Source organism: Tursiops truncatus, chromosome X (genome assembly GCF_011762595.2).
Source record: "Tursiops truncatus isolate mTurTru1 chromosome X, mTurTru1.mat.Y, whole genome shotgun sequence".
Lineage (NCBI taxonomy): Eukaryota > Metazoa > Chordata > Mammalia > Artiodactyla > Delphinidae > Tursiops > Tursiops truncatus.
This window is the reverse complement of record NC_047055.1, coordinates 53,551,226-53,623,314: the sequence shown is the minus strand read 5'-3', so window position 1 is coordinate 53,623,314 and position 72,089 is coordinate 53,551,226. Positions and strand designations below refer to the sequence as shown.

Here is a 72,089-nt window from a genome sequence, read left to right as displayed (position 1 = left end):
ATATTTAATCAATAACTGATGAACTAAGAGGATCCCTTTAAATAATTTAGAGGAGTTTAAGTTTTATATTCTTGGAGAAAATGTAGTGCAAATTGGGTTTGGTTAGATGACCCTCTAAATGACACCATGAGAACACTGTATTTAGGAAAATATTTTTTTCATTTCTTTTGATCTGATAATTGTCCCCCTCATATTTTTGACATCTAGCTTTAAAACAAAAATAACATATAAAACAGTATTGGTTATATCAAATTACATTAGAGCACTACATATCCATTTGGTGCTCATCAGTACAAGAAACTGATATAGTTCTCCAGTAAAATTTTAAATTGAGTTTGAACTAAAAACTATTCTTTTTTTCCTTGCAACTAAATGCCCTGTAAAAAATCTAAATTTTATATAGAAACCAGAGTTGATGAATGAGGGAAGTATTGCATTTATTCACAATTTTTCTATAAAATACAATTATGCATGTAAGTTTTAGTGATACTACTCTATCAGGAACTTGACTAGAACCTTGCACTAAACACTGGAATGCTATACTAATTTTGTTAACTTAAAAGAAACATTTATTTTGTAGTGAAATAAGGAATAAAATCAAAGAAGAAGCCCAGTGGATTAACCATTACTGACCCAATAGTTTTCCTAAAACTATTAACCTAGAAAAGCAGCATATTTTCAGAAAAAAATAATATTCAATTATATTCCAATTCCTATTACCTATGCATTTATTTTGTCAAGAAATAAATAAACTTTATGGAAAACATACTCTAATGTAGCCCCCCATGATCTCTGTCTCCTGGTGTTCAAATCATAGTGTAATCCACTCTCCTTGATTATGGGTGGGACCTGTGACTTGCTTCTAATGAAAAGACTAATTTGAGAAAAGTGATGAACTGTCACTCTCCAGATTACATTATGTTGTATAAATACTCTATCTTGTTAGCAGATTTTCTGGCTTCTTGAAAAAGTGGCCATGTTGGGAAAAACCAACTGGCAAGGAACTATGAGCAGCTTCTGGCATCTGAGGGCAGCTTCCAGTCAATGGTCAGCAAGAATGTGGAACTCACAGTCCTACAGAAGCAAGGAAATGAATTCTGACAACAACCTGAGTGAGCTTGGAAGTGGATATTTTTCCCCAATTATGCCTCTAGATATAAACTCAGACCAGCTGATATCTTGATTGCACCCTTGTGAGACTCCGAGAGAGCTTGCTTAACCACACCCAGATTCCTGACCCACAGAAATTGTGAACCAATAAATGTGCATTGATTTTAGTTGATAAGTCTGTGGTTATTTGTTCTGAATATAAGACTAATATTAAACTTAATTAAATCAAAATTTTAATAATGCTGGCTTTTGGCAAACTACTGAGAAACTCTGTGCTACTGTTTTTTGAAAAAGTTAAACATTTTAACTCACTTGCTAAAACAGCATCTATGAATTTCAGCCCAACACTGTTTTATACAATATCTATAATTCATGGCAATAAATTAGCAAATATAACATATTCATTCCTAACCAAACTTTTCTGCTACAATATGGTGTCTATTTAGCATCTTGTTTAATACATAGGAGGAAAGACTAACTCTTTTTCAAAAAAACTTAAGCTACATTAGGAGAGAAATTTATGCTGTACTTTTCAATATTTTGGTACATTTTCTCTATTAACTTGGGTTTTAACCAGTTATTTCTGAAATATAGTCTGTGATTTTAGAAAGACTAATAATTATTATTAAGGGAAGAATAAATCTCTATGTTATCACTACTTTAATTTTTAAAAGCAGTGCTCCAGATTTTTTGATGATGGCCATCTGACTGGTGTGAGATGATACCTCATTGTAGTTTTGATTTGCATTTCTCTAATGATTAATGATGTTGAGCATTCTTTCATGTGTTTGTTGGCAGTCTGTATATCTTCTTTGGAGAAATGTCTACTTAGGTCTTCTGCCCATTTTTGGATTGGGTTGTTTGTTTTTTTGTTATTGAGCTGCATGAGCTGCTTGTAAATTTTGGAGATTAATCCTTTGTCGATTACTTCATTTGCAAATATTTTCTCCCATTCTGAGGGTTGTCTTTTGGTCTTGTTTATCTAGAAACAATAAATGCTGGAGAGGGTGTGGAGAAAAGGGAACACTCTTGCACTGCTGGTGGGAATGTGAATTGGTTCAGCCACTATGGAGAACAGCATGGAGGTTCCTTAAAAAGCTACAAATACAACTACCATATGACCCAGCAATCCCACTACTGGGCATATACCCTGAGAAAACCGAAATTCAAAAAGAGTCATGTACCAAAATGTTCATTGCAGCTCTATTTACAATAGCCTGGAGATGGAAACAACCTAAGTGCCCATCATCGGATGAATGGATAAAGAAGATGTGGCACATATATACAATGGAATATTACTCAGCCATAAAAAGAAACGAAATTGAGCTATTTGTAATGAGGTGGATAGACCTAGAGTCTGTCATACAGAGTGAAGTAAGTCAGAAAGAAAAAGAGAAATACCGTATGCTAACACATATATATGGAATTTAAGAAAAAAAAATGTCATGAAGAACCTAGGGGTAAGGCAGGAATAAAGACGCAGACCTCCTAGAGAACGGACTTGAGGTTATGGGGAGGGGGAAGGGTGAGCTGTGACAGGGCGAGAGAGAGTCATGGACATATATACACTAACAAACATAGTAAGGTAGATAGCTAGTTGGAAGCAGACGCATGGCACAGGGATATTGGCTTGGTGCTTTGTGACAGCCTGGAGGGGTGGGATAGGCAGGGTGGGAGGGAAGGAGACGCAAGAGGGAAGAGATATGGGAACATATGTATATGTATAACTGATTCACTTTGTTATAAAGCAGAAACTAACACACCATTGTAAAGCAATTATACCCCAATAAAGATGTTAAAAAAAAAAAAAGCAGTGCTCCATAATGATGTATTAAAAGTAAAGATGTTTAAATTATTCTGGGACCTTTCTTTCCTTGATGTCATTTGCTTATTGTAACTAGCATAAATGAAAATCCAGAAGTACTGCCAGACTTTCTGAATGTAGCATATTGTAGTGTCTTTCCAAAATCATTCCTTTACTGGGAATACATCTTATAGAAACTGAAGAAACTTTATTCTTTTCCTCCTTAAAGGCCAAAGTTTTAAAACGAAAAACTGACTGAAAGCAGAACTAACTGAAAACAGAAAAATCAGTAGTTTTGATACATTAGGATTTCTTAAAACATTAGTGACCTATATGAATGCTTCTAATATCACCATCATCTTTTATTAAACTATATTTTAATTAATTAATTAATTAATTTGGCTGTGTCGGGTCTTAGTTGCATTACGTGGGATCTCCATTGAGGCATGAGGGATCTTTCATTGCAGCACACAGGCTCTTCATTATGGTACGTGGGTTTCTTTCTAGTTGTGGCTTGTGGGCTAGTAGTTGCCACACATGGGCTTAGTTACCCCACGCACGTGGGATCTTCGTTCCCGGACCAGGAATATAACCCCATCCCCTGCATTGGAAGGCAGATTCTTAACCACTGGACCACCAGGGAAGTCCATATCACCATCTTCTGAAACCTAATTTCCAGAGTATTTAGCTAAGGATTTTTTTGTTTGTTTGTTTTTGGTTTGTTTTTTTTCCAATTGCATTATGGAGCTTGTTTCCAAGACAGCAAAGAAATTTTAACCTTCTTCACTGTGCCCTTCTTCCTTTTCCTTAAATGCCCTTTCTTATTGAATTCTTTTATTTGAATGTTTTGGATAGAAAGAGCAGAAATCTAAATATCACCCCTCCCTTCATTCACTGTTCCTTCATTCTCAGTATAGATGAGCTGGGATTGAGGCACCACACCAGGATTTACTGCTCCACAAAAATGGGTTTGTTCTAACCATGCAATTGTATACAGATGAGCAAACAAATATGAAATACTATTCACTTATGTCTTATGAACCAGGAAGGAATTATGAGAAAAAAAACTTTATTTAGAATAAGTTAGACATGGATTTGAATCTTCTTTCAAACCATACTAATTGTATTGTTGGGTTGACCAAAAAGTGACTTCATTTTTTATTTTATTTATTTATATTTCTACATTTTTATTGGAGTATAATTGCTTTACAATGCTGTGTTAGTTCCTGATTTATAACAAAGTGAATCAATTATACATATACATATGTTCCCATATCTCTTCCCTCTTGCATCTCCCTCCCTCCAAACCTCCCTATCCCACCCCTCTAGGTGGTCACAAAGAAGCAAGATGATCTCCCTGTGCTTTGCGGCTGCTTCCCACTAGCTATCTATTTTACGTTTGGTAGTGTATATATGTCCATGCCTCTCTCTCACTTTGTCACAGCTTACTCTTCCCCCACCCCATATCCTCAAGTCCATTCTCTAGTAGTTCTGTGTCTCTATTACTGCCTTACCACTAGGTTCTTCATGACATTGTTTTTCTTAAATTCCATATATATTTGTTAGCATACAGTATTTGTCTTTCTCTTTCTGACTTAGTTCACTCTGTATGACACACTCTAGGTCCATCCACCTCATTACAAATAGCTCAATTTCGTTTCTTTTTATGGCTGACTAATATTCCATTGTATATATGTGCCACATCTTCTTTATCCATTCATCTGATGATGGACACATAGGCTATTTCCATCCTCTGGCTATTGTAAATAGAGATGCAGTGAATATTTGGTACATGACTCTTTTTGAATTATGGTTTTCTCAGGGTATATGCCCAGTAGTGGGATTGCTGGGTCATATGGGAGCTCGATTTGTAGTGATTTAAGGAAACTCCATACTGTCCTCCATAGTGGCTGTACCAATTCACATTCCCACCAGCAGTGCAAGAGTGTTCCCTTGTCTCTACACCCTCTCCAGCATTTATTGTTTCTAGATTTTTTGATGATGACCTTTCTGACTGGTGTGAGATGATATTTCATTTTAGTTTTGATTTGCATTTCTCTAATGATTAATGATGTTGAGCATTCTTTCATGTGTTTGTTGGCAGTCTGTATATCTTCTTTGGAGAAATGTCTATTTAGGTCTTCTGCCCGTTTTTGGATTGGGTTGTTGGTTGTTTTTTATTACTGAGCTGCATGAGTTGCTTATAAATTTTAGACATTAATCCTTTGTCAGTTGCTTCATTTGCAAATATTTTCTCCCATTCTAAGGGTTGTCTTTTGGCCTTGTTTATGGTTTCCTTTCCTGTGCAAAAGCTTTGAAGTCTCATTAGGTCCCATTTGTTTATTTTTATTTCCATTTCTCTAGGAGGTGGGTCAAAAAGGTTCTTGCTGTGATTTATGTCATAGATTGTTCTGCCTATGTTTTCCTCTAAGAGTTTGTCAGTTTTGGGTCTTACACTTAGGTCCTTAATCTATTTTGAGCTTATTTTTGTGTATGGTATTAGCGAGTGATCTAATCTCATACTTTTACATGTACCTGTCCAGTTTCTCAGCACCACTTATTGAAGAAGCTGTCCTTTCTCCACTGTACGTTTCTGCCTCCTTTATCAAAGATAAGGTGACCATATGTGCCTGGGTTTATCTCTGGGATTTTTATCCTGTTCCATTGATCTATCTTTCTGCTTTTGTGCCAGTGCCATACTGTCTTGATTACTGTAGCTTTGTAGTATAGTCTGAAGTCAGGGAGCCTGATTCCTCAAGCTCGTTTTTTCATTCTCAAGATTGTTTTGGCTATTCAGGGTCTTTTGTGTTTCCATGCAAATTGTGAAATTTCTTGTTCTAGTTCTGTGAAAAATGCCAGTGGCAGTTTGATATGGATTGCATTGAATCTGTAGATTGCTTTGAGTAGTACAGTCCTTTTCACATTTTTGATTCTTCGAATCCAAGAACATGATATGTTTCTCCATCTATTTGTATCATCTTTAATTTCTTTCATCAGTTTGTTATAATTTTCTGCAAGTAGGTCTTTTCTCTGCTTAGGTAGGTTTATTCCTAGATATTTTATTCTTTATGTTGCAATGGTAAATGAGAGTGTTTTCTTGATTTCACTTTCCGATTTTTCATCATTAGTGTATAGGAATGCCAGAGATTTCTGTGCATTAATTTTGTATCCTGCTACTTTACCAAATTCATTGATTAGCTCTAGTAGTTTTCTGGTAGCATCTTGAGGATTCTCTATGTATAGTATCATGTCATCTGCAAACAGTGACTGTTTTACTTCTTCTTTTCCGATTTGGATTCCTTTTATTTCCTTTTCTTCTCTGGTTGCTGTGGCTAAAACTTCCAAAACTATGTTGAATAAGAGTGGTGAGAGTGGGCAACCTTGTCTTGTTCCTGATCTTAGTGGAAATGCTTTCAGTTTTACACCATTGTGGATGACATTGGCTGTGGGTTTTTCATATATGGCCTTTATTCTGTTGGGGAAAGTTCCCTCTATGCCTACTTTCTGCAGGGTTTTTATCATAAATGGGTGTTGAATTTTATCAAAAGCTTTCTCTGCATCTATTGAGGTGACCATATGTTTTTTCTCCTTCAATTTGTTAATATGATGTATCACATTGATTGATTTGTGTATATTGAAGAATCCTTGCATTCCTGGAATAAGCCCCACTTGATCATGGTGTATGATCCTTTTAATGTGCTGTTGGATTCTGTTTGCTAGTATTTTGTTGAGGATTTTTGCATCTATGTTTATCAGTGATATTGGCCTGTAGTTTTCTTTATTTGTGACATCTTTGTCTGGTTTTGGTATCAGGGTGATGACGGCCTCGTAGAATGAGTAGGGGACTGTTCCTCCCTCTGCTATATTTTGGAAGAGTTTGAGAAGGATAGGTGTTAACTCTTCTCTAAATGTTTGATAGAATTCGCCTATGAAGCCATCTTGTCCTGGGCTTTTGTCTGTTGGAAGATTTTTAGTCATAGTTTCAGTTTTAGTGCTTGTCTTTGGTCTGGTCATATTTTCTATTTCTTCCTGATTCAGTCTAGGCAGGTTGTGCATTTCTAAGAATTTGTCCATTTCTTCCAGGTTGTCATTTTATTGGCATAGAGTTGCTTGTAGTAATCTCTCATGAACTTCTGTATTTCTGCAGTGACAGTTGCTACTTCTTTTTCATTTCTATTTTTATTTATTTGAGTCTTCTCCCTTATTTTCTTGATGAGTCTGGCTAATTGTTTATCAATTTTGTTTATCTATTCCAAGAACCAGGTTTTAGTTTTATTGAACTTTGCTATCATTTCCTTCATATCTTTTTAATTTATTTCTGATCTGATTTTTATGATTTCTTTCCTTCTGCTAACTTTTTTTTTTTCTTTCTCTAATTGCCTAGGTGCAAGGTTAGGCTTTTTATTCAAGATATTCCCTGTTTCTTAAGGTAGGATTGTATTGCTATAAAATTACCTCTTAGAACTGCTTTTGCTGCATCCCATAGTTTTTGGCTCATCCTGTCTCCACTGTCATTTGTTTCTACGTGTTTTTTGATTTCCTCTTTGATTTCTTCAGTGATCACTTCATTATTAAGTAGTGTATTGTTTAGCCTCCATATGTTTGTATGTTTTACAGATCTTTTCCTGTAATTGATATCTAGTCTCATACCGTTGTGGTCGGAAAAGATACTTGATACAATTGCAATTTTCTTAAATTTACCAAGGCTTGATTTGTGACCCAAGATATGACCTATCCTGGAAAATGTTCCATGAGCACTTGAGAAAAATGTGTATTCTGTTGTTTTTGGATGGAATGTCCTATAAATATCAATGAAGTCCATCTTGTTTAATATATCATTTAAAGCTGGTGTTTCCTTATTTATTTTCATTTTGTATGATCTGTCCATTGATGAAAGTGGGGTGTTAAAGTACTTTACTATGAATTTGTTACTGTTGATTTCCCCTTTTCTAGCTGTTAGTATTTGCCTTATGTATTGATGTGCTCCTATGTTGGGTGCATAAATATTTACAATTGTTATATCTTCTTCTTGGATCGATCCCTTGATCATTATGTAGTGTCCTTCTTTGTCTCTTCTAATAGTCTTTATTTTAAAGTCTATTTTGTCTGATATGAGAATTGCTACTCCAGCTTTCTTTTGGTTTCCATTTGCATGGAATATCTTTTTCCATCCCCTTACTTTCAGTCTGTATGTGTCTCTAGGTCTGGAGTGGGTCTCTTGTACACAGCATATATATGGGTCTTGTATTTGTATTCATTCTGCCAATCTGTGTCTTTTGGTGGGAGCATTTAGTCCATTTACATTTAAGGTAATTATCGATATGTATGTCCCCATTCCCATTTTCTCAATTGTTTTGGGCTTGTTATTTTAGGTCTTTTCCTTCTCTTGTGTTTCTTGCCTAGAGAAGTTCCTCTAGCATTTGCTGTAAAGCTGGTTTGGTGGTGCTGAACTCTCTCAGCTTTTGCTTGTCTGTAAAGATTTTAAATTCTCCATCAAATCTGAATGAGATCCTTGCTGGGTAGAGTAAACTTGGTTGCAAGCTTTTCTCCTTCATCACTTTAAATATGTCCTGCCAGTGCCTTCTGGCTTGCACAGTTTCTGCTGAAAGATCAGCTGTTAACCTTATGGGGATTCCCTTGTGTGTTATTTGTTGTTATTCCCTTTCTGCTTTTAATATGTTTTCCTTGTATTTAATTTTTGACAGTTTCATTAATATGTGTCTTGGCATATTTCTCCTTGGAATTGTCCTGTATTGGACTCTCTGTGCTTCCTGGACTTGATTAACTATTTCCTTTCCCATATTATGGAAGTTTTCAACTATAATCTCTTCAAATATTTTCTCAGTCCCTTTCTTTTTCTCTTCTTCTTCTGGAACCCCTATCATTTGAATGTTGGTGCGTTTAATATTGTCTCTGAAGTCTCTGAGACTGTCCTCAGTTCTTTTCATTCTTTTTTCTTTATTCTGCTTGCAGTAGTTATTTCCACTATTTTATCTTCCATGTCACTTATCCTTTCTTCTGTCTCAGTTATTCTACTATTGATCTCATTAGAGTATTTTAATTTCATTTATTGTGTTGTTCATCATTGCTTGTTTCATCTTTAGTTCTTCTAGGTCCTTGTAAATGTTTCTTGCTTTTTGTCTATTATATTTCAAAGATTTTGGATCATCTTTACTATTATTATCCTGTATTATTTTTCAGGTCGACTGCCTATTTCCTCTTCATTTGTTAGGTCTGGTGAGTTTTTATCTTTCTCCTTCATCTGCTGTGTGTTTTTATGTCTTCTCATTTTGCTTATCTTACTGTTTTTGGGGTCTCCTTTTTGCAGGCTGCTGGTTTGTTTTTCCTGTTGTTTTTGGTGTCTGTCTTCCATGGCTAAAGTTTGTTCAGTAGGTTGTGTAGACTTCCCGGTGGAGGGGACTAGTGCCTGTGCTCTGGTGGATTAAGCTGGATCTTGTCTTTCTGGTGGGCAGTTCCATGTCTGGTCCTGTGTTTTGGGGTGTCTGTGGCCTTATTATGATCTTAGGCAGCCTCTCTGCTAATGGTTGTGGTTGTGCTTCTGTCTTGCTTGTTGTTTGGCATAGGGTGTCCAGCACTGTACCTTGCTGGTCATTGAGTGAAGTGGCTGTTGGTGTTGAGATGGAGATCTCTGGGAGAATTTCACCATTTGATATTATGTGGAGCTGGGAGGTCTCTTTTGGACCAGTGTCCTGTAGTTGGCTCTCCCACCTCAAAGGCACAGCACTGACTCCTGGCTAAGGTACCAAGAGCCTTTCATCCACACGGCTCATAATAAAAGGGAGAAAAAGTAGAAAGAAAGAAAGAAAGAAAGAGAGAGAGAAAGAAAAAAGAAAGAAAGAAAGAAAGAAAGAAAGAAAGAAAGAAAGAAAGAAAGAAAGAAAGAAAGATAGAGAGGAGGGAGGGAGAGAGGGAGTGAGGGAGGGTGGGAGGTAGAGGGAAGGAAGGAAAGAAAGAAATAATGAAGGAAGATTAAAAAATAAAGTAAGATAAAATAAAATAAAGTTATTGAAATAAAAAATAATTATTAAGAAAAAAATATTTTTTTAAAGAAAAAAAAAAAAAACGGCGGATAGAACCCTAGGACAAATAGTGGAAGCAAAGCTATATAGGCAAAATCTCACACAGAAGCATACACATACACAGTCACAAAAAGAGGAAAAGTGAAAAAAAATCATAAATCTTGCTCTCAATTCCACCTCCGCAATTTGAGATTCTTTGTTGTCTATTCATGTATTCCATAGATGCAGGGTACATCAAGCTGATTGTGGAGCTTTAATCCACTGCTTCTGAGGCTGCTGGGAGAGAATTCCTTTTCTCTTCTTTTTTATCACAGCTCCCAGGACTCAGATTTGGATTTAGACCTGCCTCTGCGTGTAGGTCGCTGGAGGGCATCTTTTCTTTGCTCAGACAGGACAGGGTTAAAGGAGCAGCTGCTTTGGGGACTCTGGCTCACTCAGGCCGAGAGGATGGAAGGATATGGGGTGGGGCGAGCCTGTGGTGGCAGAGGCTGGTGTAATGTTTTACCAACCTGAGGAGTGCAGTGCGTTCTCTCAGGGTAGTTTTCCCTGAATCCCAGGACCCTGGCAGTGGTGAGCTGCACAGGCTCCCCAGAAGGGGGTTGTGGAAAGTGATATGTGCTCCCACACAGGCTTCTTGGTGGTGGAAGCAGCAGCCTTAGCATCTCATGCTTGTCTCTGGGGACCGTGCTTTTAGCCGCAGCTCACACCTGTCTCTGGAGCTACTTTAAGCAGCACTCTTAATACCCTCTCCTTGTGCACCAGGAAACAAAGAGGGAAGAAAAAGTCTCTTGCCTCTTTGGCAGGTCCAGACGTTTCCCTGGACTCCCTCCCAGCTATCTGTGGCACGCTAACCCCCTGCAGGCTGTGTTCACGCCGCCAACCCTAGTCCTTTCCCTGCGCTCCGACCGAAGCCCGAGCCACAGCTGCCAGCCCCGCCCACCCAGGCGGGTGAGCAGACAAGCCTCTCGGGCTGGTAAGTGCCGGTCAGCACCGATCCTCTGTGCGGGAATCTCCCTGCTTTGCCCTCCGCACCCCTGTTGCTGTGCTCTCGTCCGCGGCTCTGAAACTCTCCCTTCCACCTCCCGCAGTCTGCCCATGAAGGGGCTTCCTAGTGTGTGGAAACCTTTCCTCCTTCACATCTCCCTCCCACTGGTGAAGGTCCCCTCCTTATCCTTTTGTCTCTGTTTATTCTTTTTTCTTTTGCCCTACCCAGGTACATGGGGAGTTTCTTGCCTTTTGGGAGGTCTGAGGTCTTCTGCCAGTGTTCAGTAGGTGTTCTGTAGGAGTTGTTCCACGTGTAGATATATTTCTGGTGTATCTGTGGGGAGGAAGGTGATCTCCACATCTTACTCTTCCACCATCTTCCCCCTTGAGTTATTTTTGTGTATGGTGCTAGGAAGTGTTCTAATTTCATTCTTTTACATGTGGTTGTCCAGTTTTCCCAGCACCAGTTATTGAAGAGACTGTCTCTTCTCCATTGTATATACTTGCCTCCTTTTTCATAGATTAGTTGACCATAGGTGTGTGGGTTTACCTCTGAGATTTCTATCCTGTTCCATTGATCTATATTTCTGTTTTTGTTCCAGTACAATATTGTCTTGATTACTGTAGCTTTGTTTTATAGTCTGAAGTGAAGGAGTCTGATTCCTCCAGCAAAGGTTTTATCCCTCAAGATTTCTTTGGCTATTTGGAGTCTTTTGTGTCTCCATGCAAATTTTAAGATTTTGGGGTCTAGTTCTATTTTAAAAAAATGCCATTGGTGATTTGATAGGGATTGCATTGAATCTGTTGTTTGCTTTGTGTAGTATGGTCATTTTCACAGTTCTGATTCTTCCAGTCCAAGAACATGGTATATCTCTCCATCTGTCTGTGTCATCCTTAGTTTCTTTCATCAGTGTCTTATAGTTTTTTGAGTACAGTTCTTTCACCTCTTTAGGTAGGTTTATTCCTAGGTATTTTATTCTTTTTGTTACAGTGGTGAACGGGATTGTTTCATTAATTTCTCTTTCTGATCATTCATTTTTATTGTATAGGAATGCAAGGGATTTCTGTGCATTAATTTTGTATCCTGCTACTTTAACAAATTCATTGATTAGCTATAGTAGTGTTCTGGTGGCATTTTTAGGATTACCTACGTATATTCTGTCATGTCATCTGCAGGTGATGACAGTTTTACTTCTTCTTTCCCAATTTGGATTCCGTTTATTTCTTTTTCTTCTGATTGTTGTGGCTAGGACTTCCAAAACTATGTTGAATAATAGTGGTGAGAGTGAATATCCTTGTCTTTTTCCTGATCTTAGAGGAAATGCTTTCTGTTTTTCACCATTAAGAATGATGTTGACTGTAGATTTGTCATATATGGCCTTTATTATGTTGAAGTAGTTTCCATCTATGCCCACTTTCTGGGGAGTTTTTACCATAAATTGGTGTTGAAATTTGTCAACAGCTTTTTCTGCTTCTATTAAAATGGTCATATGGTTTTATTCTTCAATTTGTTAATATAGTATACCACATTGAATGATTTTCATATATTGAAGGATCCTTGCATCCCTGAGATAAATCCCACTTGATCATGGTGTATGACCCTTTTAATGTGTTGTTGGGTTCTGTTTCCTATTATTTTGTTGAGGAATTTTGCATCAATATTCATTAGTGATATTGCTCTGTAATTTTCTTTTTGCATATCTTTTTCTGGTTTTGGTACCAGGGAGATGGTGGCTTTGTAAAATAAATTTGGGAGTGTTCCTTCCTCTGCAATTTTTTGGAACAGTTTGAGAAGGATGGGTGTTAGCTCTTCTCCAAATATTTGATAGAATTCATCTGTGAAGCCATCTGGTCCTGGATTTTGTTGGAAGATTTTTCATCACAGTTTCAATTTCATTACTTGAGATTTGTCTTTTCATGTTTTCTATTTCTTCCTGGTTCAGTCTTGGAAGGTTATACTTTTCTAATAGCTTGTCCATTTCTTCCAGGTTGTCCATTTTATTGGCATAGAGTTCTTTGTAGTAGTCTCTTATGATGCTTTTTATTTCTGTGTTGTCCATTGTAACTTCTCCTTTTTCATTTCTAATTTTATTGTTTTGATTCCTCTCTGTCTTTTTCTTGATAACTCTGGCTAAAGGTTTATCAATTTTGTTCATCTTCTCAAAGAACTAGCTTCTGGTTTTATTGATCTTTGCTATTGTTTTCTTTGTTTCTATTTCATTTATTTCTGCTCTGATCGTTATGATTTCTTTCATTCTACTAACTTTGGGTTTTGTTTGTTTTTCTTTCTCTAGTTCCTTTAGGTGTAAGGTTAGATTGTTCATTTGAGATCTTTCTTGTTTCTTGAAGTAGGATTGCATTGCTGTAAACTTCCTTCTTAGAACTGCTCTTGCTGCATTTCCTAAGTTTTGGATTCTCGTGTTTTCTTTGTCATTTGTTTCTACGTATTTTTTGATTTCCTCTTCGATTTATTCAGTGGTCTCTTGGTTATTTAGTAACATATTGTTTTTCTTTAAACATCTTTATTGGATTATAATTGCTTTAAAATGGTGTGTTAGTTTCTGCTTTATAAAAATAGTTTCAGTAACGTATTGTTTAGCTTCCATGTGTTTGTGTTTTGTATGTTTCTTTTTCCTTAATTGATGTCTAATCCCATAGCGTTGTGGTAAGAAAATATGCTTGATATGATTTCAATTTTCTTAAATTTACAGAGGCTTGATTTGTGACCCAAATGTGATTTATCTTGGAGGATGTTCCATGTGCACTTGAGAGGATAGTGTAATCTGCTGTTTTCAGATGAATGTCCTATAAATATCAATTAAATGTATCAGGTCCATTATGACATTTAAGGCTGTGTTTCCTTATTTCTTTTCTGTCTGGATGATCTGTCCATTAGTGAAAGTGAGGTGTTAAAGTACCACACTATTATTGTGTTACTGTTGACTTCCTCTTTTATAGCTGTTAGCATTTGCCTTATGTATTGTGGTGCTCTTATGTTGAGTGCATATATATTTATAATTGTTATATCTTCTTCTTGGATTGATCCCTTGATCATTATGTAGTGTCCTTCTTTTTGTCTTGTAACATTCTTTATTTTAAAGTCTATTTTATCTGATAGGAGTATTGCTACTCCAACTTTCTTTTGATTTCCATTTGCATGGAATATGTTTTTCCATCCCCTCACTTTCAGTCTGTATGTGTCCCTAGGTCTGAAGTGGGTCTCTTGTAGCCAGTATATATATGGGTGTTGTTTCTGTATCCATTCAGCAAGCCTGTGTCTTTTGATTGGAGCATTTAATCCATTCACATTTAAGGTAATTATCAATATGTATATTCCTATTACCATTTTCTTAATTGTTTTGGGTTTGTTATTGTAGGTCTTTTCCTTCTCTTGCATTTCCTGCCTAGAGAAGTTCCTTTAGCATTTGTTGTAAAGCTGGTTTGGTTGTGCTGAATTATCTTAGCTGTTGCTTGTCTGTAAAGCTGTTGATTTCTCCATCGAATCTGAATGATATCCTTTCTGGGTAGAGTAATCTTGGTTGTAGGTTCTTCCCTTTCATCACTTTAAATATATCTGGCCACTCCCTTCTGGTATGTAGAGTTTCTGCTGAGAAATCAGCTCTTAACCTTCTGGGGGTTCCCTTGTATGTTATTTGTCATTTTTGTCTTATTGCTTTTAATATTTCTTCTTTGTCTTTAATTTTTGTCAAGTTGATTACTATGTGTCTCAGCATGTTTCTCCTTGGGTTTATCTTGACTGTGACTCTCTGCACTTCCTGGACTTGTGTGGCTATTTTGTTTCCCATGTTAGGGACGTTTTCAACTATAATCTCTTCAAATATTTTCTCAGGTCCTTTCTCTCTCTCTTCTTCTCAGAGCCCTATAATGTGAATGTTGGTGCATGTAATGTTGTCCCAGAAGTCTCTTAGGATGTATTCATTTCTTTTCATCCTTTATTCTTTATTTTGTTTTGTGACAGTGAGTCACACCATTCTGTCTTCCAGGTCACTTATCCATTCTTCTGCCTCAGTTATTCTGCTATTGATTCTTTCTAGTGTATATTTCATTTCAGTTATTGTATTTCTCATCTCTGTTTTTTTGTTATTAATTCTTCTAGCTGTTTGTTCTTTAATTCTTCTACATCTTAGTTAAACATTTCTTGCATCTTCTCTATAGTTGCCTCCATTCTTTTTCCAAGGTCCTGGATCATCTTCACTATCATTATTCTGAATTTTTTTTTTTTTGTGGAAGGTTGCCTGTCTCCATTTCATTTCATTGTTTTTCTGGGTTTTTTTAATCTTTTTCCTTCATCGGATACATAGCCCTCTGCCTTTTCATTTTGTCTATGTTTCTGTGAATGTTGTTTTTGTTCCACAGGCTTCAGGATTGTAGTTCTTCTTGCTTCTGCTCTCTGCTCTCTATCAGAAACAACTTTAGACCCTATCAGTCTGGAGATGGCACCAGAGGAATCTACATAACAAATTTACTCACTAGCCTTTGTCTTTTTCCTTGGAAGCCTAAAACTGTGTTTCTTTTTTCTGCCATTTCTCTACAAATTTATTGTTATGTGTTGAAGATGCTGTATAAGCCACAGTTGCAAGCCCCTTTTTAAGTTTTTCATTTCCCCATGGGTATCTTCCAGGTATACATGACTTATATCATGTTCATAAACTTCTGTTTGTTTTTCTTTTGTTAATCTTTCTTTTATTGCAGTGGTTTCAGCCAAGAACTCTGACAGGTAGATGGAAAATTACTTTACCCTTCTCTACAAGTTCCAACTTGTCCAGTGTGTTCATGGATTTACTATGCAAGCACTGGGGTGGCCAAAGACAGTGACTGAACCTGCACTAGAAAAGTCATGGCCCCATATATTTTCTATGTGCCTCTTTGGCAGTAGATGCCCTGATGAATATTAAAATAAGACCCAAATATCCTTGCACTTCATGGCCATTCAGATTTGTGCATTCATATGCTTCTTCCTCAAATCTTCCAATTTTTCTCCTTGCAGGTCTGTGTATACTCAACTAAGACTTTCATTACTGTCTCGGAATCCATGTTTATCTATATCTCAGACTATTTTTTCTTCCATTTAAAGTAAACTATCAAGTGGACTGTTTGAGTTTCAATTTACTGATAGGATTTTCTTTCACCACTGCTCAGGCCACCCTGACTGGGTCTATAAGGAAGTGGAAATTTACTTTTCTGTAACAAGAACATCTTCAATCCATCTGTTTCAATCTTTATCTTGTCCTTAAAAATATGTCTATACAGTAGGTTATCTTTTATCAAAGATTACTAAAGCATTCACATGTAAACTGTGTTCACCAAGGTAAAATAAATATTTAGCCTCTTCTGAATATTCTTTAAATAAAAAAAAATCTTAAATGTGAAGGCATTTGAATATAGAAGACAAAATCTAATAAAGTGTTTGGCATTGAGAAGTGAAGTATATAAAAACAAACTCAAATATATTAATTCAGAATCATTGAGGATAGGTTTAGGAAGTAATGTGAACAAATCCAAACCTAAACCACAGAAATAATAATGAGATCAGCTGAAGGTATGCTTATTGTATGATAGATTGAATTGATAAACTACCCTATTCATTAGAGTACAGTGTTATTCCATATTTCACTTAAAAAGGCAATGCATTGCTATAGAAAGTAAGAGCATAAAAAAGGATTGTAGATTATCACCTCTCAGTATTCATACTCAAGACCAATTTAACAGGTTATAGATACTAATTCCACAAATCAGTGACTTGTTATAAGGATTTTATTTCTCTCAAAGTAGTAAGTCACACTTATCCTGCTTAAACCGTCCTTTCATGTTATGCTATTAAAAAATAAACTGAGACATTATTACATTAGCTGAGATGGAAATCCAACTGTAAGCTCCTCTTCCTACTGATAAACTCAGAAGACTGATTATACAATTACTATTGATCATCGTTATTGAAAAATGAAACACAAAAATCAAACAAAACAAGAATAAAACTCAGTATGATTTGAAGGGCTCATTATTCATGTCTATATTGTACTATCAGAGAACTTTGGCCAATTCTTTTCATTTTATTGAAGTTTCATTGATTTATAACATTATGTTAGTTTCAGGTGTATAGCACATCATTTCAGTGTTTTTGCAGGTTATACTCCATTATAGGTTATTGCAAGATAATGACTATAATTCTCTGTGCAATGAAGTATATCATTGTTGTTTATTTATTTATATATATAAGAGTTTATTTCTGTTAATCCTGTACCCATAATTTGTCCCTCCCTCCTTCCATCTCCCTTTTGGTAACCATAAGTTTGTTTTCTATGCCTGTGAGTATATATCTCTTTTTCATATACATTCATTTGTATTATATTTTAGACTCCTTCTATAAGTGATATAATACAGTATTTGTCTTTGTCTGACTTATTTCACTAACTATAATATTCTCTAGGTCCATCCACATTCCTGCAAATGGCAGAATTTTATTCTTTCTATGGCTGAGTAATATTTCTTTGTGTGTGTGTGTGTGTGTGTGTGTGTGTGTGTGTGTGTGTGTGTGTACATGCCACATTTTCTTAATCCAATCATCTCTTGATGGGCATTTGGGCCACTTCCATATTTTGGCTATTGTAACAGTGCTGCCATGAACATTGGGGTGCATGTGTCTTTATGAATTAGGGCTTTTGTTTTTTTCTGCATATATATCCAGGAGTGGAATTGCTGCATCATATGGTAGTTTTATTTTTAGGATTTTGAGGAAATTTCTTTACTGTTTTCCACAGTGGATACATCAATTTACATTTCCACCAACAGTGTACAGCATTCCCATTTCTCCACATCCTCTCCAGCATTTGTTATTTGTAAACATTTTTAGTGATAGTCATTATGACAGGTGTGAGGTGGTAACTTACTGTTGTTTTGATATACATGTCTCTAATAATTAGTGATGTTGAGCATCTTTTCATGTGCCTGTTTGCCATCCGTATATCTTCTTTGGAAAAACTGTCTATTCAAGTCTTCTGCCTATTTTTTGATTAGGTTGTTTGTTTTTTTCTTGATATTGAGTTGTATGAGCTGTTTACATATTTTGGATATTACCCCCTTATTGATTGTATATTTGAAAATATTTTCTCCAAATCAGTAGGGTTCCTTTTTGCTCTTCTGATGGTTTCCTTTCCTGGGCAAAAGATTTTAAGGTTAAAGCTAATTGTTTATTTTCCATGTGTTTGTTCTTGTCCTGTTTTCCTTTGTGTAGTTGATTTCTAGTTTCATACCTTGTGGTTGGAAAAAATGTTTGATATAATTTATACCCTCTTACATTTGTTGAGGCTTTTTTGGTGACCTTATATGTGATCTATCCTGGAGAATATTCTATGTGCACTTGAAAAGAATGTGTATTCTGCTGTTTTGGTTGGAATGTCCTATAGCTATCAATTAAGTCCAGCTGGTCTAATGTGCCATTTAAGACCACTGTTGCCTTATTGATGTTCTGTCTGAGCTCATCTATCCATTGATGTTAGTTGAGTGTTAAAATTCTGTACTATTATTGTATTATTGTCAATTTTGCCCTTTATGTCTGTTAGTATTTTCTTTATATATTTATTTGCTCCTGTATTGGGTGTGTATATGCTAATGAGTGAGATATCCTCTCCTTCGATTGATTCCTTTATTATTATATAATACCCTTTTTGTCTTTTGACATAGCTTTTGTTTCAAAGTTTATTTTGTCTGATATGAATATTGCTACCCCTGCTTTCTTGTTATTTCCATTTGCATGACATATCTTTTTCCATCCTGACACTTTCATTCTGTGTGTCTTTAGCCCTGAAGTGTATCTCTTGTAGGAAGCATATTGAAGGCTCTTGTTTCTTTATCCAATCAATCACACTGTGTCTTTTGATGAGAGCATTTAACCATTAACATTTGAAGTAATTATTAATAAGTATGTACTTATTGACATTTTATTACTTGTTTTCCAGTTGTTTATGTAGTTCTTCTCTGTTTACTTCTTCTTTTTGTTTCTCCCATTGTGGTTTGATTATTTTGTTTTGTAGCATGCTTGGGTTCCTTTCTTTTTGTTTTTTGTATATCTATTGTAAGTTTTTGATCTATGGTTACCATAAGGTTCATATATGTTGACCTATAATTATATCTATTCGTTTTAAACTGATTGTCTTTAAGTTCAAACACATTCTAAGAGCTCAACAGTTTTTACTCCCCTCTTCCACACTTTGTGTTTTTGATGTTATATTTTATATCTCCATGCTTATCCTTTTACTGTTTATTATAGCATTATTTGCTTTTACATTTTCTTTGTCTTTAAATTTACATACTGGCTTAGTTAAGTGATCTTTAATTCTATGTTTTTGTCTTTCCTGTCAGGATTTTCCTTTTCCTATATATTCTTACTTCTTTTCCATTTAATGAAGATCCTTCAACATTTCTTTTATCATATGTTTACTTTATTTATTGAATTACTTTAGTTTTTGTTTGCCTGAGAAGTTCTTTATCTCTCTATTCTAAGTAATAATCTTGCTGGGTGGAATATCCTAGGTTTCAGGTTTTTCTGTTTCAGCACTTTGAATAAATTATGCCATTCTCACCTAGCCTGCAAATATTTTGCAGAGAAATCAGCTGATAGCCTTATGGGGATTCCTTTGTATATGAATCTTTGTTTTTTTCTTGATGCCTTTAGAATTCTCTATCTTTAAATTTTGCCATTTTCATCATGATATGTCTTGGTGTGGGTCTATTTGGGTTCATCTTATTTAGGACCCTCTGTGCTTCCTGTACCTGGATATCTATTTACTTCTTTAGGTTTGGAAAGTTTTCATCCATAATTTTTCAAATACATTTTCAATACCCTTCTCTCTCTCTTCTCCATATGGGACCCCTATATTGTGAATGTTGGCAATTTTGATGTTATCCCAGAGATCTTGTATGTTGCACTTGATTTTCTTTTAAATTTGTCTTTCTGTGTGCTGTTCTGTTTGGGTGATTTCCAGTATTATGTCTTCCAGATCACTTATGTGTTCTTCTGTGTCATTTTGTCTGCTATTCATTGCTTCTTGAGTGCTTTTTGTCTTGATATTAAATTATTTATTTTTGTTCATGTCTTCTCTATATTTTCTAGTTCCTTGTTAAAAAGATCTGTTTAGATCAATTCTTTTCCCTAACTCAGTTAGCATTTTTGTTACCAATATTTTGAATGATTTATCTGGTATCTGTTTTTGTTTTATTATTTATTTTTCAGGGGTTTTCTTATGCTCTTTCAATTGAGAGTAGTTCCTCTGCCCTTTCATTTTTCTTAATTTTCTCTGTCTCTATGAATTTAGGTAAAACAGTTACCTATTGTGGTCTTGAAGCAATGTTCTTGGGTGGGAGCACCCCTAAGTAGAATGTGTGTGACCAGTGCTTTTGGTGAGAGGGCTGGATTTGATGTGGATGTCAGTCACATCTTTCCTCAGGGTGTGCTGGTCATTATCACCTTGGTAGGGAGTGTGGCTTGAAATAGAGGAGCTAGAGCCTGCACAGGATGTGAGGCAGGACTTTGTCTCTGGTCAGTGGCCATCACCACCCTGTCAGGCAGTAGTGGGAATTCTGCCAGTCCTTCTGCCATGATCTTCCTCTCTTTGGCCAATTCTTAATATAATCTTCTTCATACAATTATAGCAAAGATACAAAATGATGCACCAAAGGGAACTTTAAAAACACCCTCTTACAGTATGTAAGTTCCCCTAATGTAGAGCTGGTTATTTTTAGATTTCTGTTAAAACTGTAAAAAAGGAAACTGCAGATGGAAGTTAGAACAAAATTGTAGGTCCATTCAATTTATCTGGATGGCACTTTGCTAAAGTTGCAGACATTATATAAATCTGCACATGTTTGTACTGGGTCAGGTCTGGAGAACTGGCCCTAATTAAAAAGAGTAAATACTTCTACTTCATGATATTTTCAAGAACAATTGGCTCTTTCTAAGCCTTTAAAATATCACCACAGAGTGAGGAATTTTATACATATTTTTGTTATGGGTATATGTTCCTATTACAATTTGAGAAGTGGGAATTTGAGAAGAAAGACCTCTAATTTGATTCTCCAATGTTCAGATAACTTTTACTAGTAAATTGCATTTTTAAAAAGCTACAGATAATTACTGGGAGCATGATTATCTATACACTAATCAAATATGAAAATGCAAGTTATTTCATTGGCCACAGAGTAAATTACTCAGTAACTCCTTAAGGTAATCTGACAAGGTGCCATATCCATTGTCCTTTTTGTAAATATTGTGCTGCCTATAAGTTCGAATCTTTGAGACTGAGTCACAAAAACTATTCTCATTGTGAATACCTCAATCTGTACTTGGCCTGGGAAAAGCATTCTCCATTGCAGTAATGCACTTAGGCTTGCTTTTTGGAACCAGAGCTTCATTTCCATACCTACATCTTCCTTGATCCTCCTCAATCAAAACTCTCACGACTTTAAAGTACATGTTAGAAATAAAGCAATCTAATAAAATGATTTCAAACTCAGAATTTGTCTTTATGTTTCTTTGCGAGGAATACTTGTAATTTGAACTTTCTTTACCCAAAAGGATAATATTTTAGGTGAAAGTGTAAACATTTTGAAAGCTTATGGAGATTCTATGAGAAGAACAGAAATAGGAAGGATCAAAGTTTCTTCCAGCATCCTTAAAATCACTCCAGGTAAATAGCTACCTACTCTTCCAATATGAAAAATCTAATATGAATATGTTATAGTCATTATAACCATTCTTCAGGACAATCTTTAAAGTTCAAAGGAAAAAAGAACAGTGTTATCTATATGCGGGAAAAAATCCAGATGTCAGGATGGCAGGAAGGCAGAGTGCAAAGACAAATCAATTGTGAGGCTAACAAAGCTTAACCTTCAGGGCCTCTCACATGTGTAGGGCCATTCTAAAAACTTGACAGGGGCTGGAGTAATGTATTCATATGGTCATAAATTTTTGTGGAATTTGCAACAAACAAACAAGCATTATAACTTTAGTTTGTTAATATCTCTGTATTTTTCCACTTCCACTTGCCTTCCATCACACTTACCACCACGTGGCTGGCACGGGAGTGAAAATGGACAGCTTGGGAATCTTCTAAGGATAGTTGAATTGGTATAGTTTAGATTTAATTGGACTTATTTCTGAGATTCGAGGTCATTTTCATGCATGGTTAAATTGTTACCAACTGTCCTAATACAAGAATGGCTTTCAGAATATATCTACGTACAGTGAGCCAATGCACCTGGTGTCATAGCAGACCAAGGTGTTCTACAGTTATATGAACATATCCTACAGCACTGAAAGTGTAGGAGTAGTAGAGTAAGAAAACTAGTGAAATGCAAGAATATGTGTGATGTCACATGTTTGATGAATTCCAATGTACTTAATCAAGCCTTTTTGTATCTGAGGTATCTTGCCTGCATGAACTCTGTTGGTCCCAGATAAAATGGCAAGATGAGCATACTAAAATCTCAGGAAAAGGTAAATTTTGACTGTAAGTAATAAAGTTTTTGGATTTTTTGTTGTTGATGATGTTGTTTTATTTTTTAATATATTTATTGGAGTATAATTGTGTTATGATGGTGTGTTAGTTTCTGCTTTATAACAAACTGAATCAGCTATACATATACATATATCCCCATATCACCTCCCTCTTGCATCTTCCTCCCAGCCTCAATATCCCACACCTCTAGGGGGTCACAAAGCACCGAGATGATCTCCCTGTGCTATGTGGCTGCTTCCCACTAGTTATCTATTTTACATTTGGTAGTATATATAAGTCAATGTCACTCTCTCACTTCATCCCAGCTTAACCTTCCCCCTCCCTGTGTCCTCAAGTGCATTCTCTACATCTGCATCTTTATTCCTGCTCTATCCCTATGTTCTTCATAACCGTTTTTTGTGGGTTTTTTTTTGTTTTTTGTGTTTTTTTTTAGTTTCCATATATATGTGCTAGCATATGCTACTTGTTTTTCTCTTTCTGACTTACTTCACTCTGTATGACAGATTCTAGGTCCATCCACCTCATTAAAAATAACTCAATTGTGTTTTTTATTATGGCTGAGTAATATTCCATTGTATATATGTGCCACATCTTCTTTATCCATTCATCTGTCAATATCCATTAGGTTGTTTCCATGCCCTGGCTATTGTATACAGAGCTGCAATGAACATTGCAGCACATGAATCTTTTTGAATTACGGTTTTCTCAGGGTATATGCCCAGTACTGGGATTGCTGGGTCGTATGGTAGTTCTATTATTAGTTTTTTCAGGCACCTGCATATTGTTCTCCATAGCGGCTGTATCAATTTACGTTCCCAGCAACAGTGCAAGAGTGTTTCCTTTTCTCCACACCCTCTCCAGCATTTATTGTTTGTAGATTTTTTGATGATGGCCATTCTGACTGGTGTGTGGTGATACCTCATTGTAGTTTTGATTTGCATTTCTCTAATGAATAGTGTTGTTGAGCATTCTTTCATGTGTTTGTTGGCAATCTGTAAGTCTTTTTGGAGAAATGTCTCTTTAGGTCTTCTGCCCATTTTTCAATTGGGTTGTTTGTTTTTTTGATATTGATCTGCATGAGCTGATTTTAAATTTTGGAGATTAATAATTTGGCAGTTGCTTCATTTGCAAATATTTTCTCCCATTTTGAGGATTGTCTTTTCATCTTGTTTATGGTTTCCTTTGCTGTGCAAAAGCTTTTAAGTTTCATTAGGTCCCATTTGTTTATTTTTGTTTTTATTTCCATTTCTCTAGGAAGTGGGTCATAAAGGATCTTGCTGTGATATATGTCAGAGTGTTCTGCCTATGCTTTCCTCTAAGAGTTTGATAGTGTCTGGTCTTACATTTAGGTCTTTAAGCCATTTTGAGTTTATTTTTGTGTATGGTGTTAGGGAGTGTTCTAATTTCATTCTTTTACATGTAGCTGTCCAGTTTTCCCAGCACCACTCATTGAAAAGGGTGTCTTTTCTCCATTGTATATTCTTGCCTCCTTTATGAAAAATAAGGTGACCATATGTATGTGAGTTTATCTCTGGGCTTTCTATCCTGTTCCACTGATCTATATTTCTGTTTTTGTGCCAGTACCATACTCTCTTGATTACTGTATTTTTGTATTATATTCTGAAGTCAGGGAGACTGATTCCTCCAGCCTTGTTTTTCTTTCTCAAGATTGCTTTAGCTATTCGGGGTCTTTTGTGTTTCCATACAAATTGTGAAATTTTTTGTTCTATTTCTGTGAAAAATGCCATTGGTTGTTTGATAGAGATTGCATTGAATCTGTAGATTGCTTTGGGTAGTATAGTCATTTTCACAACATTGATTCTTCCAATCCAAGAGCATTGTATATTTCTCCATCTGTCTGCATCATCTTTAATTTATTTCATCAGTGTCTTATAGCTTTCTGCATACAGGTCTTTTGTCTCCTTAATTAAAATGGAGGAGGAAATCACATAAACTTAATGGATAAAGATATATTTCTTGCTCCTTTTGTATAAAATAATATTTGACACCATATATATATTATTTGACAATAATATAAATTTGTAACAGTACAATGAAAATTAAAAGACCTCAATAGAAGTTTCACCAAAATTGGCAATGATCCTAAAAGTTTACTTTGTGTTATCAAAAGTAAGTCTTGAAGCTGAAATAATGTTATAAAGTCTCAGTAATGTACAATTAATTTTTACCAACCATACTAGCAGAAGACTGGTTTGTGTTTCTAATCTCTGTATAGAAAATATTATCATTAAATTATTTCTATAGGAAGAGCCAATCAAATACTGTGGGTTTTTTTTCTGAATTTTGTGACGTTTGTGGTATTTGCAGCTTTTTAAAAATTTGTAATTTCTTATCTTTTTTTCTCAACCTATACAAGTAGTTACTTTCATATCTAATTTTTTTAAGTCATTTTGTATTCTTTTTCTTAAACTGGACCATGAAAATGTATTAATTTCAAGCCCCTCAAAATCTTGATCCTCCTTGGCAGAACTGCATACCAGAAGAAGATATGAATTCTGACCTGGGTTTACTCTGTTGTTAACTTGCTTTTTGACCTTACCCAAGTTATTTAACTTAACTGGGTCTTCTTTACAATAGCTTAAAAGTCAGGCCATTGTTTTGAAGGATTCTTCTATTAATGCTGACATTGTAGAACTTTACCATAGCCTCAGTGCTCCTGGAAAACAATGAAGGTTAAAGGAATCCCCCCACCAAATTTTGTTTTGGAAAATGGCTTACTGCAAAGAACCACCCTTACCCATATAACTTAGATAAAACTCAGGGATGCTCCTTGTTCATCCTATGGCAAGGGTAGACTCAGACCCTCAAACTCCTCTTCGTTGCCTCTTAAATAATGATTAGCTGAGTTGTATTATCTATACAGATCAATCAAAACAAAATATTTTTTTACCTAATGTTTGGTTAATATTCTCTCCTTCACTTTCTTTCAGGCCCTTGCACGTTGGCCGATATTCAGCCTTAGCCAGCATAAAGCCCCTCTTTTTGTTTTTTTTTGGCTGCATTGGATCTTTGTTGCTGTGTGCAGGCTTTCTTTAGTTGTGGCGAGTCGGAGCTACTCTTCATTGCAGTGTGTGGGCCTCTCATTGTGGTGACTTCTCTTGTTGTGGAGCACGGGCTCTATGTGCACAGGCTCAGGAGTCATGGCGCACGGGGATTAGTTGCTCCGCAGCATGTGGGCTCTTCCCAGACTAGGGATCGAACCCATGTCCTCTGCAATGGCAGGAAGATTCTTAACCACTGCCCCACCAGGGAGTCCTAAAGTCCCTCTTGAAAAGAGTCTGTCCTCATGTGCAATATTTTCTCATCTATTATCCAGTCATGCCACCCTTTCTTACCACTTGATCTACACCCAGTTAATTTTAACCTTGTTTACTCTTCTTTATAAAAAGAAATCTTCTTTCTGCCTGACTCATGAGTTTGCAGATCTTACAGTCACAACATCATCCCTATCACAGTAGTTCCCCCACCTTTCAATAATCTTTTTGAATAAAAGTCTCTCCTTATTCAGTCTGCATTTTTTTATTTGACAATGCAAAATATGTGCCTTTTAAAGAGTTAGAGAAATGAAGCCAACATGTTATCTGTAAACCCCAAAATTCTACTCTTCCTGTGAGTGAAGCTACTGAATCAGTACACAGTACAGAAGCTCTTTCAAGGCCTATATTAATCACTTTTATGCACTGAAAATGCCCCATTTATGGCTGCATCTTTTATGAAGACAATCATCCAATCAATGTCCATCTAAACACACTACATTACTCCAAGAAAAGTTTTCCTGAATTGTAAATGCTATGAAAGCTTGTATTACACTATTCCTGTCTAACTAATGTAACGTTTGGGAACAGAGAGTGAGTTTTGTTTAATGACAAAATTCGTGTTTTGAAATGGTTTAAATTAAAGAAATAACTTCAGGGGTATAGTGTTATTTCTCTCTGCCAATTTCTCATGTTCATAAGATTCCCTAAGGGGTCCTGTAAATGGCATTTCCAACAGCAAATGTTTTTAAAAGCCACAAGGATACCTGAGAAGCCAAATCACAAAACATACAGAAAGATATTAAAGCCAACTTTTAATATTTTAATGTTAAAAGTGTATTTTTTAACTAGGTACTTTAAGATATCTCCACTGCATACCAGTCACAAGATATTTACACCACCTACAGTAACCATGACTGAAAGGAGTTAAAGCCGGTGTGTGAGCAGTCAAAAATAATTTATGATGCAAATTTTTAAAAGGAAAAATCTGAGTTTATTTTTCTATGAAAAATTTATGTGCCATTTTAATCTTTGTTAGAAAATACATAGACATTGCTTCTTTTTTCACATGTTTTCAAAATTTTTCTCCACTAGGCCAAGAGCTACTTATGGACAGAAACTAATTCTAATTTCTCTCTGTGACACAGCATTGATTAGAGTCTGATTAATGTTTGGAATACAAGGGCAAGATATTTTGTTTCTGTTCGTTCATTCTCTTTTTAGTTCTCTCTTCTTCTCTTTGACCTCTTATTACTGCTTCCTCTTTTCTTTGTAAAGCATGTCCTAGACACACAGAAGTGCTCATTATATATGCAACGAATTTTAAAAACACAAATAAATAATTACTTATCAATGAGTAAAATATAAGATGAACTAGTAAATCTAAAAATCCCTGGATGTCCCTCCCAAACTGATCCCCCTTCTGCACCTTACTGTCTTAAAAAAAAAAGTCCAACGTTCATTTTTATTTGGGGCAAAATGAGGACTATAGCATAGGAGAAAGCATTTCAGATAGCTCTGAAAAACTGCTCCAATGAGTTGGGGGGGAGGTCAATATATATGATTTTGGTGAAGAGGGAGTACATGCAATCAAGCACATATTTTTGCAGAAGATCTGATGGGGGTTACTGCTAGTCACGAGGAGCAGACTTCACCATGAAGGAATTTAGTGCTTTTCTAGATATAAGGGATACAAGAATTGGGTTCGTAAAATCAGCTCCTGAAAATATCTAACTATCTGAAGACCTGCTCTGCCAGTTTTTCCAGAGCACAGAGTGCCTCATTCCTGATCTCCACCCTGAATTCCTTTAAGGGGGTGTTGAAGGTCAGCAGCTGCAGCAGCAACTGATTTAATCCTTGTAGAGGTAGATGGCAAGTGACCATGGCAAGTGCCAATTTGTAGTTGACAACCCTCTGCTGTAACATTACTGTAAATTTTGTATTATTCATTGCTTTTCTTTATAGTTTTTCCACATATAAATTCATCCTTATACCATATATTGTTTCATTTTGCTTAATTTTAGTTTAATAAACAGAATCATACTATATATATTCTTTTGTAACTTTATCATTTCACTTAAAGTTTCATTTCATTCTAAAATTGTTGAGATTCATTCACCTTCCTTGTGTATAAACTAGCTACACAATGTCTTCCTGTCATTCCCTGAACAATAACATTGGAATCACCTGGAAGTTTGTCAGAAATGCAGACTCTTGGGCTGCACTACAGAATTCCTGAATTAGAACTTGCATTTAACAGGATCTCCAGGAGAGTCATATGCTAAAAATTAGGAATAATTTTATTGCTTGATCATAACACAATATATTTATCCATTATCCATTATCCTATCTATGAATATTTGGTTGATTACCTTTTATTTACTATACAAAAATTTATTTTATTCATTCAAAAACTATTTATTGTGTACCAATTACATGCCAGGCATTAAAATAGGTATTTAGGATCCTTCAGGGAACAAAACAGGAAAAAATAACAATATTGCTGTTATTCTGAGGAGTAAAATACAAAAACTGTTTAAATAATGAATACATTTTATGTTGTAAAATGATAAGTGTGTGTCATAGACTGGTTGTGTGCCTCCTCAAATTTATATGTTGAAGTCTTAACTCCCATTACCTCAGAATATGCCTGTATTTGGAGAAAGGGCTTTTAAAGGAGTAATTAAAATGACCCTAATCCAATTTGACTGGTGTCCATATAAAAAGAGGAGATTAGGACATACCTAGAGACACCAAGAGTACATGTGCAAAGACAAATGGCCAGCAAGAAGTAGCCATTTGGAAGCCAAGGAGAGAGGCTTCAGGAGAAACCACACTTGCTGACACTTTGATATTGGACTTCCAGCATCCAGAACTGTGAGAAAATAAATTTCTGTTGTTTAAGCCATCCAATCTAAGGTATTTTGTTATGACAATCCTAGCAAATAAACAGTTGTAAAAAAAAAAGAGCAAGGTAAGATGAATGTGCCCAGAAAGGGAATGAGTACAATTTTAAATAGGGTGGTCAGGGTACATTGCATTAAGAAGGGATTATTTGACCAATGACCTACAGAAAATAAATTTCATGAGAATACCTGATAGGGAAAAGTTTCAGTCACAGTAAAAAGTCAGGAAAGGATCCTAGAGGGCAGTGTGTACCTGACATATTCAAGGAAGAGCAAGGATGCCAGTATGGCCAGAGTCAAAGTGAGCAAGGGGGAGAGTAGTAGTAGATGAGTTTTGAGAACTAACAGGACTTTGGCATTTACTCTGACTGAAATGATTAGTAATTGCAGTTTTACTGGAAGTGTAACATGACCTGACATATATTTAAAATACTGTTCAGGTTGCTATGTAGAGAACAGAATGTAGAGAGTCAAAAGGAGGTTTAAGACCAGTTAGTGCTAAATTTCTGAGCCAATTAGAAAAATAATATACACAAATTATTAATACTAATATAATCTTGTGGCTCATAATTTGTTGGAAATATATACTTTCTGGCTGTCACTTTATTTTTTATTTTGGTGTTTTAATTTTAAGACACAATTTACTTAAATTTTCTCTTATGGTTAGTCCTTTTTGTGCCTTGTTTATGAAACTTTCTTCATCACAAGGTCATACAGGTACTTTATTTTTTCTTTTACAAGCTTTAAAATTTAGTTTCATAGATGTAAGTCATTATTCCATCTGGAATTGGTATCTGTATTTGGCTTTAGGTAAATAACTGATTTTATTTTTCAAAATAGATGACCATTTGTCTAGCAGCATTTGTCAAATAGTGCATTTAGTGCTCATCTGCCATGTCGGCTCTGTCATATGTAAAGTTTATGTATATGCTTGGTCTATTTCTGAGTTTTCTTATTTGATGTGTTGGTTTGTCTTTCTGACTAGTTCCATGCTGTCCTAATGATCTGATTTTAAACAAATATTATTTCTGGTAGAGCATATTCCCAATTTTGTCCTTCTTGAAGATGTCTTGGTTATCCTTCTTTCCTTGCATCTATATAATTTTTAAAATGCACAGAGTGCCTCATTCCTGATCTCCACTATGCCCTAAGAAGATTGTACTTATTAGGTGGGATTTTCTCACTATATCATCTGTTACCAGGCATTGACTTATAGTTCCTCTCTCTCTATCAGTATAGATACAACTCCAGGGTATCACAGATTACGTGTTGTTGACGTCAATGCTTATTATAGACATTATTCTTTTGTAAACATCTGAAGTTTATGAAAGCTCAATTTTAACAGTTAAAGGTTTAAACCAAGTAAACATAAATTGTATTTGTGGCACAATTCTCCTCCTCTTCTCCTCTTCTTCTTTATCATTTTATCATATCATCAATCCAACAGAAATAATAGCTAACAGTTATCGAGTGCTAAGTATTTTTTACTTCAGATATAATTTCATCCAGTCTCTCTATACTCCTAGAAATATACAATATTAACTAACTTTAAAAATCAGAAATGACTATCAGTCAGAGAAGTTAAATATTGTGTCCTTGTTAGTATATTTGAGGAAGGGATGGAGTATGGATTCAAGACCAGATTATTTTAACTCACAGGCTTTGCTTAGTCTTTGTTAATTTTCTAAATTTGAAACAAATGGCTTCACAGTAATTGGCTTTTATTTTGCTTTTAATAGTCTTGATAGAAATGTAGTATTTAAGAAGAAATAAAAAAGCACTAAAAGAGCATGGCTAGCTTCAAAGTTATCTCAATGATTTAATAATCTTTAGCCACCCACCATCTGAACTTGTATAGTTTCCTATTGAGCACCCTCAGAGTGTTCTTTTGTAAAGATAAATCCTCTCCCCTTCAAAGTACTGACTTATGTCACAAGAATGTCATAAGGATTAACTAATTAAAGATCAAAAAGCACTTTGGGGATATATCCTACCTTGTAAATACTGAATACTGAAAAGACACATTTTCAAGGTTAATGAAATACTAAAGTATCAACACCAGTTTTATTGTTTTTTGTTGTTGTAAGATATGTATTGAAACATTTGTCATAAAATAGAGTCTTGCTACTAAATCCAAAATTTCCAGATTTTACTTTTTCAAAATTAAATATTCTCTTTTGATTTTAAATCACAATGGTCCCTGTGGAATCAAGATTATATTTTTCCAAGAAGTAATCAGAGACTTTTAGGAAATATAATATTTTATATTCCCTATTGAATGATCATTGCTTCTTATGTTTATTTCTTTTACCATAATTCTTGGCTTTACATTCTGTATGTTATTTAATTATTCTTATTATTTAAAGGAATTAGCCAAATATGTCCCTGCTGTACAAAGTAATAAGTACTGGGAAATTATCATAAGTTTTTGGAAATTTTTAAATATATGATTTCTTGAACACCTTTAGATATACAAATATATCTACACTTATAAGTATTACAGACAGAAAAACTATTATCAGAAAACAGAATAATACAATGAGATTATGCAGAGATTTTTTAAAGAGGCTTAGAAATTACTTCCACTTCAGTCCTAAAGGGGAGTAGAATATGCCTTCCCAAAATATGCCACTTTAACATACTGATCATTTTGAATTAAAGTTACTTGAGAAACAGCCAGTGCAAGGACACTCTAACTCTCTTTTGTCCCCAGGAAAGCAGGAGATAAATTTCCCATATGAAAGGTACCCTCCCTGTACCAGGAGGGTAGAAGGCTTCTTTATAACCAGAAATAAGGAACTTAGGGCCAAGAAGCCTATATTAAACAAATCTTGCTACTTCACTAATTACTAACTCAAAGCTAAACCCCTTTGTCTTATCAATTCTTCATACATCTATTGTTTCTTTGTCTAAAAAATATAAAAAAATTTGGAGCTTTGGTTATTTCTTTGAATCTCATATTTTTATGGGACTTCCATCTATATGAGATTAAATTTGTTTTTCTCTTATTTATCTGACTTATGTTAATTTAATTATTAAGCCAGCCAACAAACCAAGAAAGGAAGAAGGGAAAATGTTCCCTTCCCTACAGTACAAGTTATCAGAACCATGTTATGGACATCTGCAAATAGCTCTTTTGTTCTGAGACTTCTTATTTCAAGAAATATCGATAACAATTATATTAAACACTCTTTCCAAGTTCTGATAGGATATTTGTTTGTTTGTTTTGACAAATTACAATCCAAACTTTAGTAAAGAATTATGTTCTTGAACACTAGAAATCACAAAATAATGTGTTTTGTGCAATGAAAAATATGACATGATCATAAATTCATAGTGTTTTATGAATATTCATATTTGCAGACCAGAAGTCAGATTTTGACTTCCCAAAGAAGACAGAATAAAAGAGGGAATAAGATCATAAATATTTGGATTATCACAATGTAAATAGTCTTATCAAAACTCTTGAAGTACCAGATTATATTGTATAAACATTATATTGAAATGCAAATACACTTCAAGCACATGCAATGCTGTAGTACTATAATACTGATAACTATACTGGCTCCTATATATTTTTTTAGATTTTCCTTATTGTTCTTATTTAATAAACATTTTAATAGTGCCTACAATATGTCATGTGCTATTTTTAGTGCCTTACAAATATTCATTTATTTAATATTTATGACAACCCAATGAAGTAGTTACTATCATTACTCCCATTTTACAGATAACTGTTTAAGTAACTTGCCCAAGATCACACAGCTGAACAGTGACAGAACCCAAGCATACAGGTGTTGGAGTCCTTAACTGGGTGCTAAGAATGCCTCTAATATTCCTTTTCTTGGTAACTGAGAGCAAGCTGGAAAATATATCTAGTTTGAGATAAAAGCACCTGTTTGAATTACATTTAATGTTATAGAAAAAAGAAAAACAGAAAGATTCAGGGAGTTTAAAAAATCACTATTCTCAATTCTATTCCTTTCAAGATGGTGAATTTGTGTGAGCTACTGTCTCAATCCCTCAAAAGAAACTCAGAAGAAATAACCAAAATAGTTGTAAGAATTTTTCTGGGAAGAGAAATATCAATTGTGAAAAACTTCCTAAGAAAATGGAAATCATTTTGAATTCATGGGAGTGTATTTTTTTGTGTATGTGTATGGTGGGTGTAAAGATGAATATATTAGAAAAAAAAGTTGAATTTCACTCTTCAGTATCTCTTGCCATTGCCTTAGGTTAATCAACACCTGCTTCTTCACTATGCCACACCGTGGCAAAGTTCCAAACCCATAGCTCAGGTGTTCATGTGGGTAAGACAGTACAAAAACTGTTCCAGGGAGGAGTTTGACTAGCCCTGAGCATTTACTCCTTTGTTCCTGCTCCAAACTCTCAGGATATTTTTATTATAATCTAAAGCAGGAGTTAGGAAACTTTTTCCGTAATGGGCCAGATAGTAAATAATTTAGGTTTTGGGATTCACATAAATGTCTACATATATTTTCTTTTTCTTTTTTTTAATGTATAAACAATTCTTAGATAAGGGCACATACAAAATCAGGTTAGGTCTGCGGTGAATTTGTCTCACTGTTCTATTTGTTTGTTTGTGTATTTGTTTTCAGACTACTGATCTAGGGCATACCTAGTCCACATGTTGATTTTTCCCTCAGGTTCCAAAGTCCAGGTACTGTCTTTAAAAATTGCCTGGAAGGAGGATATAAAACTGATATGATACTGAGAGGTTTATCTACTCAGAACTCTTTACTCAAGGACTCACTCCTTCCTTCTCTTTGAGTTTAACACTAGAGGAAGCATGTGGCTGACACAGACCAGAGTTTGGCCAGCCTTTGATATACGATAAGTGTTGTCATTCAGACTTATGCAAGTGTCACAAGCCAAAATGGAAATCTGAGAAGTTCTGATAGGATATTTGTTTGTTTGTTTTGACAAATTACAACAATTTTAGAAAAATAATTGGATTATAAATATTCTAGGAGGCAGAGGTATTAGACCATATTATTTATTTAACATGAATATTTAAATTTAATAAGCCTAATAACATACTCACAATTATAAGGAAAAATTGTAGTAATAGGAAACAAGAACAAAAATTCATAAATAAGTAGAAATTGTAGTCATGAAAAATATAATTGTTGAAATAGTTATGGATGTAAAATGAATTAGAGAGTTGGGAAAGCAGACTGACAAAATTTCCAGAGGGAAACAGAAATGGCAGAAGAAATAGAAAATGCATAAAAAACAAAAGGCAAAAGCTAGGAGAACAGTAGCAAACACACATATAACTGCTAAATATGGGCCAGGAAAAGTTAGTACAAAAATCTTATGAGGTCAGATCTACTGTCATCATTTTCATTTAAGTAAAGGAACTGAGGTACAAAGCGATTAAGTAGTTTGCTAGTACATGGGAGAACAAGGATGTGAACTCAGATGTTTAACCTTCAGAGACCATGCTTTCTGACTGGTATGTTTTTTTGTAATCTGAGTCCCAGAAAGAGAAAAACTAAAATGGAAAAAATATATATATGTTGGAAAAAAATGTTTTAGAAAATTTAATAGCTCATAAATAAAATATACTGAAAAATAGCCCATTAAAAAAGACAAATAGGAGAAACAACAACAGTAATATCTCCTAGATAATTAGATAAATTTAAGAATATAAAAGACAAAGAGAAAAACCAAAAAACTTCCAAATAGAGATTACTTACAAAAGGCACAAGAATCAGCTTAACAGACTTTTCAAAATCAGCACTAGATAAAAAGAAGACAATGGAATAATACTTTGTAAAGCCATGTAAGAAGATAGTTTTGTAAGTAGAATGCTTAAACCTAGCCAAATTACCATGAAAATGTGAGAGTGTAATAAAAAAAATACACACAGGCACAGAGGCCTCAGACAGTTTGCAATTAAAAGACACAATTTTAAAACAGTTTTGGAGGAGCTAATAAAATAATAGGAGAAATATATAAAGGAGATACAGAAAGAGATATGCAAAATAACATGGTTTAAACACCTTGACAATGTTTTCTAAAAAATATAGCTAATAACAAAGAGAAGGGAAAAAAAGGTTGTATCCCTAATTACCTAATGTCAATAATACAAAATAATGACATGATATTAGGGGCATGGGTTGTTGTGAGATCAAGGGGTATGAGAATGTCTAACATTGATCTTCAGTTAGGAAGAAGGCATGAATATCTGATATGGATATCTGCGTTTTTTGTTTATTTGTGAAAGTGTATGTATGAGTGATTAGTAATAAAAAGATGAAAACACATTGAGTCAAATTCAAATAAAAAACTAAGATACTATAAACAATTGCAAATATTTACAATAAATAGACTAAATTGACCATTTAAAAGATAATGATTTACAGATTGAGTAACATTAGTAATAATAATAACAAAAATAATGAAAACCATTTTTATATTTCATACATGGAAACCACATCAAAAAAAAAAGACACAGAAGGTTGAGAACAAAACAATGGTAATCAACACATCATAAAAATACAAAATTTTGTGTATCCTCTTTATAATACATGACAGAGATATTTAAAAAAAAAAGCATCATTAGGAAAAGAGAGATTAATTACCTAATGATAAAAGATTCAGTTCACCAAGATAATCTTACGATTTTAATTATGTGAGTACTGTGATGGTTAATTAAATGTATCCCAACTTAGCTGGGCTAAGGGATGTCCAGATAGCTCAAGCTCTGCATAAATGACCTAAGAACTTCTAGGTGTGCCCTGAAGAATAGCTTTATTTCCTGTAGTTGTAGAGCTAAAATTGCTAAAAATCAAATGCAGAACTTCATTTAGGGATTGACTGAATTACAACAAAAGTTGAACTCCCACATTCACAGGGTGTCTACTGTTAAAATGAGGGTGCTGAATGAAAAATAATGTGGATGATAATGTGTGGGAAGACCTTAATGAAGTTTGGAATATTGATCCCCTACATTCAGTTGAGTTTTCTTTGCCGTAAAAGAGGCTAACCCACCCCGTCCCACCTCCCATTGGGAGCAGCCTTTCCACCTCTAATGGGAGAGACCTCTCCACCTCCATCTGAGGTGATTAACCTTGAATTGCCTGAGGAAAATGTAATTGCCTCCCCTGAGGCAGTTGTTCTGCAAGACAATGCTGATTCTTCTTAAGAGACACCCCTACTACCCATCTTGGCTTCTAGACTTTTAACTAGATTCAAGTTCCTGAAGCTGAGATACGAAGTGTAACCCATGAGTTGTGCTACACACCAAACAATAAAAACTCCTTGAATTTTCTAATTTATACAGGCATAAATCCTGGGAACATGTGTGGAAATTGATACTAAGAAACTGGCATTATGGAGGGAGGAACATACAATTGCAACAGTCCAAATTTACTTATATGGTTTTGTTACTGAACTCAGGTTTGTCTGCTCACTGCTTGAAAGCCAATACTTGAGAGACAAGTGTTGTTTGGAAAAGGAAAGTTGCTTTATTATGGAGACCAGAAACCTGGGGAGGAGGCAGATTCATGTCCAGAAACCAACTCAGAAGATTCTCTCAACCATGAAAAACTTTAAAGGGAGAATTATTTGGGGAGGGGTTCAGAGTCATTATCTTCCACTGTGTGCAGACTTTCTTCTTTTTGGTTGGTGGTGAGATAACAGGGCCCTGCTCCAGGAATCTTGTTCTCAGCTTGAAGTTACCATCTTCCACCTGGGGGAGGACTTAGTTCCTACAGAAGAACAGAAAGATATTGTTATGTATATTCCTTGAAGAGGAACCAGGACCCTGCTTTAATGGCTGCACTATTGTTTATTGACTGCTCCTCCTTTGTTTCTGCATTTCCCCCCTTCCTTGATTAGCAACTGTTTGAATCTGACCTTTGGAAATCAGGGAAGTTCAAGGAGGTTGAATGAAGCCTATTTCCTACAAACAAAAAACGGGGAACATGGAAAGAATTTGTACCCAGGAGGGCCCCACAGGGTCCTGCTTGATTTCAGCTTAGGGCGTTTGGGATCTTAGAGTGGGGTTGTCATTTAAGACCTACTCACCCACACTAAGAGGGTCCAAATGACTAACTTCACCAATACTTTGAGAAATAAATTTGTGAAGAGAGCTCCAATATCCTTGAAGATCTCAGTGATTGCTTTTCTTTGTAGGTCAGACCTTAACAGAGCAAACCACAGCCAATCAATGGAAAACCTAAATGCAATGGGAGTAATTGTACCCTGAGATGGCAGGGGCTAAGTGGCTGTATTCAACCACCAAAGGTAAATTGGGTTGGATATGGTTACTGTGATGGACAACAAAGTCAAAGAAGCAATCAGAATAGTGACTTGCACAGATCTAGGGTATTGGCTGGCTAATCATTGTGTGCCTAGGAGTGAAATAGATAGGAAAGCCTAGTAAAGTCTTACTTGATCTGTATAAGTGGAAAGGATCTAGGTAAAGGGAACAAAAATGTAACTCAAATCATAAAAACATAGAGTCATGGCCCCTCAATCAATTTCCAGACTTGAGTCATTTCACAGACCCAGAACAAATTTGAATTTGAACTGGACATAGGAGAAAGGAAATAATCAGACCTTTCAGGGAGTACTGACACTAACTCTGAATTGGCACTGATAGCAGGAGATTCAAAATGTCACTGTAGCTCTCCAGTCAGAGTCTGGGCTTATGGACATCAGGTGATTAATAGAGATTTAGCTCTCATGTGTCTCACAGTGGTTCCAGTGGGTCCCTGAGTCCATCCTGTCATTATTTTCCCAGTTCCAGAATACACTATTGAAATAGATATGCTTAGTAACTGGCAGAATCCCATACTGGTTCCCTGACCTGTGGAATAAGGGCTATTATAGTGGGAAAGGCCAAGGTAGAAGCCATCAGAACTGCTGGAACCTAATAAAATAGTACATCAAAAGCCCACCATCGGGCTTCCCTGGTGGCACAGTGGTTAAGAATCCTCCTTCTAATGCAGGGGACATGGGTTTGATCCCTGGTCTGGGAAGATCCCACATGCCGTGGAGAAACTAAGCCTGTGCGCTAGAACTACTGAGCCTGTGAGCCACAACTACTGAAGTCTGCATGCCTAGAGCCCGTGCTCTGCAACAAGAGAAGCCACTGCAATGAGAAGTCCACACACCGCAACGAAGAGTAGCCCGCGCTCTCTGCAACCAGAGAAAGCCCACGTGCAGCAACAAAGACCCAACACAGCCAAATATTAAAAAAAAAATTAATTAATTAAAGAAAAAAGCCCACCATCTCTGGAAGGACTGCAGAGATTAGTGCCACCATCTAGGACTTGGAAAATGCAGGGGTGTTGATTCTTACTACTTCTCCGATTCAACTCTTCTATTTGGCCTGTGCAGAAAACAGATGGATCTTGGAGAATGACAGTAGATTCTCATAATCTTAACCAGGTGATGACAATTGCAACTGCTATACCAGATGTGGTTTCATTGTTTGAGCAAATTAACACATCCATTGTACCTGGTATGCAGCTATTGATCTATCAAATGCCTTTTCTTCCATTTCTGTCATAAGGTCTACCAGAATCAGTTTGCTTTTAAGCTGGCAAGGCCAGTAATATACCTTCACTCTCCTACCTCAGGGGTATATCAACTCTGCAGCCCTATGTCATAATTAATTCACAGGTATCTTGATCACATTTTCCTCTCACAATATATTACACTGGTCCTTTATATTGAGGACATTATGCTGATTGGAACTAGTGAGTGAAAGTAGCAACTATTCTAGACTTATTGGTAAGACATTTTCATATCAGAGGGTGGTAAATAAAACGGACTTAAATTCAGGACCCTTCTACCTCAGTGAAATTTCTAGGGGTCCAGTGATGTAGGGCATATCAACATGTCTCTTCTAAGGTGAAGGATAAGTTGCTACATCTGGCCATTATTACAACCAAAAAAGAGACACAATGCCTTGTGGGCTTCCTTGGTTTTAGGAGGCAACACAGTATTTATTCGGATGTGTTTCTCTGGCCCATTTACCAGGTGACATCCCCAAAATTTGCTAGTTTTGAACCAGGTCCAGAAAAAAGTGGTTCTGTAGCAGGTCCAGGATGTTGTTCAAGCTGCTCTGCTATTTGGGCCATATAATCCACCAGATTCATTAGTGTTTGAAGTGGCCGTGGCAGATAAAAAATGCTTTGGTAGGCCTCTATAAGTATTCACAGCTCAGGCTTTTAGGATTTTGGAGCAAGGTCCTGACATCATCCACAGTTAACTACCTTTCTTTGAGAAACAACTGTTGGCCTGCTACTGGGCCTTAGTAGAGACTGAATGCTTTACCATGGACCACCAAATTACCATGTGACCAGAGCTACCCATCATGAATTGGGTTTTGTCTGATCAACGACGCCATGAAGTTTGGTATGTGTAGCAACACTCTATTATCAAAATGATGGTTGTATATTCATTATCAGTCCCAATCGTGCCTGAAGGCACAAGTTAGTTACATGAAGAAGTGGCCCAAAAGCCCACGATCCCCACCCCAGCTACACAGCCTGCTCTCTTCCAGCCTGCACTTATGGCCTCAAAGAAAGTTTTTTACAATCAGTTAACAGAGGAAGAAAAGATTCAGACCTGTTTTACGTATTGTTCTGCCTGATATACAGTCCCTAGCAAAAATGGACAGTCGAAGCACCATAGCCTCTCTCTGGGACACCCTTCTAATACATATTTATATATGTCCTATTGACCCTGTTTCTCTGGCGAACCCTATTACAGTATAAAAAAACATCAAAAGATGCATAGAAAAATTGATAGTACAATTGGCTCTTGAACAACATGAGTTTGAACTGCATGGGTCCACTTACACTCTGATATTTTTCAATAGTAAATACTACAGTACTACATAGTCCATAGTTGGTTGAATCTGTGAATGCAGAGGAACCTTAGATATAGAGGGCCAAGAACAAATTATATGTGGATTAACCCCCCATTGTTTAAGGGTGAACTGTACAAGGAAAAATAAAATGTCCATTTTCTTTGTAGGAAATTTCAACACAGTCTTATAGACATGTAACATTTATAAAAATAGATCAAAGTCTGATAGTAACATCAGAAAAATGGTAGACTCAGAAGAACAATACCTTGTTCTTCTATGTAAACATCAAAATGTAATCAAAAGCTGGTTAACATGACCTTGTGACAACTTTCAAAACAGTCAAATGTTTACAGCAAACAAGCAAACACCCTATCAAGAAAAAAAGTTTATTCAAAATAGGAAATTTTATAATGCTTTTGTTTACCATTGCCCACCCCTTCCCTGGCACATCATGGTCTGTAGGAGGTGGCAGCCTAGTTCCAAATTCCCTCCCTAAGTCTCTAGGAAGCAGAGAGAAGACATTATTTGCAATGTTCTAATGTGTTTGGGTAGCTGCCTGAAGGAATGTTCTCTCTTTAGCCAACCTTAAAGCTCAGCTGGAGAAATGCAGCTGAAAGAGGTGGACACTGCTCTTAAATGCTGCAGAAAGACAAATAACTATGAGTACCTAGAGTAAGAGAACATGAATGGAAACAAACAACAGAGAATTTAAAGTCCCAAGGATAAGCTAGGATGAGACTCTTTGGGAAATAACAACATTTAAAAGCAGCTCTGTATAAGAGAGGACAAAAAACAGAACAAAAGAAAACAAACAAACAAAAACCACATAGGCCAAGGCAAGACTTTTGCTCAGAAAAGCCCTAAGAAGACATTGAACCTTTGTCTTGGGCTGATTCCAAGGCTCAAAAAATGTCCTGCTGATTAGTGAAGGACTTCCCTGGCCCAGAGCAAGTCTGCAAAGACAGGGAGGGGAGGCAGTTTTTCCAAATGCTCAATTTTCAACAACAAAATCACAAGACATACAATGAAACAGGAAAATATGGCCCATTCAAGGGTAGAAAGTAAAGTGGCAGAAACTATCCCTGGAGAAACACAGGCATCAATTTACTAGATTCAACTTTTAAAGAACTGTCTTAAGTGTGCTCAAACAGCTAAAGGAAAACACAAAGAACTAAAGAAAATTAAGAAGGCAATATATGAATAAATATGAATATCAACAGACATATAAATTATAAATGGAAATCAAACAGAAATGTTGATGCTGAAAAATACAATCACTGAATCAAAAAATTTGCAAAAGGAGTTCAAGATCAAGTTCAATCAAGCAGAAGAAAGAATTAGCAAACTAAATATGGGTCATTTGAAATTATTGGGTGTGAGGTGCAAAAATAAGAAAGAATGAAGAAGAGAGAACAGAGCCTAAATGACTTATGTGATATATCAAGTGGAACAATATATGCATCATAGGAGTCCAATAAAGAGAAGAAAAAAAGGAAAAAAACATGGAAATTATTTGAAGAAATAATGACCAAAGTGTTCCCAAATTTGAGAAAATACATGAATCCACAAATCCAACAAACTTAATGAATTCTAAACAGCATAAACCCAAGGTGACCCACACTGAGGCACATTATAATTAAACAGTCAAAAGGCAAAGACAAAGAGAATCTTGAAAGCATCAAGAATAAAGTGAGTCATCATGAACAAGGCGTTCTTTATAAGACTACTATTGGATTACCTAGCAAAATTGTGGAGAACACAAGGCAGTGGGATGATATATTTAAAGTGCTGAAACAGAAAAATATTAACCAATAATTCTATATTTGACAAAACTGTCCATCAAAAATGAGGGAAAAACTAATGCACTCCTAGATAAATGAAATCTGAGGGAGTTCTTTACCACTAGATCTGCTTTACAAGAAATGCTGAAAGGAATCCTTTATTTGGAAATGAAAGGATGCTAGACAGTAAGTCAAAGCCAACTCAAAATGGATTATAGACTGAAAAGTAAAATACAAAACTATAAAAACTCTAGAAGAAAACATAGGAAAAAATATATATATAACCTTGAGTTTAGGGAATTCCCTGGTGGTCCAGGGGTTAGGACACCACACATTCATTGCCAGGGGCATGGGTTCAATCCCTGGTCAGGCAACTAAGATCCCACAAATTGCATGTCCAAAAAAAGAAAAACCTTGAGTTTAGTGATACATTTTTATATACAAAAACAAAAAGCATAATTTATGTGAAATGTAAAGCTTCTCTATAAAAGATACTTTTAAGAGAATGAAAAGACAAGCCACAGACTGAGAAAAAATATTTGCAAAACACTTATCCAATAAAGTGTTTGTATCCAAAATATTCTTACAGGGGTGGAGTAAGATGATGGAGTAGGAGGACATGGAGTTCACATCTCCTTACAACTAAGGCATGTACTAGGTGCTGGTGGGTGACCTTGGACACCTAAGGGGATGGGAGGAATCCCCACTTGACCAGGTAGGATGTGGGATGGAAGGAGTGGGGGAAGAAAGGTGGAGGCTGGACAGGACTGGCACCCCTGAAGGGGTGCTGGTTGGTGACCTTGGACACCTAAGGGGATGGGAGGAATCCCCACTTGACCAGGTAGGATGTGGGATGGAAGGAGTGGGGGAAGAAAGGTGGAGGCTGGACAGGACTGGCACCCCTGAAGGGGGGCTGGGAGAGGGTGGAGCTTCCCATGCTCAGAGGGGCCCACTCATGGCAAGTGGATCAGTGGGGACAGAGAGGAACCTTCAGGGGATTGGGGAATTGGAGGGGAATGTGGCCAGCATCTCCGCATGTTTCTCAGGCCCCAGCAAGCCTGTTGAGGTCCCGGGCCTGAACCCCCACACCCTGTGGCATCCTCCGGCCATGAGGGTCTTGGGCCTGAGCTCCTTCCACCAACGCCTCTTCTGGCCACTCTGGTCCCAGGCCTGAGCCTCCGCGCATGGACCCCCTCCAAATGCATGGGTTCTGGGACTAGCCCCATATCTACCAAAGCCTCCGAGGGCTGTGTAGGTTGCAGCCTTAAGCCCCACCTACACCAAAGCCTCTGCTGGCCAAGTGGGTCCTGGCAGCCCAAGTGCCACCTGAAGGGGCCTCCTCTGGCCACATGGTCCAGGTGGGCCAAGCACCAACCCCCTCCAAGACCTCCTCCAACTGTGCCTGCCCCTGCAGTAGCCACCCCTGATAGGACCACCTCTGGCCACGTAGATCCAGTTGGGCAGAGTGCTGCCACCTTCTAAGGCCTCTGCCTGCTGCATTGGCCCCTGTGGGTGTGCCTGTTGAGGCCTGCACCCCAGCTGGCCTACACAGGCACATATGCTCCGGGCCAGCTCCAGAAACAGACTCTGGTGAGAGGAGCACAGGAAGAGGTAGGGATGACACAGAGGATCCAGAGACCTACCTAGAGGACTTGGAGGCGTAGTGGGGAAGTGGGGGTAGGCTGTAGCTCACTGTGGGGGCAAGGATACTGATAGAGGAGGTACCAGGAAATTTTTTAATTTTTTACTTATTTATTTTTTTATCTTTTATTTTTATTCTTACTTTAAATTTTTTTATTTATTTTTAATTTTCTTTATTTTATTTTATATTTTTGCTGTTGTGGTTCTATTTTGTTTTGCTGTTTCATTTTTATTGTTATTTTTTCTAATATATTTTTATTTTTCTAATTTTATTTTATTTTTCATTATTTGTTATTGTTCTGCTCTTTCTGTTTGTTGCTTTTTTTTTTTGTCACACCACACAGCTTGTGTGGTCTTGGTTCCCAGGCCAGGGGTCAGGCCTGAGCTCCTGTGTTGGGAGTGCTGAGTCCAGGCCACTGGACTAACAGAGAACTACATGTCCCAGGGAATATTAATCAGTGTGAGGTCTCCCAGAGGTCCTCATCTCAGCACCAATACATGGTTCCACTCAACTGCCTGCATACTCCAGTGCTGGGCGCCTCAGGCCAAACAGCCAGCAAGAAAAGAACACAGCCTCACCCATCAAAAAAATGAGACAACAAAAAATCTGTTACAGACAATGGAGCAATGTAAAAACCTACAAGAGCAAATAAATGAAGAGAAAATAAGCAACCGACCTGAAAAAGAATTCAGAGTAATGATAGTAAAGATGATCCAAATTCTCGGAAATAGAATAGAGACACGGATTGACAAAATACAAGATATGCTTAACAAGGACCAAGAAGAACTAAAGAACAAGCAAACAGTGATGAACAACACAATAACTGAAATGAAAAATAAACTAGAAGGAAACAATAGTAGAATAACTGAGGCAGAGGAACAAATAAGTGAGCTGGAAAATAGGATGGTGGAAATAACTGCCACAAAGCAGAATAAAGACAAAAGAATGAAAAGGATTGAGGACAGTCTCAGAGACCTCTGGAACAATATTAAACATACCAACATTCGAATTATAGGGGTCCCAGAAGAAGAAAAGAAAATTAAAAGTGTATGAGAAAATATTTGAAGAGATTATAGTCAAAAACTTCCCTAACATGAGAAAAGAAATAGCCACCCAAGTCCAGGAAGTACAGAGAGTCCCACACATGATAAACACAAGGAGAAAAATGCTGAGACACACATTAAGCAAACTAACAAAAATTAAACTCAAAGGAAAAAAATATATTAAAAGCAGCAAGGGAAAAGAAACAAATAACCTACATGGGAATCCCCATAAGGTTATAAGCTGATTTCTCGGCAGAAGCTCTGCAGGCCAGAAGGGAGTGGCAGGATATATTTAAAGTAATGAAAGAGAAAATCCTACAACCAAGATTACTTTATCCAGCAAGGAATTCATTCAGATTCAACAGAGAAATCAAAAGCTTTACAGAAAAGAAAAAACTAAGAGAATTCAGCACCACCAAACCAGCTCTACAACAAATGCTAAAGGAACTTCTCTAAGTGGGAAACACAAGAAAAGAAAAGGACCTACAAAATCAAACCCAAAACAATTAAGAAAATGGCAAAAGGAATACATATTGATAACTACCTTAAATGTAAATGGATAAAATGCTCCAACCAAAAGACACAGACTGGCTGAATGGATACAAAAGCAACACCATATACATGATGTCTTCAGGAGACCTACTTCAGACCTAGGGACACATACAGACTGAAAGTAAGGGGATGGAAAAAGATATTCCATGCAAATGGAAATCAAAAGAAAGCTGGAGTAGCAATACTCACATCAGATAAACTAGACTTTAAAATAAAGACACTATATAACCATCAATGGGTTTATACAAGAAGAAGTTATATCAATTGTAAATATATATGCACCCAAAATAGGACCACCTCAATGTACAAGGAAAATGCTAACAGGCATAAAAGGGGAAATTGACAGTAACACAATATTATTGGGGGACAATAACACCCCACTTACACCAATGGCCAGGTAATCCAGACAGAAAATAAATAAGGAAACACAAGCTTTAAATGACACAATAGACCAGAAAGACTTAATTGATATTTATAGGACATTCCATCCAAAAACAGCAGATTCCAGTTTCTTCTCAAGTGTACACATAACATTCTCCAGGATAAATCACATGTTGGGTCACAAATCAAGCATCAGTAAATTTAAGAAAATTGAAATTATATCAAGCATCTTTTCTGAACACAACACTATGAGATTAGAAATCAATTACAGGAAAAAAAATGTAAAAACACAAACACATGGAGGCCAAACAATATGCTAAAAAATAACCAACAAATCATAGAAGAAATCAAAGAGGAAATCAAAATATAGAAACAAATGACCATAAAAACACAATGACCCAAAAATCTATGGAATGCAGCAAAAACAGTCCTAAGAGGGAATATTACAGCAATTCAATCCTACCATAAGAAACAAGAAGAATCTCAAATAAACAACCTAAACTTACATCTAAAGCAAATAGACAAGGAAGAACACGCAAAACCTAAAGTTAGTAGAAGGAAAGAAATCATAAAGATAAGAGCAGAAATAAATGAAATAGACACAAAGAAAACTAGAGCAAAGATCAATGAAACTAAAAGGGTTTTCTTGAAAAGATAAACAAGATTGATAAAGCTTTAACCAGACTCATCAGGAAAAAAGGGACATTATTCAAATCAATAAAATTAGAAATGAAAAAGGAGAAATTACAGCTGACCTCGCAGAAATACAAAGGATTATAAAGACTACTACAAGCAACTATATGCCAAAAAATGGACAACTGGGAAGAAATGGACAAATTCTTGGAAAGGTACAACCTTCCAAGACAGAACAAGGAAGAAACAGAAAATATAAACAGACTTATCACAAGTAATGAAATTGAAACTGAAATTAAAAATGTTCCAGCAGGGTTTCCCTGGTGGCGCAGTGGTTGAGAGTCTGCCTGCTGATGTAGGGGACACAGGTCTGTGTCCCAGTCTGGGAAGATCCCACATGCCGCAAAGTGGCTAGTCCCATGAGCCATGGCCACTGAGCCTGTGCGTCCAGAGCCTGGGCTCTGCAACAGGAGAGGCCACAACAGTGAGAGGCCTGCGTACTGCAAAAAATAAAAAAAATAAAAAAAAATTCTTCCAGCAAACAAAAGTCCAGGACCAGATGGATGCACAGGTGAATTCTATCAAATATTTAGAGAAGACTGAACAACACACATCCTTCTCAAACTCTTCCAAATATTGTAGTGGAAGGAATAATCAGAAGCTCATTCTATGAGACCACCATCACCCTGACACCAAAACCAGTAAAACATATCACAAAAAAAGAAAACTATAGGCCAATATCATTGATGAACATAGATGTAAAAATCTCCAACAAAATCCTAGCAAACCAATACAACAACACATTAAAAGGATCATACACCATGATCAAGTGAGATTTATCCCAGGGATGCAAGTATTCTTCAATATACACAAATCAATCAATCTGATACACCATATTAACAAATTAAAAAATAAAAGCAATATGATCATCTCAGTAGATGCAGCAAAAGCTTTTGACAAAATTCAACACCCATTTAAGGTAAAAACTCTTGAGAAAGTGGGCATAGAAGGAACCTACCTCAACATAATAAAGACCATATATGACAAACCCACAGCAAACATCATCCTCAATGGTGAAAACCTGAAAGCATTTCCTCTAGAATCACTAACAAGACAAGGGTGTCCACTCTCACCACTATTATTCAACATAGTTTTGGAAGTCCTAGCCACATCAATCAGAGAAAAAAAAAAGAAATAAAAGGAATCCAAATTGGAAAAGAAGTTAAACTGTCACTGTTTGCAGATGACATGATACTATACTTAGAAAATGCTAATGATGCTACCAGAAAATGACTAGATCTCATCAATGAATACAGTAAAATTGCAGGATACAAAATTAATGCACAGAAATCTCTTGCATTCCTATACACTAACAATGAAATACCAGAAAGAGAGATTAAGGGAACAATCCCATTTACCATTGCAACAAAAAGAATAAAATACCTAGGAATAAACCTACATAAAGAGATAAAAGACCTGTACTCAGAAAACTATAGACACTGATAAATAAATCAAATATGACACAAACAGCTGGAGAGATATACCATGTTCTACAATTGGAGGAATCAATATCATTCAAAATGACTATGCTACCCAAAGCAATCTACAGATTCAATGCAATCTGTATCAAACTACAAATGGCATTTTTCACAGTATCAGAACAAAAAAATTCTATAATTTTCATAGACACACAAAAGACCCCAAATAGGAAAAGCCATCTTGAGAAAGGAAAATGGAGATGGAGGAATCAGGCTCCCTGACTTCAGAGTATACTACAAAGCTACAGTCATCAGGACAGTATGGTACTGGCACAAAAACAGAAATATAGATCACTGGAACACGATAGAAAGCCCAGAGACAACCCCATGCACCTATAGTCATCTAATCTATGACACAGGAGGATAGAATGTATAATGAAAAAAGACAGTTTCTTCAGTAAGTGGTACTGGGATAACTGGACAGTTACATTTAAAAGAATGAAATTAGAGCACTCCCTAACACCACACACAAAAATAAACTCAATATGGAATAAAGACCGATACATAACTCCAGACCCTATACAACTCTAAGAGGAAAACATGGAAGAACACTCTTTGACATAAATCACAGCAACATCTTTTTTGATCCACCTCCTAGATTAATGAAAATATGAACAAAAATAAAGAAATGGGACCTAATGAAACTTAAAACCTTTTTCATAGCAAAGGAAACCATAAACAAGATGAAAAGACAACCCTCAGAACGAAAGAAAATATTTGCAAATGATGCAATGGACAAGGGATTAATCTCCAAAATATACAAGCAGCTCATGCAGCTCAATATTAAAAAAAACAAGAAACCCAATCCAAAAATGGGCAGAAGACCTAAATAGACACTTCTCCAAAGAAGACATACAGATGGCCAACAGGCACATGAAAAGGTGCTCAACATCACTAATTATTAGAGAAATGCAGGCAAAACTATAATGAGGTATCACCTCACACTGTTCAGAATGACTATCATCAAAACATCTATAAATAATAAATGCTGGAGAGGTTGTGAAGAAAAGGGAATCCTTCTGCACTGTTGGTGGGAATGTAAATTGATACAGCCACTATGGAGAACAGTATGGAGGTTCCTTAAGGAACTAAAAATAGAATTACCATATGATCCAGCAATCCGATCACTAGGCATATACCCTGAGAAAACCATAATTCAAAAAGACACATGCACCCCAATGTTCATTGCAGCACTATTTGTAATAGCCAGGTCATGGAAGCAACCTAGTAATTTGATATTTCTATACATTTCAAGATGATCACCTTGATAAATCTAGTTACAATAGGTCACCATACAAAGATACTACCTAGTGACTATAATCCCCACACTGCACACTTCATATTCATGACTCATTTATTTTGCAATGGAATTTTGTACCTCTTAACTTCCCTCACCTATTTTTTCCTCCTCCCACAGCCCTCCCCACTGGCAGTTATCCCTTTGTTCTCTGTATCTATAGTTCTGTTTCTGTTTTGTTGTGTTTTCACATTTGCTTTGTTTTTTAGATTCCACATATAAGTGAAATCATACTGTATTTGTCTTTCTTTGTCTGACTTATTTCACTTAGCATAATACCTTCTAGGTCCATATTGTTGTAAATGGCAAGATTTCTTTTTTGTAAATGACTGAGTAATATTCCAGTGTATATATATACACTGGAATATATATATATATATATATATATATATATATATATATCTCACATCTTTTTTTTTAACTTTTTATTTTATATTGGAGTATAGTTGATTAATAATATTGTATCACATCTTTTTTATCCATTCATTTATTGATGGGCACTTAGGTTGCTTCCATATATTGACTATCATAAATAATGCTGCAATGAACATAGGGATGCATATATTTTTTCTAATTAGTATTTTTGGGTTTTTTTGGATAAATACTTGGGAGTGAAATTGCTGGATCATATGATACTTCTATGTTTAACTTTTTTTTTTTTTTTGTGGTACGCGGGCCTCTCAGTCCTCTCCCGTTGCAGAGCACAGGCTCCAGACGCTCAGGCTTAGCGACCATGGCCCATGGGCGTAGCCGCTCCACGGCATGTGGGATCTTCCTGGACTGGGGCACAAACCTGTGTCCCCTGCATCAGCAGGCGGACTCTCAACAACTGCGCCACCAGGGAAGCCCTATGTTTAACTTTTTGAGGAAACTCCATACCATTTCCCATAGTGGCTGGCTGCATCAATTTACTCTTCCACCAAAACTGCACAAATGTTCCCTTTTCCCTACATCCTCACCAGCACTTGTTATTTGTTGTCTTTTTGATAGTAGTCATTCTGACAGTTGTGATATGATACCTCATTATGTTTTTGATTTGCATTTCCCTGATGATTAGTGATGTTGAACATCTTTTCATGTGCTTGTTGGCCATCTGTATGTCTTCTTCAGAAAAATATCTATTCAGGACTTCTGCCCATTTTTTCATTGGGTTGTTTATTTTTTTGATGTTGAGTTGCATGAGCTCTTTGTATATTTTCTATACTAACCCTCTAATGAATATATCATTTGCAAGTATTTTCTCCCATTCATTACTTGGTATTTCCACTTGGTTGATAGTTTCCTTCACTGTGAAATAGCTTTTAAGTTTGTTGTAGTCCCATTTAAAGAATTTTACCTTTGTTTCCCTTCCCTGAGGAAACAGATCCAAAAATATATTACTAAGACTGATATCAAAGACCTTACTTCTTATGCTTTCTTCTAGTTTTATGATTCCATGTCTTACATTTAATTCTCTAATCCATTTTGAATTTATTTTTGTGCATGCACAGTGTGAGAGATTAGTTCAGTTTGATTCTTTTGCATGAAACTGTACAGTTTTCCCAACACCATTTATTGAAACAGCTGTCTTTTCCCCATTATATATTCCTGCTTCTTTTGTTGTACATTAAATCCCCATATAAGTATGGATTTATTTCTGGGCTCTCTATTCTGTTCCATTGATCTATGTATCTGTTTTTGTGCCAGTACCATACTGTTTTGATTACTGTACCTTTGTAGCATAGTTTGAAGTCAGAGAGTGTGATACCTCCACCTTTGTTCTTCTTTCTCAAGATTGTTTTGGCTCTCAGGGTTTTTTGTATTTCCACACAAATTTTAAAATTATTTGTTCTAGTTCTGTGAAAAATGCCCTTAGTATTTCGATGGGGATTGCATTGAATCTTTAGATTGCCTTGGATAGTATGGTCATTTTAACAATATTAATTCTTCCAATTGATGAGTGCATTATATCTTTTCACCTGCGTTGTTCTCAATTTCTTTCATCAGTGTATTATTATTTTCTCATTACCGGTCTTTTATCTCTTTAGGTAGGTTTATTCCTAGGTATTTTATTCTTTTTGATGTGATGGTAAATGGGGTTCTTTCCTTAATTTCTCTTTCTGATTGTTCATTGTCAGTGTATGGTGTATAGAATTTGGCAGTTTCTTACAAAGCTAAACATAGTCTTACAATCCAATCTAGTAATTGTTCTCTTATGTATTTACTCACCTGATTTGAAAATGCATGCCCGTATATAAAAAAAAAAACTGCAAGCAGATGTTTATCACAGCATTATTTATAATGACAAAAATGGAAGCAACTAATAATTTATTCAACAGGTGAATATGTAAACAAACTCTCATACATTCATACAATGAAATATCCAATGAGAAAGAAAAATGAGCTATCAAGCCATGAAAAATGTGGCTTAATCTTAAATGTGCATTGTTAAGTGAAAGAAGTCAGTCCCAAAACAACTTCTAGAGATTGTAAAAAGATCATTTCAGGAGAAAAGACGGATGGTTGAATAGGTCGAACTTTGGGTAATTTTTAAGACGGTGAAACTATTCTGTATAATATTTGTGGTATATAAAATATGCATTCAGTGTTTGTTCCAGTTCCTGGAATTCTCTACCTAGTAAAAATATCCTTGTTATGTTAATGATGTGATTTAGAGTAGGCCCCTAGATAGCTTCAGGATGGATCTGGTCATTAGAAAGACCAACTGCTTGATTAGAAGATTGGAAACTTGGGCCAGCATGACATCTAGGGAAGGCAGAAGAAGAGGAGCATTTTTAATTTAATTGCATGGTCAATGATTTAATCAATCACACATATGAAAGTAAACCCCAATAAAACCTCTGGACATCTAGGCCCAATGGAGCTTCCTGGCTGGAAAATATATTAATATGCCAAGAGGTTAATATACTCAGATTTTTGAGGAGAGTACAAAGAAGTTCTAAATTCCTTCCCAGACTTTATTCCATGTGTGTCTTCATTTGAGTGTTTCTGATCTGTGTCCTTTGTAATAAAACTGTAATCCTTAAGTATAGAACTTTCCTGAGTCCTGTGAGTAGTTATAGTGAATTTTCAAGGAAGTTATGAGAACCTGTGCATTTGTAACCAGTTAATCAGAAGTGCATGTGACCTGGGGACCCCCTGAAGTGTTCCTGTTGTCAGAAGTAAGGGCAGTTTTGTGGATGACTGAGTCCTTAAATATGTGGAGTTCAACACTTACTCCACGTAGTTAGTGTCAGAACTGAAATGTAGTCTACGCCACTGGGGATGAAAGAGAACAATACAGTAATGGTGAATAAATGACATATGCATTTATCAAAGCCCATAGAATTTGACACCTTTTTATGAAGAGTAATCAGTAAGGAATGCAAATTTTAAAATTATAGAGGAGGTCAGGATATCCCATGATGAAATACAGAATATGGCAAAATAACCTAACTGTATTATACATAGATGGTACCACCACATTAAGGGTAATGGAGGAAAATGCACTGACCTATATAACCATGGAAATTAGTGGAACCTATAATGTTTAAGGAAAAAAAGTGTACATAAGCACTGTATTGTAGTTGACAAAATGGCTTCACTCAGGGATATGGGTTAACAGTTGTGATATTGCTATAAATGTATTCTGGAAATAACAATTAATTAAATGGATAGCAACTGGTGGGAACCAAATTTCTCCTTGTTAGAGTGGATTTATAGATAACCAAGAGGTGGAGGCTATAATGATCCATGTGGTAATAGAGTTGGAAACATCAGTATGAACTCATGTGTAACTTAATATAGATACAGATGATTATATACAGAAATATTTATATATATATATGTGTGTGTGTGTGTGTGTGTGTGTATGAACAGGTTAGATTACACACATATATATTCTTTTGCTTTTGCAGCTGACGGGGCCTAGAAGAAGTGATACTCCAATAGCAAAGATCATGCTTAGTGCCAAGATCTTGGTTTCTAATACTATTCTCCAATAAAAGGATGAAAGATCCTTGGAGAATTGGCTGATTCTATGTCTGGAGAAGGAAAAATACAAGATGAGTCTGGAGCATCTTGCAGGGCCAAAAAGTAAAGATTTGCTTAATAGAAAAAAAAAAAAAACACATTAATGGGAACATACCAAAGGGACAAACAAGCTAATTGAAAGAGTTTTCAATCACCAATGATGGAACAAGTTGAATAACACAACAAAGTAGTATTAGATTGTAACTTAAGGTATAAAAGAAGTCTCCATGATTCCAAACTAATATAAATAAATGATTAAATAAATTAATAAATGGAGGAGATGAGACAAATCTTCAACACAGATAAATTCCAAATAAAGTATTCTGATGATCCACCCTAAATGAGGAGAATATATCTACTTACTCCCTAAAAGTGGGCTATGCATAATGACTTCTTTCTGAAGAATACAGTATGGAAGGAGGTAGAGACTAAAGTGGAGGAAACTAACAAATACTACTTCAGCCAGATGATCAAGATCAGCATCAACAGTCATAAACTATGTTGATAGTATCTACCTTTGATACAATATGTGATAACAATGACATTTTTATCTCTGTTATCTCCCCCCCAAACACACTATTCCAGTGTAATCATAAGAAAAACATCAGACAGATTCCAATTGAGGGAAAGCCTATAAAATGTCTGATCAGTACTCTTAAAATTGTCAATGTTATCAAAACAAGAAACACCTGGAAATAATCACAGCCAAAAGAAGCCTAAGGATACATGATAATTAAATGTAATTGGTATCCTAGATGGGATCCTGGAAGTAAAGAAAAAGGATATTAGGAAAAAGATGAAGAAATCTAAGTAAAGTAATAATGTATCAATGTAGATTCATTAATTGTGATAAATAAGATGTTAATAATGAGGGAAAATGAATTTGCAGAATATGGATCCTCTCTGCATTACTTTCACAAATTACTTGTAAATCTAAACTTTGCTAAAATAGGTTTATTTTAAAAATATTTAACAAAGAATTTAATGGAGGGCATCATTGTTTTAAAAAATAAAAAAAACAGTGTATTCTGTAGGAAAATATATAGATATAGATATCTAAATATGTAGATATGAAAATATATTTTTAATAAAAGCAAGGAAATGATGGAATGATAAATATGAAATTATGAAAGTGTTTATCTCTTGCAGGAATCAAAGAGATGTTAAGGGATGCATCTAGCTAGATGAAAGATATTGTTACTATTTTACATCTCATGTTTGTAGTGAATTCACAGTTTTTCATTTTATCAAAACTAAATATGTACAGAGGTAGATGATACATACATACATATGTGCATACATACATATATACATAGATGTGAAATAAAAGAAAATCATACCACAGATCAATGATGAGCGAGTCGCATGAACAAGAAGCTATGATTAATTCTGTACAACTTACATCAATCAATAAATAAGGACAGTGAGATATTAGCCATGCATTGGATCTCCGGGGCAAAGGCTTATCTGTAAAGTGTACTATTTCTTAGGATTTGTCATGGACTATGGCAAAAAATAAATTGAGGAGAAAAAAATATGATTGAAATATTGGAAGCATGAAAATATTAGGAAATGAAGAGACAAGTTTCAAAAATGTGAGTGGAAGCAATGTAGGTTTTCCAGGTATGTATGGCATCTAAGAATTTCTGATAAATTTGGGGCTATTAGTAAAAGGGTACTATAATACAGAGAGATAAATTTGGAGTTACTAAAAACCAGGTGGGAGGCAGTATAGAAGTAATTCTGGGAACTGAATTTGAGGGCATTTAATAGCTAGAGATCCTTGAGGAAAAAGGAAAACAGCAGTTGGATACTGAAAGAAAAAAATAACTCAATCATCACAACAGAATTTCTCCAAAAGAAAAAGCTTTTGTTTTTGCTGCTGTTGAAGAAAGTTAAGCCAGAGGAACCAAATAACAGCTGGGTTGCTGTGTGCAAACACTGAATCGAATGAGAGTCATAGCTCTCCTGAGATGGATCCAGGAATTTATGAGACTGAAAATTAAAACAAAAACAAAAACATAATTGTAGCCTTTCTATTCTCCCCACTCCTCCTTATCTTTTTGCCTAAATTGATGAATGTTGAGCAGTGGGGAGAGAGTTACCCTGATTAATTCCTAAAAAGGAAGCCTAAGAGTCCTTAAATGCCTGTGATATCACTGACCCAAAGTTGGATAAAGAAGGATGGAAGGATCAAAGTCTGTGAAAAAGATCTGAGATTTAAATATTATAATTTTGAACTCAATTCACTGGAAGCATGCCTTAAAAATTATTACCGCAGTAAAATCTGGAAATAATTCCATTTCGAGTCCTCTGTAATATACATCAGATCATAATATTAGGTAGTTAGTCAGACATTAGGAGAAAGGAGGTGACAGTGGTGAAAAGACAAGGGAGTGTAGTCAAGTTACACCCCAACCATCTGGGGACCCTCCCCTTATCCCACCCAGAATGGGAGAAACTATGGTCAAGTGGTATGCAACTATTCCTGATAAAGAGGGAGCAGGAGGGAACTTCCCCAGGCTGTGCATACCCAGACTAGACATATGTATAACCTATAGTAAACCCAAACTCATTATACCATCATTATAATAAAATCTGCCTGCAGTTTTACTAAACACCGCCCCCCCCCCCAACCATGGGCATTTCTTAGCGAATCAAGGGTAAGAGCATGCACAATAAAGAACTTGTTACATAACTTGGTACTGTCAATCAAATAACGATCCCCTGTTACCCTGCCACCTCGCAGAACGCTCCTTATAAACACCCTTAAACCTGTACAGCAGCACTAGTTTCACTTCTCAGAAACAGCCCGCTCTCCCTCTGCGAGTGTAACTATGCTTTAAGAAACTTTGCTTTGCATTTGAGCCCGAAGTAGTAGTCTGCGATTCTTTGCTTCCTATCACAAGGACTGAGATTGCTGGCCTGGGTCATCCGTTGCCCTCCTCGGTTGAAGCTATATGACACAACGAAAGCCAACCCGGTGATATCTTTGGTGCTGTGACTCAGATAGCTAAAGGTATGCTTGAGCCGCCCACCTTGCAGCTTCCTCCTGCTTTCGACTATTGCATGACAATTGCCCACCTGGCTTTATCGCCTCTGTCTTACTTGCCTCTGCTCCTTGCTTAATAGGCCTGAGAAAAGGCTGCTGTGTGTGTGCCAGTGCTAACCTGAGACACCCAAATGCTCTTCCCCGGAGATATATACCCATTATTTTCCTACCCACAACTCTCCTCTCTGGTCTCTCACTTGTGTCTTTCGCCACTGCTGGCAGCGACATTGGACAAACTGCCACCTTCAGACTCTGTTAAATATTTACACCGCTCTTGTCAAACCACCCTCCTTGACAAGCTTCCTTGAATTATGGCTATTGAGAAGACTTCAAACCTCTCTCCAGCTCAACTTACTGGGACCTCCTAATCACTTTTTCTATCACTGGCTAGAACCGAGATCAATTGTGGGACTCTGGGAGGTTTTTCCACTTTCTTTTCTGGGCCCTTCTTTCCTCTTTTGAGACACAAAGGAGTTTTCTTCTGTTGACAGATCAGTCTGGCAGCTGCCCGAAACACCCAATCTGTTGTATTTGTGAGGCCTGTCAGCAGTTCCATGTGCCCCAACCTTGAGGAGAGACTCCTTTTTGGTCAGACCAGTCTTATTTGAGATCCCCTCATTTTTCTCTTGTGGTCTCAAACATCTGTTTTGCATGGTCCCTAAGGGGAACCAACTCTTCCTCCACTTGGCCACCCAGAACAATTCCCATCACTACCCAGACCTTGATAACTGCCAGCCTGTCAGGAATCTCCAGGGACTTGCCTTTACGGTCCTTATCACCCACATAGGAATCCTAGCCCACTGGAAATGGCAAAGGAGGAATAACCACGTTATTATGAGATTGAGGAGCCAGAGAGTACAAACAAACTTCTCATTAAGGTGAGGGAATTTCTATTGGTGACAAAGCCTCAACACTGTGTATTCCTTCTACCAGACAAATTGCTCATCCAGCTGAGAGAATCTCTATAGGTGACACAACCATTGGCACATGGTCTGTTACTCTCCCTGAATGTTGTGTGTCCTCACTGCCAGTAAGGCAGGGAGATCTCTATTGGTGACACTGCCTTTGGGGCCAGAGGGAACAGACAATAGTCCTGGAGGTCTATGGCCAGGGCCCTCCCTGGTACCAGGAAGAGGGGACACCCTCTCCCACAGGCGGTCAGGGATATTAGGATGCTGAGACTCCCCTGATTTCAGTGTTGTGTATTCTTTCTTTACAGATCAGTAACTAAACCTCTGGCCTCCCACCGCCTGACACTCCCTTGGGCTGCATCCTCAATACCTGGTTGGCCTTTGACCCTGACACCCTAAAGAAAAAGAATAATCTTTTTCTGCAACATCACTTGGTCCTAGTATAAGCTGGGGGACCAAGAAAAGTGGCTCTTAAATGGTAGCATTAACTATAATACCGTCCTTCAACTATCTATTCTGCAAACGACAAGGAAAATGGAGAGAGATTCCCTATGTTCAAGCCTTTTTATCTCTTAGAGAGAGGGAAGACCTCTTAAAGACTTGTAAAATTGACTCTGCTGTGCTGGCCCTGATGGGACAGTCCCCATCCTCTCCTAGAGAGGATCCATCTGAGTGGGGCAATGCCAAAAGGGAACCTGAGACAGATAAGAGCCAAAAGGAGAAAATCTTTAAAGCTGGGGATAGCACTAAAACCACCCCATCCTCCATCTATACCCTTTTGCTACTGACAGCCCCCTTACTGCTTTACCCGGGAGATCTGACTCCCACAAGGCCTCCCCTTAAAATTTGCCCTTTGGTGGAGGCAATGGGCAAATTCAGACCAAAACTTATTCAGAAGCCTTTCACTCTTCTAGAGTTGAAACAGACCAAAGAGGAACTAGGTAAATTTTCTTATGATCCTACCACTACATTGACAACTTCACACTTAACCTTGGCTTTTGACTTAGTCTGGAATGATGTCATGATAATCTTGGAGCAAACTCTATTAGATACTGAGAAGGAAAAAGTCCTGAAAGAGGCCCACAACTTTGCGGACAGACTCCACTTATCCAGATCAAAATACCCTGTGGGTGAAACCGCCATTTGCCATATGGACCCTCATTGCGATTACAATTACGCCAATGAGCAATGGGAAAAGGAACATGTTATAATCTGTATAAAAGCTGGACTCAAAACAAGCAGAAGGAAACCCATTAATTGCTCAAAGGTTTTGGCCATCAGCCAAACACAGAAACACAGTGAAGACCCTACATCCTTCCTGGAAAGGCTCAAGGAGGCAATAATTAAATATACCAACCTAGACCTGGACTCCCTTGAAGGAAAAAACATTTTAAAAGATAGGTTCCATAAAAAAAATTTTTAAAAAGATAGGTTCCTTACCAAGTCCATACTGGACATCATGAGGAAGCTCCAAAAACTTACACAGGAGTCCAATATTAATCTAGATGAACTTCTAGCTACAGCCACCACTGCCTTTTATAACATGGACCAGGAGGAGGAGGCCAAGACGCAGAAGAGGGAAAAGAGGACAGAAAATAGGCAGACCCAATTATTGGCAGCCCTCTGGGGACAACCCCCATCCAGAGAAACCCTGACCCATCCCAACAGAAGCCAAGATTGATGCTGGGTCTGCAGAAAGCCTGGTCGCTTGGTGAGGGGATGCCCAAACAAGGACAAGCCTCCTAAGATGCCCTGTCCAAAATGCCAAAAATGTGGCCATTGTGGAGCCAACTGCCCCCTGGGCCAAAGGGCCCAGGGGCCAGGGTCAGCCCTTCGGATGGCCCTGAATTTATAGGACCCTCTGTTCCAGATGGCCGCCTTGTTTAATGTCAGTATTAAGGGACTGGAGCCGAGGGAAAACCTGGATGTAGCAGGTGGAACCATGTCTTTCTTATTGGATACGGGGCCGGCTATTCTGTCCTAGTTTCCTTCTCTGGACCCTTCTCCCAAAACTCTTGTCAGGTTATAGGAGTCTCAGGTAAACTTACTACTAGGCCTTTTACTGTCCCTTTGTGTTGTTACTGGGAAGGATATACCTTCTCTCATTCCTTCCAGGTCATACCTGAATGCCCCTTCCTGCTATTAGGTAGGGACATCATGAACAAGCTGGGAACCAGACTGGTACTTGGGGGAACCACCCCGATAACGCCCCTCCTGTTTTTGGTCTTAGAGACACAGCCCCTTCTGAGTACTGTCACACCAGCCTTAGCTGAGTTAACAGTAGACCCCCAGGTCTGGCCAGATGGAAAGCCGGGAAGAGCTATAACCATCTCCAAGTGCTTAAAGGATCCAACCTCTTTTCCCAATCAGAAACAATATCCAATTCACCCAGAAGCCCGAAGGGGACTGCAACCTCTCATATCCAATTTTTATAACATTGGCTACTTATTCCTTACAATTCTCCCTGCAACACCACTATCTTACCTGTTAAGAAGTCAAACGGAGAATATAGACTGGTCCAAGACTTAAGAGCTATCAATGAGGCAGTTGTCCCACTCCATCCAGTAGTCCCCAACCCGTACAACTTGTTGGAGACTATCTCAGGCACAGCCTCCTGGTTTACTGCATTAGACCTAAAAGATACCTTCTTTTCCATACCTCTGGACCCCCGGTCCCACTACCTCTTTGCTTTTGAGTGGCATAAGGAAGGGAATAGAGGACAACAACTCACCTGGACCATCCTACCCCAAGGATTCTGAGACAGTCCCCACCTTTTTGGCCAGGCCCTGGCCAAGGACCTCCAATATCTACACCTGGAGGAAAGGACTGTCATCCAGTATGTGGATGACCTTCTTATTTGTTCCCCAGACCACAAGAGAGCCTTAACTCATGCTATCCAACCCCTCAGTTTTTTTTTGCCAAACAAGGCTATAAAGTCTCTAAGTCCAAGGTCCAATTGGCACAGCAGGAAGTCAAATATCTGAGAGTAATCCTCTCCCCAGGGGAATGAAGTATCTCCCCTGATAGAATACAAGGGCTTTTAGATCTGCCAGAACCAACTACCCTAAAACAGAGTCTTTTTAGGCCCCACAGTGTATTGCAGACTATGGATTCCTAACTATAGACTAAAAGCACAACCTCTTTATGAGGCCCTGAAAGGAAAATCTGACTCTAAACCTCTGCTCTGGGGTCCTAGAAACTCAAGCTTTCCAACAGCTAAAGACATTACTATCTCAGGACCCAGCCTTGGGAATCCCAAGAACTGATAGACCTTTCCAACTATTTGTGGAAGGAAAACAAGGGGTGGTTTTAGGAGTCTTAACTTAGGAACTTCTCCCTGTCCGGAGACTTGTAAGATATCTGTCAAAGAGACTGGACCCAGTGGTCACTGGATGGCCCAGTTGTCTTAGGGTAGCTGCTGCTTTGGCCTTATTGGAGGAAGAAGCCTCCAAGCTTATGTTGGGGCAACCCCTGACTGTATATACCTCCCATCAGGTTACCTTTCTTTTGGAAGGGAAAGGCCATTTCTGGCTCACAGATAACAAGATCCTCAAATATCAGGCATTACTGTTGGAGAATCCAGACCTACGTGTCATGGTCTGCTCCTCTTTAAATACAGCTACCCTGCTGCCCCTACCTGAGGAAGGTCTACCAGTTCACCAATGTGAAGATATAATATGTCATTCCTTGTTGCCCCAACCGTATCTAACTGATATTCCACTACAAAACCCTGAGGAGGTTTGGTTCACTGATGGAAAGTAGTTTTATTTCTGAAAGATGTAGAAGGGCAGGGTATGTGATGGTCTCCTTGACACAGGTTATTGAGGCCTGGACTCTTCCCCCAAGGACCTCAGCCCAATTGGCAGAAATAATTGCTTTAACCCAAGCCTTATCCCTGAGTGAAAATAAGGCCTTTAATGTATATACTGACGCTAAATATGCTTTTTTGGTTCTGCATGCTCATGCTGCTATCTGGAAGGAATTTGGCTACCTGCTGGCCAGAAACAGCCCAATTAAGTATGGACCTCAAATTCTCTCCCTCTTGGAGGCAGTCATCAAGCCTTCCCAGGTAACAGTGATTCATTGCAGAAGTCACCAGAAGTGTGACAATGAAATACCAAAAGGAAATCGGCTAGCCAATCAGGCTGCCCAACAGGCAGCACTTCAGCCCTTTGTGATAGAGGGAACCTTAGTTCCTTCACTTAGTTCTCTCCCTTCCCCATCTTACCTGACTGAGGAGATCAAATAAATCATGGGTAGCACCTTTACCCAGGCAGATGGTACCAGAGAGAGGGCTTAACGCACCTGCCCCAATCAATCCAATGGAAAATTATTAAATCTTTTCATGAGACCTGTCACCTAGGGAGAGATGCCTTATACCAGATTGTTTCTCCTATCTTCTCTGGGAAGGGACTTTACAATGTAGTTAATAAGGTAACCTCATCATGCCCTACTTGTCTGACTAACAATCCTCAGGGAACTAAGCCACCCCCGTTGGCCCTTCTGGGTCAGAGACATGGAACATATCCAGGGGAAGACTGGTAAATAGACTTTACAATGGTTTCTCCCTACCGAGGATATTAATACATTTTGATGTTTGTGGACACCTTTACTGGCTGGGTGGAAGCTTTCCCCACTAGGACAGAAAAAGCTTCGGAGGTAGACCAAAAGCTTTTAACTGAAATCATCCCTAGATTTGGCCTCCCATTGTCTCTTCAGAGTAATAATGGTCCTGCCTTTGTTTCCCACATTACTCAGCAGATATCCAAGGTTCTAGATATTGAGTTCTAGATATTTGTTCTTCCTGGAGATCCCAGTCCTCAGGAAAGGTAGAAAGAGCCAACTGACACTTAAAGAATACCTTCATAAAAATAACCCAAGAGACTTCCCTCAGCTGGAAGGAAGCCTTCCCTATTGCTCTTTTAAGGATCAGAACAGAGCCCCAAAGGCCTTAACCTTAGCCCTTATGAAATGCTCTATGGTAGGCCTTCCTTACGAAGGGACCCACCTTGGGTTGGTTAAATGATTCCTTTTGTAACTATACCCTCAACTTTAATCAGACTAGCCTGGGGTGGGATCCCTGGTCAGAAGAGAATGAATGCAATGTACATGAAGGTAATTTCACTTTGTATTGGGCAAACTCAAGGAAGACTGTAACTAAAAATATATATTAATGAGGACCATATCCCCATAAATAGTTCAGCCCTGGGAACTGAATATGTAGGGATTGGTGTGACAACTGGAAACCTACTTAACCTAACCTCCCTGCAAGCTCCTCCTCCAAAATATAATATAATACAGTTAATATTCAGAAATTTGTTATGTCAATACCCACATCACACTCATAATCAGTCAGAACCTGGATTCTCCCCTCTGTGTATAGAAGATTACTTCCTCGGTGTTTGGTCTTCTGAATATAATCCTAAGCCATGGGACCCTAGCTTTTTTCTGAAGGAAAACTACAAACAAGTCAAGGTCTGGCTCTTGGGACTCACAACGGGGATATCTTTGAGGGGCACTGGATTTTCATTTCTATGTGGTACCCGGTATATCTAGATCTTCCCACACTTTAGAGGGACACCTGCATGATCATTGCTGATGTCCTGGAGGCAACCATTATGACTACAAAGGATTTCGCTTCCTCAGGAGGCATTCCCAACCTTGATCCATTCCTCAAAGAAGCCTTGATACTTGTCCAAAAGAGACAAAAACTGATTGGGAGGGACATGCTCATGATAACCCAATTCTTAATTGGCCTAAAGTGATCCACAGTGTCTTTAAAGGAATCTTCTGGTTTGTGGGTATACCCCTCTTAGAGAGGTGCATTCTCAATCTTACCATAATGGTCCAGGAATCCTGGAAGGCTATGGTAGCTGCCATTGAGGAAAAATACTCAGCCCTAGATTTTCTGGCTGAGGTGGTTTTACAAAATAGGAGGGCCCTTGATGTTATAACAGCTGAGGCCGGGGTATATGTGCCCTGCTAAATGAAATGTGCTGCTTCTATGTTAATACCTCTAGCCAGGTTGAAGAAAACCTTCTGGTTTTAAAGAAAAACATCAAACTTATAGAAGATCTAAAAGAGAGAGCAGGACAGGGCCCTAGCTGGCTTTCTATCCTCCTCCCATCTATGGAGACCTAGAAATGGACATGGATGTTGCTCTTGTTGGGACCATTAGTCCTGATAGCCTTTGTTTTGTTGTTAGACCCTTTTATCATTAACCTGCTTGTTTGACTCGTTTCAGAATGCATACAGGCTGTTCGATTCCAAATGGTTCTGCGAGGTGGCTACCAGCCCATTCAGCCTGGCCCTGAGACTGAGATCTACATGGGACTCCTTGATGGTCATCACTCCTGCCCACCTCCGAGCTGAAAGAGAGCAAGAGGAGGGACCCAATCAAAACTCCACCCCTTACCAGCAGGAAGCAGCCAGAGCAGTCATCACTCATGTCCCAAAGAATTGGGTGCCATATCTTTAAGGGAGGTGTGTTAGGTAGTCAGTCAGACATTAGCAGCAAGGTGCCAGTGGCGAAAAGACAAGAGAGGAATAATCAAGCCACACCCCAACCATGAGGGGACCCTCCCCTGACATTAGCAGCAAGGAGTTGACAGTGGCGAAAAGACAAGTGGGGAGTAGTCAAGTTATACCCCAACCATCTGGGGACCCTCCCCTGACCCCACCTAGAATGGGCAAAACTATAGTTAGGTGGTGAACAACTTTTCCTGATAAAGAGGGAGCACAGTAACACAAGGGAACTTCCCCAGGATGTGCACATCCAGACCAGACAGGTGTATAACCTATAGTAAACCCAAACTTATTATACCATCATTATAATAAAATCTGCACATGGTTTTGCACACCTGCCTGGATGGGCATTTCTTAGTGAATCAAGGGTAAGGGCATGTGCAATAATGAATTTGTTACATAACTCAGGACTGTCAATCAAATAATGATCCCCTGTCACCCCACCTCCTCACAGAATGCTCCTTATAAACACCCTTAAGCCTGTACAGGAGTGCTGGTTTCACTTCACAGAAACAGCCCGCTCTCCCTGGGAGAGTGTAACTATGCTTTAATAAACTTTTCTTTGTGCTTAAACCCCAAGTGGTAGTCTGCGATTCTTTGCTTGCTATCACAAGGACTGAGATTGCTTGTCTGGGTCTTCTACTGACCTCCTCAGTTGAAGCTATTTAACGCAATTCATGCCAACCTGGTAACAATAATTATAGCAAAAGAGTAAAAGAAAGAACAGTAACCTTTCTAGCAAAAGACTAGAAAGGATACAAAGGTGCAGAGAGCTAATTCTGCATATTGAGTCAAAATTATAATTTTATCTCTGAGTGCTAGATACATAATAGTAGCTTACTAAATATTCATTAAATCATTCAATCTCTGGAGTTTTAGTCACAGAGCTAAACAAAGAAAGACTTATTTGTTCTTATATTTGCTCTACCTTTAAGAATAAGAGTTTTGTTTTTTTTTGTTGTTGTTGTTGATATATATTTTTTTTACTTCTCATTCTTGTCCCTTCCCCCAGCTTCTACCTACTAAGGCAGACAATTTAACATGAGAGCCTACATCCTAATTATTAGTTTAAATGATCATATGTCCTTTGGCAGAATACCCATAACTTCTTTTAACTAGAATGTCTATGTTATAACTTCAGATTGGCAGTTTAATTGCCTAAATTAACCCTTATTAATTTAAAGTGTGGATGTGCCCTAAATGTAACAGTTGTCTCTTTATTCAGAACAGATACTCTTCATTAAATTGAGGTACTTTTAGACAAAACTTGCTGATGTAGCTATTAAGTATGACTAAGAAATTCCTCAAATTTTTTACATAGGAAATTCCACATATGGAAGTAAAAAAATTTCCCCTTCAATCCCTCCTTCTTGTCACTTGCCTATAGTCAATACTGCACAGACTTTAGAAGTGTTTATTTTGTCATAATTTATTAAAGATGGTTACATCATGGTGTTTGCTGGAAGAAGTGTTCTTTTTATAATCCTATTATGCCCTAGGCTCTTGGGCCACCTAGAGGGCATGAGTCAGAGAGACCTCCCGTCTGTGCTTTGACTAAGGAAGCCCTAAGAGAAGTTCAGAGGGATGACTAAATCTAGATTTAGTGGTTATACATGCAGACAGAAGTTGGCTTGTAAGTTTTATATTAGGACAGAAGGCTGAGACGTGCTTACCTACAATCTGCCATATTTTAATCTTAAGAAGCTCTGAAGAGTTTAAAAATTTGTCAGCAGTTCTATAATCTTCAGCACGGACCCAAGACCTAGAAGTGCTCTCCAAAATGGCTTTTCCTTTTGGCTTTTTCTAGACAAACTATAAATTTAGCATGGGAGGATCATGGCAAAAAGGTGCCAATTGGTCTAACAAAATCATATGTCATGTTTCACGGTAGCTCTGGTTTCAAGAATGTACAGATAATTTTCCTCTGAAGGAAAAATGAAAAATTTCCTTGTCTCTGCTTCCCTCAAAGGAAAGGCATAACCTATGTAAACTGACAGATTCAGAAAACAGGAATAATAGACAAAATACTTCTTTTTCAATAACCTCATTAGTTTTTCTTAGTTGGCCATTGTATTAATTTAATATAACAGTTTAACAAACTATCAAAAATGCAATAGCTTAAAACAAGACCTGTTTTGCACACAGTTCAGTAAGTCAGAATTTCAGACACAACATATCTTTGTTCTTTGCTCAGGGTCTCACAAGGCTGAAATCAAGATGTTGGCAGAGATGTAATCCTTACTTGAATTTTGGAGAAAATCTATCTCTAGTATCATTCAGGTTGTTGGTGGAATTTTTTCCTGTGGCTGTAGAAATGAAGTCCCCATTTTGTTGCTGGCTGTTGGCTAGAGGAAGACTCTCAGTTCCTAGAGACTACTCTCAGGTTCTTGTATGTGGTCCCTCCACCTTCAAAGGCAGCAATGATGTGTTGAATCTTCATGCTTTCCATCTCTCTGGCTTTTCTTTCTGCTACCAGCTAGAGAAAACTTTTTTTCCTTTTAAAGGGCTCATGTGATTAGATTAGGTCTTTAGATTAACTCAAAGTCAATAATTAGTAAACTTAGTTGCATCTGCAAATTTCTTTTGCCATGTAAAATAATGTAATCATGAGCATGTTATCACATTCACAGTCCAAGAGATTTGAGTGGAGGTTGTTAGGAAGTCATTTTGGAATTCTGCTTACCACAACCATCTACATTAGTTCTGGATGACTGCCATTAGAAAAGATTTACTTGTTGCGTAGCTAATTGTAATCACTTCTTCATTTGTCAAGTAATATATACTGTCAAAAATGAAACACTGTTTGGCACACATTCTAAGTGTTTTTTTTTTAATATCCAGAATGTGGTGAATAATTTTCAAAGCTCTTTTTGTCTGACAACCAAACTGTGCACATATCACATCCAAATACTATCTCTGCTCTAATTTTAGCTTCTTAACTCCTTTATTGCTTTACACACTGTACTATGATATTTAAAATGAGTTACTGATAATCTATTTTAGTGAAAAATCTGTTTAAAAGGAAGTAAAAATACAGACATATATAGTTTTTGTAAAACTATCATCAGTAGTATGATAAAATTTATGTATAAATATTTTGATTTTTTAAATTTAATTTAATTTTATTTTTATAGAGCAGGTTCTTATTAGTTATCTATTATATATATAATATATATATATATTTTATATATATATATATATTATATATATATATATATATATATATATATATATATATAAGCCCAATCTCCCAATTCATCCCACCACCACAAACCCCCCACCACTTTACCCCCTTGGTGTCCATACATTTGTTCTCTACATCTGTGTCTCTATTTCTGCCCTGCAAACTGTTCCATCTGTACCATTTTTCTAGGTTCCCCATATATGCGTTAATATATGATACTTGTTTTTCTCTTTCTGACTTACTTCACTCTGTATGACAGTCTCTAGATCCATCCATGTCTCTACAAATGACCCAATTTCATTCCTTTTTATGGCTGAGTAATATTATTTATATATATATATATATATATATATATATATATATATATATATACCACATCTTCTTTATCCATTTGTCTGTCGATGGGTATTTAGGTTGCTTCCATGACCTGGCTATTGTAAATAGTGCTGCAATGAACATTGGGGTGCATGTGTCTTTTTGAATTATGGCTTTCTCTGGGTATATGCCCAGTAGTGGGATTTTTGGGTCGTATGCTAATTCTATTTTTAGTTTTCTAAGGAACCTCCATATTGTTCTCCATAGTGGCTGTATCAATTTACATTCCCACCAAGAGTGCAAGAGGGTTCTCTTTTCTCCACACCCTCTCCAGCATTTGTTGTTTGTAGATTTTCTGATGATGCCCCTTCTAACTGGTATGAGGTGATACCTCATTGTAGTTTTGATTTGCATTTCTCTAACAATTAGTGATGTTGAGCAGCTTTTCATGTGTTTCTTGGCCATCTGTATGTCTTCTTTGGAGTAATGTCTATTTAAGTCTTCTACCCATTTTTTGATTGGGTTTTTTGTTTTTTTTTTTAATATTGAGTTGCGTGAGCTGTTTATATATTTTGGAGATTAATCCTTTGTCTGTTGATTCATTTGCAAATATTTTCTCCCATTCTGAGGGTTGTCTTTTCATCTTGTTTGTAGTTTCCTTTGCTTTGCAAAATTTTTAAGTTTCATTAGGTCCCATTTGTTTATTTTTATTTTTATTTCCATTACTCTAGGATGTGGATCAAAAAAGATCTTGTTGAGATTTATGTCAAAGAGTGTTCTTCCTATGTTTTCCTCTAAGAGTTTTATAGTGTCTGGTCTTATATTTAGGTCTTTAATCCATTTTGAGTTTTTTTGTGTGTATTTATGGTGTTAGGGAGTGTTCTAATTTCATACTTCTGTATATAGCCATCCACTTTTCCTTGCACCACTTATTGAAGAGACTGTCTTTTCTCCATTGTATATTCTTGCCTCCTTTCTCATAGATTAGTTGACCATAGGTGAATATTTTAATTTTAATATATTTAGTTCATAAGAATGTTAGTACATGTGTGAAATGTACTTCTGTGTTTTTTGAGTTGCAAAAATTAATGCAAAATCTTTCCAATATAATTTCTTTCTTGAAGATGTCAGTCATAAAATTAGAAGATACATTGTTAGTTCTACAGTATCCATTGACTGTTGTGCCTGGCTTTCCCAACACCATCAAAATGAAAGACATACAATTAGCTCTAGGTTAACCAAATAAAATTTTATGACCTACAGAATTTACAGTGGTGAAAAATAATAATAATGAAAGTACTATGAATTTGTACTTTGTACACAAACTGAAAGTACTATGAATCACCAAGAAAATGTGCCCATGTATATTTGGGACAAACTTTTGCTATAAATTATTTATTGTTTATATGGAATTCAAATTTAACTGTGTCCTGTATTTTAGCTGGCAACCTTAAATGAAAAGACTCAGCAAAAATATGTTAGCAACATCACATATTATCTTTCCTCCTTAATTTTATTCTACTCCAAACATATACCTTGAAACCTGCAAAGTTTTATAATGGTGCAAATAGGTGAGTTCATGAGAATATCAATCATTGCAATTGTAGTTTTAATTTCCTGCAAAACAGAAAAAATACTGAATGGAAAAAGTAATTGTGAAGTACTGAATATAGAGAGAATGGTCTCCTTTATGTTCAGTAAACAGTGCAACCTAAAACACCTACAAACTATAATGAGAATATTTGATTCAATCTATTTACAGTATTTGGTTATTTTATATTTAAAAAAATATATTTAGTAAAATGGTGAACTTTTCCTGCAAAACTCACAATTACTCATCATAGCCCCAAACTATACTGTGAATAATCTTAATCCCTCTCCATATTTATTATCCCTTCAACCAGCTTGAAATATCTTGAAGATGGAGGTATATTAAACATCCTTGTATTTCTCCATACTCAATCTTCAAATGTCAGGGCCAGTCTATATAGTCTGGCAACAGAGCCTGAGCTATTAACCACTGCTAAATAATATCTCATATAACAATGGTGGACCACAATTTCAAGCCAATTTTATCTTACTATTACATGTATCTCTGTTCTTAAATTAGCTGAACCAGTTTGGGGATGGCTGGTTGTGCCATTGCATCTATTTAAAGCAGTGTATGGTAGAACATGAACCATTGCCTACTAGGATATTATGCTTAACTTTAAATATTTTTAAGGGCCATTGTGATTCTTTTTAATGGTACTTTGAATAGTTTTGCTTTGCTGTTTATTGTTTGTTTACTACGTCATTTCTGAAAAAGTAATATTTTGGAGAACTTAGACACAGTCATGTGAATCTGAAGCTGAAGAGCTATACTAGTTTGATACTAATTATAGCTTTAGCTTGAACAATGATACTGACACATTTTTCTTCCTGTTTGAATTAAATAAATCATTTGAATAGTTTAGTTCTTTGCATAGTTTTTAAAAAGACCATTTCACAAGAAAAAATATTTAAATTTAGTGGGTAAGTATGTATTCCCTTTGACAGCATTTCCAATACGGTTTTATGGTATAAAAAGTAATTACATAAAACTATTGACAAATTATTGAATAGGAAGTAAAGTGTATTTCCCAAAAGGAATAATTTCTTTGAGTTCTATTTTATTCTACAGAATTCCTTGTGGGATCTATGTTTCACAGAAAACTAAGTTTTGTTGCATGGCTTCAACGTACCATGATAAATATCTTTATTAAAATGAAATTTCAACCAGATTCTTAAAACAGTAAGTGTTTTGCTATCTCTTACTCTATTACTCAGCATTTCTAATGATTATTCTGAAGAAGAATAAAAGCCCCAAAACTTCCTAACTCAAATAATAAATATAAATATACATTCTTAGTATATATTTTTGTAAGTTTTATTTTAAATATTTCAGAATGGTTGTATATACTCACTTCTTCATTTCTTGTCCTAAACTTATCTCTTAAACCCACTCCAATCCACCTTTTAATACAACCACTTCACTGAAACTGCTCTTGTCAAGACTGCCAATCATCTTAACATTGCTAATTCCAATGGCTCAGTCCTCATCCTACCAAATTATTAGCAGCATTCAACACAATTGTTATACTTTACTTATTTGGTTTCCAAGACACAACTCACTCTTCATTTTCCTCTTACCCAATTGTTGCTCCTCAGAATTCCATGCTGATTTTTGTACTCTTCAGTGCCATAGTGCTCAGTCTGTGGACTCCTTTCCTTCTTTATATGCATTAATATCCTCAGAAATGTTATCTGGCATCATGCATTTATATAACATCTGTATACTGACAATGCCCAAATTTTTATATTCATATTCAGTACTGACTTATGTTGTATACTCTTTTACACTCAAATATTGTTTATTTTCCACTTCTTTTTGCATAAATAGAAGCTTCATGAAGGCAAGGTTCTCTGTTTTGTTTTCTAATGCATCCAAACTCTTGATTAGAAGAATATCTGGAATAGAGTAGTGGCTTGATAAATAGTTGATAATGGAAGAATGAATGAATGAACAATTGTATGTACATACATACCTGTATACATACACATATATGAGGGAAAGAGAGAGAGAGAGAAACATCCCAAAATTATTTGATTAGAACACCTAATTTCTTTGTCATGTATACAATTTTCTCTTGAGTGTGATGTCATCAAGATGATGACATAGGTAGTTCCTAACTTCAATCCCTCTCACAAGAACACCAATTAGCAACCATCCATAGACAAGACACCATTGTGAAAATCCCAGAACTCAGGAATGAGGCCGAAGCACCCCCTGGACCACAAAGACTGAGAAAAACCACATTATAAAGGTAAGAGGAGTGGCTATACTCTTACCACAGTACCCCTTCCCTAGGCTGGCACAGCACTGCACCAAGAGGGAACCCCTCATCCTATGGTTTCTCCAGTGGGAAAGAAACCCAAGGTGGAAATCCAGCTCCATTAGAGTTAAAGGACATTTCCCAGGAAGCCCACTCAAGTCACACCACACAGGGATCATAGGAGGAATCTGTGGACTCAACCACTGGGAATCAAATCAAGATGGAGAATGGGGGTGGAGCTTACAGCAATCAGAGCACAGATCTTGACAGACAACATTTCTGCTTGCAATGGCACCCCAACAGAGATGTCAGGAAGTGGTTCTGCCATCTGCAGAGTCAAGTCTGTGGTCCCAACTGGCCAGGTAACCTGGTTGACAGTTCGGTCTGAGATTTGGGTCCCAAGCCAAATAGCTATACTAAGCATAGAGTCCATTTTATGGCCCAGCCTAGGGAGGAAAGCAAAATTGCAGCCTCACTCAACTGCTGAATATAGTCTCCACTTCTGCTCAAAGAAGAAGCTAATCCAGGGAACCTGGGCAGCTATAGAACCCATCCTACAGTCCTTCCTGGGCAGGGTGCTAAACCAGTAATACTACCCAACTATTAAGTACAGCCTTTGGGCATGCATAATGAGGAAACTCAAACAGTGATATGGGGTAGCCTCAGAGCCCACCTATGGTACTACCCAACAATGGAGCCCAGCCTACAGCCCAGCCTGACTCCAGAGCACAGTCTGTAGCCCCACCCAATAGCAGGATACAACTGGAAGCCACTCCTGACCAGACAGCCTGCCCAGTGAATTTTCATATCAGTGGAGTAAAGCCAGCATCCAATCTGATCATGAAGCCCAGCCTGCAATCTTTCCAAACTTTGGGGTACAGCCTGTAGCACCACCCAATAGCAGAACACAGCCTAAAGCCCTATCTGATGTGAATCTCTGCCTGTGGCCCCTTCTGAATATAAAATCTAGCCAGTGGAACCATCTGTTCAAGGTTCATAGCTTGAACTTCATAGAACCATGAGCAACTGTGAAGCACAACCTATATCACTGCCCAATCCTGGACTGTGCAAGTGGCACCACCCTGACAGGAAAAATATCCGGTGATATCTCCTGACCAGAGGTGATTGCAGAGCCCAGCTAGTGACCCCACCTGACCATGAGCATAACCAGCAACCCCACACAATCAAGGAACACAGTCAGTGACCCCAATTGAATCTGGAGCCCAACCTGCAGGATCGCTCAATGTGGAGCACAGCCAATGACACTGCCCCTGACCTTAGAGCCCATGCAGTGATGTCATGCAATGAAAGGCCATAATAGAAAGACTTGCCTGTTTTTGGACTCTACTAGCAGATTCATCCAGTACCCCAAGCTGTGATGACAGGTAAAGGTCTTTCCCTGCCAAAGTAAACCTGTCAAGTTTGGAAGAGGAGACTGCTTTCTCAAATGTACATATACCAATGGAAAAAATGAAGGATCATGAAAAATTAGGTACATATGAAACCACCAGAGAAAACTAACAAATTTCCAATAACTGAACCTAAAGAAATTGAGATGTATGAATTTTTGGCAAGGAATTCAAAATAATCCTCTTAAAGTAGTTTAGTGAACTATAAGAACACACATACAGCTAAACAAAATTAGAAAAACAAGGTATTAAAAATGAGAAATTCAACAAAGAAATAAACATCATCCAAGAAAATCACAAACAAACAAATATAAATCCTAGAGTGTAAGTATATAATAACTTAATTGGAGAATTCAATAGAGAACATCAATAACAGATTTGACCAAGAAGAAGACAGAATTTGTGAACTAGAAGATCAGTCATTTGAAATTATTCAGTCTGAGAAGCAAAAAG

General features: G+C 36.9%; 1 long non-coding RNA gene across 1 annotated transcript; it reads left to right on the top strand.

The window, feature by feature from the left end:
* Positions 1-21,539: 21,539 nt before the first annotated feature.
* On the top strand, positions 21,540-52,618 carry LOC117310290 (uncharacterized). The gene is made up of 3 exons (XR_004524469.1): positions 21,540-21,641; positions 22,378-22,463; positions 52,272-52,618. It is a non-coding gene; the product is annotated as an uncharacterized lncRNA (long non-coding RNA).
* Positions 52,619-72,089: the final 19,471 nt, after the last annotated feature.